The sequence below is a fragment of the Thalassophryne amazonica genome, chromosome 8 (assembly GCF_902500255.1).
Source record: "Thalassophryne amazonica chromosome 8, fThaAma1.1, whole genome shotgun sequence".
In the NCBI taxonomy this organism is placed as follows: domain Eukaryota; kingdom Metazoa; phylum Chordata; class Actinopteri; order Batrachoidiformes; family Batrachoididae; genus Thalassophryne; species Thalassophryne amazonica.
Genome location: NC_047110.1, coordinates 11,597,738 through 11,669,826, shown reverse-complemented (window position 1 = coordinate 11,669,826; position 72,089 = coordinate 11,597,738). Strand labels below are relative to the sequence as shown.

At 45.8% G+C, this 72,089-nt stretch overlaps 1 protein-coding gene across 1 annotated transcript; it reads left to right on the top strand.

Annotated features, from left to right (window-relative positions):
- Positions 1-23,027: 23,027 nt before the first annotated feature.
- On the top strand, positions 23,028-61,030 carry cav1 (caveolin 1). Its single transcript, XM_034175738.1, has 3 exons — positions 23,028-23,179; positions 23,903-24,070; positions 59,144-61,030. Exons 1-3 carry the CDS (start codon positions 23,147-23,149, stop codon positions 59,483-59,485), a joined length of 543 nt encoding a protein of 180 aa, XP_034031629.1. The 5' UTR covers positions 23,028-23,146; the 3' UTR covers positions 59,486-61,030.
- Positions 61,031-72,089: the final 11,059 nt, after the last annotated feature.

The window sequence follows — 72,089 nt, the reverse complement described above, 5'->3', positions numbered from 1 at the left end:
GGCCATCACATGATGAATTGCTGTACAAAGAAGCACTTCTCCGTGGCTGCTCAGAGCTGAAAATGTAACCTGGGTGTGAAATTATGGGATAGCACAGCGTTTAGCCTTCCCCGAAGCAACTTGTGCACAGGAGGGATAACAGAGGACTTTTGTTTATTTGGATTTTACATTCTGCAGCAGCAGGTTCTTTATCATAGCACAACAGAAGCTTGAGGACTACTTTGGTGGGGGAAATGCAAAACGGAAAATAAGTGAGGAGGACAGGGAGATGTGTGGGGATGTTCCAGCCCAGTCTCACTTTTTTTTTCGTGCTCCTGTCACAAAATGAGTCAAATTTTTGTGACGGAGCTTTTTTAACTCACTATTCCTAAGCCTACTCCTACCCCCAATCCTAACCATAACCACCCCCCACCCACCCACCCCCGCTTCACTTTTAATTTTGTGCAGCCATCACGGAATGAATTAGAATGAATTTGTGCTGCCGTGACAAAAATGAGGTGCTTTTCGTGACAATATCACGGAACCAATAGATTAATGTATAATTCGTGCTGCTGAATCACGACTTGCCGTGAGACTGGGTTGGATGTTCAGCCATGTTCATCGCAATCATCCAATGCGGCACCACGTTCCCGCGCTAATGCAGCAGCAGGAGCTTAGGCTAAAAAGAAGCAGAAGCATGCATCTCACTTTGATCCAAAATGGAAAACTGGACATCCTTGGTTAATATATGACAGTGCCTCGGATTCCATGTTCTGCAAATATTGCCAGGATTTCAACAAGTTGCCTTTCAGTTGTGACACATGGAATAAAACTGGATGTGTTCGAGTTCAGTTAGACAGCATCACCAATCATGAAAGTACAGCTTCACACATGGACTCTGTTCACCTTCAGTTAGAACGTGAGATGTCTCAACATGTGGGTGAAATGCGAACCAAACCAAAGGAAATCAGGAGAGACAACATGGTAAAAGCTTTCCAGTGCCTGTACTTCTTAGCCAAAAATAACACCCCCCATACAACGAACTTTGAGAAGTTGCTTGACCTTCTGATCCAGCATTACATTAAAGTGAAAATTAACAGGGGAGCAAACGTTACCTACACGTCCGAAACACCCATACAAGAATTTCTGATGTGCCTCAGTGAAGTAATTGAGGTTGAAATCCTGAAAAACTTGCGTGAAAATAGATATTACTCTCTCATTTGATGAGACCACTGATGTTAGTACAACCCCAGTTCCAATGAAAAACAATACAATGATTTGCAAATTCTCTTCAACCTGTACTTAATTGAATACACCACAAAGACAAGATATTTAATGTTCAAACTGATAAACTTTATTGTTTTTGTGCAAATATTTGCTCATTTTGAAATGGATGACTGCAACACGTTTTAAAAAAGCTGGGACAGTGGTATGTTTCCCACTGTGTTACATCACCTTTCCTTCTAACAACACTCAATAAGTGTTTGGGAACTGAAGACACTAATTATTGAAGCTTTGTAGGTGGAATTCTTTTCCATTCTTGCTTGATGTACGACTTCAGTTGTTCAACATTCCGGGGTCTCCGTTATCGTATTTTATGCTTCATAATGCGCCACACATTTTCAATGGGAGACAGGTCTGGACTGCAGGCAGGCCAGTGTAGTACCTGCACTCTTTTACTACAAACCCACGCTGTTGTAACACGTGCAGAATGTGGCTTGGCATTGTCTTGATGAAATAAGCAGGGACGTCCCTGAAAAAGATGTTGCTTGGATGGCAGCATGTGTTGCTCCAAAACCTGGATGTATCCTTCAGCATTGATGGTGCCATCACAGATGTGTAAGTTGCCCATGTCATGGGCACTAACACACCCCTATACCATCACAGATGCTGACTTTTGAACTTTGCACTGGTAACAATCTGGATGGTCTTTTTCCTCTTTTCTCTGGAGGACACGATGTCCATGATTTCCAAAAACAATTTGAAATGTGGACTCATCAGACCACAGCACACTTTTCCACTTTACATCTGTCCATTTCAAATGAGCTCGGGCCCAGAGAAGGTGGGGGCATTTCTGGATGTTGCTGATATATGGCTTTCGCTTTGCATGGTAGAGTTTTAACTTGCACTTGTAGATGTAGCGACAAACTGTGTTAACTGACAGTGGTTTTCTGAAGTGTTCCTGAGCCCACGCGGTAAGATCCTTTACACAATGATGTCAGTTTTTAATGCAGTGCTGCCTGAGGGATCGAAGCTCACCGGCATTCAATGTTGGTTTTCGGTGTTGTTACTTAAGGCCCAGTCCCACTGGGGAGAGGATTAATCGCGCATGAATTGAGTATACAAATTATGGGCATTCAATGTCGTTTGCAACAAAATTGGCCAAAAATGACAAACGTCCCAGTATGAATTACAGATATATTAATCATGTATAGCGAATATATAACGAACAATCACGGTTGTATAATGCATGTATTGAGGAAACAGATCAGACACATTGCAAGTATCACAGTAGTATTACGGATGTATTGTTAATGCATTGCGCATTGCAGTCATAAAAGAAGCGCCTTTCAGCATGACTATTCACACCAACACCACAGCCTCTGGAGCAATAGCTGGACTCAGACAAGTTGATCAGAGTTGATGTTCATGCTGTCATGCAAGGGTTAACTGTTCATGAGTTTAGGGAGTGGGGGGGGGGGGGGGGGGCTGCTCATGGTTGTGAGACTGAGTTTTTTTTTTCAAAAAGAGAGATTTCAGCTTGAATGGCGGCTAAACAGCAACGCTTCCTTTTGTTGGTGTTAAATAAAACTCCTGACAGAGAACCGAGATCCACGGCTGACTTCTCTGCAGCTGGTGATTTAGAGTATGTTGTTGGATTGCAGCAGCTATTACATCTTTGGGGATCTCCACAGTTAGACTGGCACTGACTGGCAGGTATGTCGATTTCTGCTACATTTAGTACTTTGGATTTACGTGACGTGTTTGTTATGCATTCACAGATTGTCCGCAAATCAACTGCAAAGCAGACGTAATTCAAACGCTTTATCCGTGGCCAATCTGTATACATTCGCAACAACTTATTTTAGTTTGTGATGTGGACATGATAGGCATGCAATATATCTGTTTTACACACTGTCCCAGTCCGCTGCCAAGCCGCAAATCCCCATCAGTTGCGGATATCAGCGGCTAACGGTGGATATACAGTGCATAGCGTCAGTATGTATCAAGTATGTATTGAGTATGTAAAGCGATGTCATCCGCAACCATCTTTTTTTGTGCACCTCAAAAATTCTGGCAATGGAAAAACGTGCCTCTGCAGATAATTGCAGACGTGTGCGGGTGTACAAGCATGTTTCATGAATATTGCGGATGTTTGGTGAATATGAGCCAATTTTGTGCGCAGTCCATATGCAAATCTTCCTAAACGCCAGTGGGACCGGGCCTTTATGTGTAGAAAGTTCTCCAGATTCTCTGAATCTTCTGATTATATTATGGACTGTAGATGATGGAATCCCTAAATTCCTTGCAATCGAACATTGAGAAACATTGTTCTTAAACTGTTGGACTATTTTTTTCACGAAGTTGACAAAGTAGTGATCCTCGCCCCATCTTTGCTTGTGAATGGCTGAGCCTTTTGGGGATGCTCCTTTTATACCCAATCATGACACTCACCTGTTTCCAATTAACCTGTTCATCTGTGGAATGTTCCAAACCGGTGTTCTTTGAGCATTCATCAACTTTCCCAGTCTTTTGTTGCCTTGTCCCAACTATTTTTGAAACGTGTTGCAGGCATCCATTTCAAAATGAGCAAATATTTGCACAAAAACAATAAAGTTTATCGACTGAACATTAAATATCTTGTCTTTGTGGTGTATTCAATTGAATATAGGTTGAAGAGGGTTTGCAAATCATTGTATTCTGTTTTTATTTACATTTTACACAACGTCCCAACATCATTGGAATTGGGGTTGTATAAACCCTTTCATGTCAATTCAGTAATTCCTTTTTTATGTCAATGTGCATGGTTCATGAACAATAAGGGCCCTGTCCCACTGGCGTTTAGGAGGATTTGCGGATGGAATGCGCACAAAAGTGGCCCACATCCGCCAAACAACCGCAATAACCGTGTAACATTGTTGTGTGTTGGGGGGGGCGTGGCTGGATGTTTTGGTGTTCTTTTCTTTTCTTTGCTCTCCAAAGGACCCAGCGGCAGAGGCGGTTCCTTTTGCCGAAAAGATTCAAGAACACTTGGAGAAAATATGGGAGCAATTACAGCACCTCGCAAATCAAATTAAACAAACAGACGCCCGTGTTACGGAGCTTGCAGCTCAAGCCGTTCCGCTTCCTGCAGCGCCAGCTGCGGCATCATCGATACCAAGGCAGATAACTCCGTCACCCAAAGATTCGGTGTTTGAACCGATCATTTGTCATCCGGAGCCCTATGCGGGAAACGTCGAAGCTTGTGCTTCGTTTCTGATGCAATGTTCTCTGGTTTTTGCTCAGCGACCGGCTTCCTTCTCTTCTGATGGAAGTCGTGTTTCGTATGTGACAAATTTGCTCCGAGGTGACGCCTTAGCTTGGGTCACAGCGTTGTGGAGTAACAACTCGCCATTGTTAGGGTCCTTTAAGGATTTCTCCCGGGAGTTCCGACTGGTTTTTGACCATTCGGTGAAAACGAATACCGTTGCTCAACGGTTGCTGAATCTCAGGCAGGGGAGGCGGAGTGCGGCGGAGTATTCCGTGGACTTCCGGATTTTTTCTGCTCAATCAGGTTGGAATGCCGCAGCATTATGGGGCGTGTTTGTAGACGGGTTAAATGAGTCATTAAACGACGAGCTGGCGGTCCGTGATGAGCCAAACGATTTAGACGAGCTAATATTGTTGGTGATTCGTCTAGATGATCGGATGAAGGAGCGTGGACGCGAGAGAGGACGCCCATCAGAGCGTTTTTTTTTTGTCTCGGGGCTTTCCCCGACACAAAGCTGGGCCGCCTCTTCTTCGCCCCACTGAGGCTCCTCCGACGGGACCTCCGGCTCCTCCTATTGACGAGCCCATGCAGCTCGGACGAGTCGAGATTCCTGTATTGCCCCGACACATAAGCGTCAAGAGAAATAACGGTGACGTAACTCCAAGTGTTCTTGGACAGGCAAAAGAACCCACATAAAAAAAAATAAATAAATAAAAAAAAATAAAATAAAATAAAAATTTTTAGCACACGTAAATGTTTTGTTTTCTTTAATCAGGGGTTATACTTGTTTGGGGAGGTAGGGGCGTATCTGGTGGAGTGATAGGCGGTTGGAAGCCCGCCTGGGCTCACTTACCTGTCAATTTTGTATGTGTTTTTAGGTATTTTCTGTTTGGGTTGTTGGGTCGTTTTTGTTTTGTTGTTTTTATTTCTCTACATTCCTAACCCCACCCTCACTTGCCCTTAGACCGCTTGTCTTGTGGGTTGTGGGGTGGTGCAGGTTGGTCACGCTGAGCATTCTCAGAAGACCTCTGCACCTAGGGGGGGGGGGTGTTAGAGGCGTTCTTTTTGGTTTGGTTAAGGCCCGGTTCCACTCCAGCCTCGTTGAGCCGTTGGACCGATTGTCATGGGTGTTGCCGGGGTCTGGTGCAGCGGAGACATGCCTCAGTCAGAGGGGTGGGCCGATCTGTTGCCGTTTGCCATTTCGGTGGTTCCACCCCTCCCGAGTGGCTGGGGTATGGTCGAGTTGGGGCGCTGGACGTATTTCCGGTTCTCCGCTGCGCTTTGGGGTTGGAGCTGGGTTAGTTTTTACCTGTTCCCTTCTCCGGCTTAATATTTTGAGCTGTTCGCCAAAATAGAGCCGCCAAAGAGCTCTGGGAGGGACCTGGGGTCTTTCGGGGTGCCGGGGAGGGCAACGGGGTTTATGGTCATTTTATATCCCCCCGGGGTTGTTTTTGGTTGTCCTCCGGGGGTTGGTTTTTGGTTTTATTTTGTTTCCTTCCGGGTTCCGCCTCCAGGGTTGATGGGACGGTCCTCTGGGGGGGGAATTGGCTTGGGACCGACCGGCCAAGTGTGACCGGATCTGGGGTTCCGGGGTTGTGGGGAGGGTGCCTCCTGGGGTTGATGATACGGTCCCCTGGGGGGCACCGTTTCACTCCATGTATACCTGGGGACCTTTGTGGGATCACGGTTTTGGCTGTTCCTCCTGGAACTGGCAATGAAGGCCTTCTGAGGGGGGGTTGGGCTCTGCAGGTCATTCTGGGGGGTTGTTTGTTATTTTTCTTTTATGCATCTGTGTTTGTACTGTGTTGTGGGACTGTGTTGGGTTTTTGTGTTTGGGAGTTTTTCTTTTCCTCCCGGGGTTTGATGGGACAGTCCCCTGGGGAGGTTTTGGGTGGGTTTTATGTTTTTTTTTTTTTGTGTGTGAGTGGACTTGTTCTGGGGAATGTTTTGGGGCTTTTGTTGATTCCAGCCGGCCTTCCAGCTGCGGTGCCTGTCATGCCGTCTGCTTCCTGACGTGGACCCCGGAGGGAGGGGCTGTTCTCGGGCCTGGTCTGTTCGGTCGCCGGGGGGCTTCCCGTTGATGGGGGGGTACTGTTGTGTGTTGGGGGGGGGCGTGGCTGGATGTTTTGGTGTTCTTTTCTTTTCTTTGCTCTCCAGGTGGCATGAGAGCTGATTTGTCTGTGAAGAAGGTGCTGGCTGAAGAGTCTTCACCCTCATCAACATCATGGAAAGCACCTGTGATCGGTGCTCACGTGCAACCTGGACGACTTGCAGCTGAAGCAGATAATTGGATGGCGTTCTGCATTTAAGTCATGTGTGATTCAAGCAGAACTGCCGGGAAATCGACCTTGTGACGTTCGTTTGTGAGACGCTGAGGACCGCGCCTGGGTTTGACACATCGAGCCCATGAAGCAGGGAGGGGTGAGGACACATGCTGTCAGCACACACGAAAGAGAATCAGTTTGTCGTGTCCACCTGGGGGGTGTTTGGCGGTGGTAGGAAGTCCAGGAGCGCCGGCTTTAATCCTTGCGGGCGCTGGAGAGCGAGCCGCGGATCACTCCACCAGAGGGACGTTGTTTTTTATGTTTTTACACTTTTAAACACAGGTGTATAATAAATAGTTTTTGTTTGGAACCGCTTTCTGGTTATTTTTAGCGCTGGGTCCTGTCTGACGCAGGTTCGCTCCTCAATCCGCGTTGACACATAACAAACATTCCTGTATGAGTCGGCCGCCATCCAAACACGTCCTTGATCATCCGCAGAGGCACGCATGTCCGCAGCCAGGATTTTGAGCGGCTCAAAAATCCTGCTGCGGATGAGATCCACATCACTGCCTGAACACATACTGAAGACATACGCAGGACATACACAACCAACGCGCCGCATATCCCCTGTCATCCGTGGATATCCACAACCGACGGGTTGGCACGGCTTGGCGGCGGACTGGGACAGCGTGCAAAACAGATATGACGCGTGCCCAGCACGGCCACATCACGGTCGCAAATGGTATGTCGAGCATGCAGACAGAGTGGGCACGGATGAAGCGAGTGCATTACGGCCGCTGTGCCCCTCATGGGGGCACCTCCGCGGTCGCCTTCAGCTTTTGTCTCCTCATTTCATGCGCAAATCCTCCTAAATGCCAGTGGGACAGGGCCCTAAGGAACACAAGGACGATAATTCTTGTATTCTCTACTCTTTATAACAGTAATTAAATATTTTAACAAACAAAACAAATCCATTTGTTTCCTCAATTCCAACATTGACTGTAAAGTCATCAAGCATCAATTACACATTATTACCAGTAAAATTATTGTCTTACATGTAAACAGTACATTCATTGTTTGTCGTGGGTTGCCTTGGTCTCTGCTGCTGGTCTCTGTCTCTATTCTCCTCTGCACAGGCGGAGTGCCTCAAACTGATTGACACACCTGCCACTCATCTCAGCACCTGTATTTAAGCCCTGGTTCATCACATCATCTTTGCCAGAAACTCAGCGTTTCCTACTGGGTATCCTGGCCTCTCTGTTTACTCAGAATTTATGCGTTCCTATGCAGTTATTTTCCGAGCTCCCGCGCTTAGTAGTTTGTGTGCTGCAAATTTTTCTGCAGCTTTTTTCTGGTGGGCTTCCAAGCACAGCATCTTTTGTCTGTCATTTCAGCTGTCAAGCATGTTCAGTGTGTTTTTTGGATTCAGCTAAGAGACTATCTGCGCTTCATGAAATTCATATGCTCCACATTGAACTTGACTCTGCACCTGGAACTGTTTGAACTGTTACTGGATTTGCATGCTCTGCACACCACTCACCTGTTTGTCTTCTTCTTCAGAACTCTTGTTGACAGCCTGCAGGTAGCCACCTGGCTTCCAGAACCACATTTCCGCTACTGCACCTCCTGGCGCTTATCTTCCACTCACCACTTTGCTTCCTACTCCAGTCGACTGCGGTTTCCTAGTTCCACCAACTGTGCGGGCAGTGTCTTCACTTTCCAGGCTTCGTCCACATTATCCCGCCATGAAATCTCTTCTCTGCTCCCTGCATTTGGTTTTACCGTTCCACCCCGGTCCTAACCATAACATTGTTCTTATAATGTTCTATAGTATCTCATCATTTGGTCCTTACACATTTTGTTCGATTTATGTTCATTTGTAGAACATTTAATTCCTTCTGCTGCTGTTTGAGCGTGATGTGGTATCACACCTCTCACGTGGTCACACTGTGTTCATGCACATGCACACAAGCGTACACAAAACCATTGCCACGGGATGGTATGGCATCCATACACAGCTGTCTGACCATCTGTCCCTCCCGACAGTGGCTGGAATTTTGCAAGTTTCGCCCATTCAGCCAGATGTGGCTGAATCAGATCAGATGTGCATGAAAATCTCAGAAGAGTGTAAAGCAATCCAGTAACCTTTCTGGTACCAACTACCTCCCCAGTCAATGTCTTCACATTTCTTAAACCAGTGAAATGGCCAGGTCACTCTTGGAAAAGAGAGGTCAATCTCAATGAGTTTTTTACCTGGGTAAATAAAGGAAATGAAATGTTCTGAACACATCTTCATTCTTTTGTGCACGACTGCACAATAGTGCTGCTGCATAATTGCCCATTAGATATTTACATCACCCAACGGGTGTGTGCAGATTTTATTGAAGAACCAGGTAGAATTTTAACCACAGCGTTGATGACTCAGAGCTCATTTGGTTTGATTTTATTCAAACTATTTCTCTATACTGTGCAGTTGAAGAAAATTATGAAATACTATTAACAAAATTCCTTGCCAGTAGCTATAATTTTTCAAAGAATGATTTCAGCATTTACACTATTGTATAAATACACCTTTGAATGAAACCTGAACTACCAGGTGAAATGCGAAGATCATTTTGGAGCAGCTCAATGTGTTAGCATTAACACTAAGCATTAACAGTAACCCTAACCCTATTTCCACATGACGACAGCACGGTACGTGTTCTACAGCTGTGACATTCAGGACCAGAGATCTCAACAGCTGGTGCTCTCGGCAGCCACGCCCCCTGTCCATTCAGTTCATGTCACTCTCTGTTTCTGTGGTTTCTTCTGACTGTGGTCTCTATGTTTTTAATGTGACACATTGTCTGCACTGAGCCGTCATTTGCAGCTGTCAGTGAGCCTCTGCCCAGCGATCATCTGACAGGCACCTCGCCGTGCTGTGTGCACTCTGGCCAGCCGCTCGCCATCTGTACATACATATCAGAATTTCATGCAAGTGCACCCCCCCCCCCCCCCGCACACCACGTGTTGTGGGGGGAGCACAACACACGCACTATACACACGCAGCCACATGTGTTGAAGTTGGAGCTGACACTCTAGCACACCACATGTGTGTTGCTTGGCAATGCCACAGTCGTGGGAGCACTTAGACAAATTTAACAGCCAGCTCAAAAGTGATCGCCTGCTCACCATTTTCGTCGTGACTGCGCGAATGCACATTTCCTAAGTGCTCAGTGAGTGGTACTGGATGTTTGTTTGTGGTACCTGGAATTTGGCCAACAGCTGCCAAGGCAGGGTTCGAACGGGCTCTCACAGGGCACTCTGGTTTTCGCCCGCTTGTGTGTGTGAATGGTTGTAGCGACAGGTGTACGAGGCGTTAGAGGTGGCTCCAATTTTTCAGGAATGGCATGCAATTCCTCCTTTGTGCGCTAGTCGGATTCAATCGTGCTATGTATGAAGGGGCCTTAACTTCCTACCACCTGCTGTCATGGGTGCAGTTATTCTTAGTAAATCATTTTCGAAACATTCACCAGTACAGTGTGCAAAAGTTTGGAAAGCCCACGCAATTAAGCACTCGTTATCTGGCATCTTAGTAAATCCAGCCCTTATGACGCAGTCACATGGCACACGGCGATCACTGAACAAAGAAAAAAAGGCATAAATTGTCGAGAAAAAGTGGACACATGAGCCAGCACTTCTCCCATCACCAAAAAGCCTGCGAGTGCAGAGCACATAAAAGACAGAAATGAAACCAAAACTAACAAAAGAAAAACTAAGCAAACGTCGACCTTGAAGCTGTGATCATTTCTGCAGCAAGTCTGTGCTCTCCACAGCCACCTGCAGCTGCATTGTCTTACAACAGGTCTGTCTTCCCAACAACAACGTGTGCACACATGCACGTTGCAGCCAGAGACGGCTGCAACTTGTGTAAATAGCTAAAGTCGTTGATAAACGTCAGGATTCGTTCACGTTTCAACAGTTTGAAAATTCTGACGAAGCGTCAGCTACAGAAACGAAGCTGGACGATCATTAAACGATGTCTCCAAAAGTCAGCGCAAGTTCAGATTTCTTGTTTCATTTTGGCTTCTGTGTCCTTCGTTTGTGCCATGTGACCTGGCCTTTAGTTTGCTTCCTCCATGCTTTGGACACAGATCACTTCTGTTGCCTTCAGGTCAGTAATGTAAACATGTTGGCCATAAGATTAAATTTGCATGTTTCTTTATCCACAGGGATTACGCAAATATTAGTCATTCATTCATTTTTTTAATACCCATTTATTGCAATTAAGGGTCACAGTGGGCCTGGAGCCTATCCCAGCAGTCACTGGGGGACAGGTGGGGTTCATCCTGGACAGGATGCCAGTCTGTTGCAAGGCCATGAAGAAGTTATCTTGAATGAATTAATGTTGACTTCTAAAATAGCACATTTGAAACACACTGAACTTTAATAGTATCATAATTTATTGGGGGGGGAATAATCTTAAACATGACTGATTTAAAAACATATAATGTCAGCTCTCATCTTTGACCTTTGTCTCACAAAACTGCAACTCAGAAACTGCAACATGACTTTGAGCTTCAACAGCATCATAAACCATTTTTAAAAATGCTTAAATATGAGTGATTTGGAAAAAAGTAGCTTTATTTTATCAAAAGCTGTAGGAGTAATGTCTTTGTGACTGTTGAAATAAAACTTAAGTAGGTGAACCTGAGAAGGCCTTCAAACATGCCATCGTAGGCATGGCACCACAAGAGGTGAATGGCTAGAACAGCAGTATTTGGCAGACAGGTATAGATGATGAAACACTGCCATAGCCATGTGGGGTGCCAAGGGGTAAGAACAAAACACACAGTGTATTTACAGACACATAATCTTTGGCCTCAGGTCTTGTAAGTCGACAGCGGCGTGATGTTCTCACGAAATGTGTTCATTTGGTTATTCTGGTCTGGGATCAGTGTCACACCCACCTGTGTCAACAGGACGGGCTGGTACAAGAATGTAAACAGACCAGCATGACCACGCCCAGAAAACAGTGTCAACTTACCAGAGGCGTGAGCAGAAAGGTCTAAATGGGGGCCACTGATTTCTGATCGGGCAAATCTGTGTTAACAGCCGAAACCTCTGCATACTTCTGGAGAGTCCTATAGAATGGGTACCGTACTCATGATAGGTGACTTTCTGGCTTCAAGTCAAACTCTGTGTGTTCCCACTGGATGAAAGCTAACAGGAAGTCCATGAGGCTACTGGGCACAGTGGGGACATCATCCAGGTTACTGAAAGACCAGCACTTTGCTATGTGTTAATTCATTTATTTTCCTGTTCCCTAGCTGGCTGTAGGTTGCCCAGGATGATGCTCCCATTCAGCATGAGCTCAGATCCCATACCACAAGTCATGAAATGACTGGATGAACAATAGATCCACCAACATTTGTTGGTCGCCATTCCAACACCTCAGTGTCCAAGAATAAATCTGGTCAGACTTCATCATTTTCCACAGGATGCAAATGTTGATCCAAATGTCATGTTGCAGTTCTTCCACAACCAAACCTTAGAAGTTGCTTGGGACAGGACTGGAGCCACTAATGTCCATAGGAGGAGGTGTTTCATGTCTTAGGGTGCTGTGAAAATCATCTACATGAGTCATATTGCATGGATTCAAATAAATTCCAGACTGAGAAAGATGGATGTGATGGCCCTGAGCGTACACAAGGAGGTGTTTGTTTAAGGAATGTGTGATCAGGTGACTCACCATCTGGGGTCTAGTGACCCTCAATTTGCTTATAAAGGATTCAGTGCATTTTGTTCCTCCAAACCAATACTTCATCTCACCACAGTAATGTTGGATGATGGCTCAGTGCTGACAGATGTCGCTGTCATGTGGACTGGCTACTTTAAGACTAACTGATCCTTCTGCTAGAAAATTAGACATCTCTAGTGTCTCAGTTCTTGTGGCTGATTATCCAGTCAACTGCAAATCACCAAATGTTAGTATGACTGCAGAGGCAGTAAAATGGCTGAAGGTGAGGAAAGGGCCAAAGATTTGCAATACTGGCGCTGAGCTCCTCTCCATGTTGATTTTCATATACCTTTTGATTTGCCATCCCAGGTTGCTCTGAGCCCACTGGAGTTGTCAAAGGCCTATCATCAAAACACCAAGGAAGAAGGGTGCCCTAAGGATTCCAGAGAAGCATTTACCCCTTCCCCCACTCACACGATGATTGTTAGTTACAATATGGGAACATATCAAGTCCAAGACCTATGAGCTCAATGTGCACAGATACTGTGAGAGTAGTGCAGAGTAGGAGCAGAATCTCTGAGGTTTTCCTAGTGAATACTGGCAGTCATCAGGGATATGTTCTTGTGCCTGTATTATTCACTCATTTCTTGGGTAGCATTGTGGATACCACTGATGTAGGTGGCTTTGTTGGTGAGAAACTTTCATGGACCTTTACTTTGTGGATGATACTCTCATCTACAGTGGATGGTCTGATTGAAGCACTTGAGAAGCTGAATGAGGAATTTGAGTGTGTGGGTTTGTGACTGACCTGACTCAAGACTAAGATCCAGGCTTTCAGTGAGTTCCTATACTCAACCATCATATATATATATATATATATATATATATATATATATATATATATATATATATATATATATATATATATATATATATATATATATATATATATATATTCTATTTCTACCTCATTCTCTTATCTTATTGTATTATTACAAGTATCATTATTATTGCCTATCCTTGCACACGCTGTTTGATGCACATTTTCCTCCACTCGCACCCATCTTGTGTGTCTTTTTTTTAAGAGCTGAAGTAACATGAATTTCTCCACTGTGAGATCAATAAAGTCTTATCTTATCTTATCTTATCAGAAGTGTGTCTGTATGGGGTGAACGTGTCCAACTTGGAGAGACATTTACTTATCTTAGCAGTGACATTCATGTCTCTGGGTTCTTGGCCTGTGAGACACAGATGCCTGGAAAGAAGAGCTTATGGAGTCATGAGGTTGCTGGACAGAGGTGTTTGGTGATGGCAGCACATTTGCAGAAGAATGAACATCCTAGACTTGGATGCAAACCAGTGGCTTAAGGTGACAAATGGATGTCTTTGCGGTCTTTGATCCTTGGGCACTACTGTAATGAATTTGTGTCAAATGACCGGTTACTTAGGGAGACACAGATGAGGAGTATAACTTGCATTGTGAGGGAACATCATCTTGGACAACATGACCATGTGACACAAGTCTCTGCATGTGATCCAGTACACAGGTGCCTCAGTGTTGAAGACCCTAGATCAGGGGTGGCCAAGTTCGGTCCTCGAGAGCCACATTCCTGACACTCTTAGTTGTCTCCCTGCTCCAACACACCTGAATCCAATGAAAGGCTCTTTAAAAGTCTGCTAACGGGCCTTTCATTGGATTCAGGCCTTTCATTGGATTCAGGTGTGTTGGAGCAGGGAGACAACTAAGAGTGTCAGGAATGTGGCTCTCGAGGACCGAACTTGGCCACCCCTGCCCTAGATGCTGGAGAAGACCAGGAACCAGGGACCATGAATACCAGCTCATGTTTTCCCAGCTGTGGCAGAGAGATGGCTGCTTTTTGACAGCTGAGTTGTCTACCTGGAATTTTTCCATGCAAAACTCCACACAGTTCCACAGTATGGTGAATGCAGTGCACATGTTCCAAGTCCTGACTTACTATATGAAGACAAGCCTTGATATTGTTGCCAATCTTTAACAATTTTTAAACTTAAAAATAAACTTGGATGGGCACGAGGCAACTTGCTCTGCTCTCCTCATCTTCTCCTCCCCTCTGTTTCAATATTGTTGTCTTTTCAGCAGATATCTTTATCCATCTCAACTCCTTTTCTCAGCTGCCCCCTCCTTTCTATGTCTTTCCTCTCTTCTCCTTTTAAGGTCTCTCCTTCACTCTCCTCTCCACCCCTCTCTTCCTTGGTCCTATGTTCTCCTCTCCAACCCTCTCCTCCTCTCATCATGGTAACACAGCCTGTGTAAAACTAATGTTAGAGTCTACTTTTCCACCTTTTAATACATTGAAAGTTTAAAGGAGAGCGAGAGGAGCCATCAAAAAAGGTGAAAACGTTGTATCCAAAGCCAGTTCACACCTCCATAGAACCCAAACCAAATTCTGTGAAGAGGCCATCCGACCTGACATCAAACTAGGAGAGAACTCAAGATTATCTGATCGCGCTTCCTGCAGTTCATTCTTGTGGAGCTTTATTTTTTTCTCTATGTCTCTTTTTCATGAAGCAGAGTTCTGCTTTGTCCTCTCATCAAAATACTGACATCTGCTTTGACATGATGATGGCGAGGTGAAGGTGGGGCATTGTTTAATTTGTAGAGGTGCACCAGACTAATGCCGCGTTCACACCGGATGATACGCGATGCCACAAATTCGCATCCCTCACCTGGTAATGGAAGCACCAACATCGCCCGGTGTGTTGCTCTGCTTTCGCTGCGAAAATTCGCCCCAATGCGTCATCAAATAGGAGGAGCTTCCATTCCGCTCGTCGTCAGTTAACATGGGCAGTATTTGGTTATCTGTTGTAGCCTCAATTATTTTAATTTATATTTTTAATTTCATTAGATTCAGGTAGAGCAAGTAGCTTAGTGGATAAGGAGATGGCCTGCCAATCCTGCTCATGTTACCTCTTATTCTACTTTGGCTTGGTTCACCCAGCTGTAAATGGTACCAGCCCCAGCTGGAGAAGTAACTTACCTCAGACTGGTGTCCCATGCAGGGGGAGTCACAGACTCTTATCTGCTTGATGCTGTTATGCACACGCTTCAAACAAAACTTGAACCCACACAACAAACTCCAAACAGACCAGATGGAGGTGGGTTTGGAGTTCCTACTGGACATTTGCCTCAAGTGTCCTCGGTCCCACTGTGAAGAGGGTTTGCGGGGAGAGATCTCTGTATGAGGACGTTTCAATGAAAACGAACCCTAGCTAAAAACTCCACAAAGCAAATATGGAAAAGTCGAAAAATGGCTAATTGTACTGGCCGGATGTCTCCCAGGATAAAAAGGTCCCCAAATCACGCCTAGGCAGCAGGGTGTGTGAGGAAAGTAATGGTGCAACTTCTCCCAGTGCTGCAGGGAATGAGCTCTCCTGCTGGAGCACTCAGCTGGATAACCCAGCAGATCAGCACAGTTCTGATCCTGGACTCCAGCAGCAACAGCCTCAAAGGGCCAAAAGAAATCTACAAAACTACGCCACTGTAAATTGGACCACTGAAGAGAAGAAAACGATCTTCTACTGCTTCGCTTACTCAAGGCATGAGAAGTGGGGCAGGAGGAAAAAGGCAGTATTTGAGGAGCGGCTAAAAGAAGCAGATTTACCAACGGAAAAGAAAGAAGCCACCACAACTGCAAAATTACAATCGACCGCTTAAAAAACATCTGCAAAATAGAGTTGACACCGAAGAAAAAGATCACAGCCATAAACCAGTTTGCTATACCAGTGGTGACCTATGGGTTTGGCATAGTAGACTGGCTACAGCGTGAGCTTAATAAGTTGGACGTGAAAACCAGGAAGATGCTCACCCTCCACAAAGTCAGGTACAGTGTATGGACAGTGCACGTACAGTGTATGGACAGTGCACGTATCAGTGCATGGACAGAATATATCTCCCTCACAGAGAAGGCGCCTGGGTCTCACTGAAATCAACCAGGCCTACAGAGCATCGATAATAAGTATTGGACAGTACTTGAAGTGCTCTGAAGAAGAAATCATGAAAAAGGTCACACAACACCACGAGAAGACCTTATCCAAACAGACCTCAGGCACCAAACTGGCGAAAAAGTTTGGCAGAGAACTTCTACAAGAGAGAGAAAGCAACAGTCTGATGCCTGCAACAAAACTCGCAAGACAGACCACGGAGAACAATACAGCAAAAGAGAAGGAAAACATCGAATGGAAAGATGGAAACAGCACAAAAGGGCTGGACGATTCCAAGAAGAACTCGAAAAGGAATACATTGACAAAGTTGGATCAATGCAGTGGCTAAAAAATGGAGAACTTGGTTTTGATGGAGAAAGAATTCTGACTGAAGCACAAGATCAGGGACTTCTAACAAATGGCTTCAAAAAATAGCAGGGATCTCACAAAATGATAAATGCCGATTCTGTCATACAGCTGTTGAGGGTGTAAACCATCTAACATCAGCATGCCAGATCCTTATGGCAGGTGGACATTATACATCCAGACACAACAAGATCTGTCAATATCTCCACTGGAAAGTATGCAAGGTACTGGAGATAGAAGTCAAAGACAATGTCTTGGAGCATGAGCCAGCACCAGTCTCGTTCAACGGAAAAGTAATTGTCTTCTACGACAAAGACATCCCAGCAGGAAGACATATGGAAGGAGGTGTAATCAAACCTGATATTGTCATCTGAAGAAAATAAGAACAACCCCAGGTTTCTTTTCAGCACTGTAGCCAGGCTGACAAAGAGTCAGAGCTCTATTGAGCTGAGTATTCCATTATCTTTAACTAGTAATGAGTTCATGACTTTCTTTGCTAACAAAATTTTAACTATTAGAGAAAAAATTACTCATAACCATCCCAAAGACGTATCGTTATCTTTGGCTGCTTTCAGTGATGCCGGTATTTGGTTAGACTCTTTCTCTCCGATTGTTCTGTCTGAGTTATTTTCATTAGTTACTTCATCCAAACCATCAACATGTCTATTAGACCCCATTCCTACCAGGCTGCTCAAGGAAGCCCTACCATTATTTAATGCTTCGATCTTAAATATGATCAATCTATCTTTGTTAGTTGGCTATGTACCACAGGCTTTTAAGGTGGCAGTAATTAAACCATTACTTAAAAAGCCATCACTTGACCCAGCTATCTTAGCTAATTATAGGCCAATCTCCAACCTTCCTTTTCTCTCAAAAATTCTTGAAAGGGTAGTTGTAAAACAGCTAACTGATCATCTGCAGAGGAATGGTCTATTTGAAGAGTTTCAGTCAGGTTTTAGAATTCATCATAGTACAGAAACAGCATTAGTGAAGGTTACAAATGATCTTCTTATGGCCTCGGACAGTGGACTCATCTCTGTGCTTGTTCTGTTAGACCTCAGTGCTGCTTTTGATACTGTTGACCATAAAATTTTATTACAGAGATTAGAGCATGCCATAGGTATTAAAGGCACTGCGCTGCGGTGGTTTGAATCATATTTGTCTAATAGATTACAATTTGTTCATGTAAATGGGGAATCTTCTTCACAGACTAAAGTTAATTATGGAGTTCCACAAGGTTCTGTGCTAGGACCAATTTTATTCACTTTATATATGCTTCCCTTAGGCAGTATTATTAGACGGTATTGCTTAAATTTTCATTGTTACGCAGATGATACCCAGCTTTATCTATCCATGAAGCCAGAGGACACACACCAATTAGCTAAACTGCAGGATTGTCTTACAGACATAAAGACATGGATGACCTCTAATTTCCTGCTTTTAAACTCAGATAAAACTGAAGTTATTGTACTTGGCCCCACAAATCTTAGAAACATGGTGTCTAACCAGATCCTTACTCTGGATGGCATTACCCTGACCTCTAGTAATACTGTGAGAAATCTTGGAGTCATTTTTGATCAGGATATGTCATTCAAAGCGCATATTAAACAAATATGTAGGACTGCTTTTTTGCATTTACGCAATATCTCTAAAATCAGAAAGGTCTTGTCTCAGAGTGATGCTGAAAAACTAATTCATGCATTTATTTCCTCTAGGCTGGACTATTGTAATTCATTATTATCAGGTTGTCCTAAAAGTTCCCTAAAAAGCCTTCAGTTAATTCAAAATGCTGCAGCTAGAGTGCTGACGGGGACTAGAAGGAGAGAGCATATCTCACCCATATTGGCCTCTCTTCATTGGCTTCCTGTTAATTCTAGAATAGAATTTAAAATTCTTCTTCTTACTTATAAGGTTTTGAATAATCAGGTCCCATCTTATCTTAGGGACCTCGTAGTACCATATCACCCCAATAGAGCGCTTCACTCTCAGACTGCAGGCTTACTTGTAGTTCCTAGGGTTTGTAAGAGTAGAATGGGAGGCAGAGCCTTCAGCTTTCAGGCTCCTCTCCTGTGGAACCAGCTCCCAATTCAGATCAGGGAGACAGACACCCTCTCTACTTTTAAGATTAGGCTTAAAACTTTCCTTTTTGCTAAAGCTTATAGTTAGGGCTGGATCAGGTGACCCTGAACCATCCCTTAGTTATGCTGCTATAGACGTAGACTGCTGGGGGGTTCCCATGATGCACTGTTTCTTTCTCTTTTTGCTCTGTATGCACCACTCTGCATTTAATCATTAGTGATCGATCTCTGCTCCCCTCCACAGCATGTCTTTTTCCTGGTTCTCTCCCTCAGCCCCAACCAGTCCCAGCAGAAGACTGCCCCTCCCTGAGCCTGGTTCTGCTGGAGGTTTCTTCCTGTTAAAAGGGAGTTTTTCCTTCCCACTGTAGCCAAGTGCTTGCTCACAGGGGGTCGTTTTGACCGTTGGGGTTTTACATCATTATTGTATGGCCTTGCCTTACAATATAAAGCGCCTTGGGGCAACTGTTTGTTGTGATTTGGCGCTATATTAAAAAAAAATTGATTGATTGATTGATCTGGAACAAGCAAGAGAAAACAGCCAAAATCATCAGTGTGACAGTCCCCAATGACTATGGCCTGAATCGAGCAGAAAGGGGAAAGATCACGAAATACCAAGACCTGAAAAATGACCTACGAATAACATGGTCATTGAAAGACATCGATATCATCCCAGTTGTGGTGGGGGCAACAGGCCTGATGAAGAAAAACCTGAAGAAATAGACTGAGGCAATCCCTGGTCACCCAAGCGCACATGAATTGCAGTTGTCTGCAATTAAGGGAACGATCACCATCTTGAAGAGAGCCCTCAGATACAATGCCAGATCTGGTTAGGATAACTATAGAGCCTAGGGTGCAACTTTAGACCCTGGGTCTGGGGCCCACTGCATTCTATTAAAAAGACATCAAAGATAAATGAAAAAACAGAAATCCAAGATAAATGAAAAACAGACAAAAAACACTGCTTCTTTAATGTTTCACTGCTTTACTTACTCAAAGCATGAGATGTGAGGCAGGAGAAAAAGGCAGCATTTGAGGAGAGAATAAAAGAAGTGGATTTACCAACGGGGAAGAAAGAAGCCACCACAACTGCACAACACAGGGTTCATTTTCATTAAAACGTCCTCATACTGGGATCTCTCCCGGCAAACCCCTTCACAGTGGGACCGAGGACACTCCAGGCTAGTGTCCAGTAGGACTTCCAACCCATCATTCCAAGAAGAACTGGAAATGGAATACATAGATAATGAAGGATTTATACAGTGGCTGAAAAATGGAGAACTTGGTTTTGATGGAGAAAGAATTCTGATTGGAGCACAAGATCAGGGACTTTTAACAAATGGCTTCAAAAAATGTCAGGAACGTCACAAAATGATAAATGCTGATTCTGTCATACAGCTTTTGAGAGTGTAAACAATCTAATATCAGCATGCCAGATCCTCATGGCAGACAAACATTATACAAGCCAACACAACAAGATCTGTAAATATCTACACTGGAAAGTATGCAAGGAAGTAAAGAGGAACATCTGGGAGCATGAGCCAGCACCAGTCTCATCCAACAGAAATGTAATTATCTTATACGACAGAAATCCCAGCAGGGCGACATATAGAAGAAGCTGCAATAAAACCTGATACTGTCATCTGGAACAAGCAAAAGGAAACAGCCAAAATTACTGTAACAGTCCCAAATGACTATGGCCTGAATAGAGCTAAAAAGGAGAAAATCACAAAATACCAAGACCTTAAAGATGACCTACAAACAACATGGTCATTGAAAGAAATAGACATAATACCAGCTGTGGTGGGAGCAACAGGGCTTATGAAGAACAACCAGAAGAAATACCTCCAGGCAATCCCTGGCCACTCAAGTGCCCATGAGGTGCAAATATTAGCAATTAAGGGAACGGTCACCATCTTGAAGAGAGCCCTCACATACAATGCCAGTAATGTTTAGGGTGCAACTATAGACCACAGGTCTGGGGCCCATTGCACTCTGTAAAAAAGAAATGTAAGAGAAATTTAAAAAAAAAGATAAAACTTCAACAAGGTGTTTATTGCAAAAAGTAAAGGGGTTCCACGCAGTGTGCAGGGAAAGACAAACACTGGGCTGAGCAGGGCTGGTGAGCGTGGCTGGGCTAGAGGAAAAAAACATAAAAAACACAGAGGTTAATAAGGAGCAACAAAATCACAGAATATAACCAAGCTACGAAAGTTCTGACTGGCCAAGTAGTTACCACGGTGGTTACAGCAACGAACTGGTGATGAGTGGCGAGTGAGACCAAGTTTAAATGCTGCAGCTTGAGCAGCTTGAGGTGGAGGCAATCAATGTAGATGAGGAGCAGGTGAGCTTGATTAGGTGGAGTCAGACTGGAAGCAAGGGCAGCCATGCCCACCACATCACACGGACACTGAACACAGAGACAGGGGAAACAGAGGAGGAGACAGGGCAAAACCTAGCAGATGTTGCAAAATCTGGAAATTAGCACTGGCCTCAGGACCTATATAGAACTTGTTTTTTTTATACTGGGGGACAGTTTTAGCATATTTGAATATTGGGGGCATGTAAGTACCCTTCAGCGTTTCCCTTTTTTTCTGGGTTGCCTTAGTGAATCTCAGTGGATCTACATGTTGATTTGGCACAAGCTTTACATGCCCTTCCTGACACAACTCCACATTACATATGGGCAGGATCCCACTGCATATATTCTGACTACCATAATGTACATACAGTGCCGGACAGTCAGAGACAGGCTTGTATCTGGGCAGAGGCTCAGTTTTCATTCATGAAATTAGACCGCTGTGGGTGTGCACTGTGGCCATCATCACGAAAAAGCTAATGCTAACACACTAATCAGATTTCAAGCATCACTAATGCCAAGTCAAATATCCTGCTGATGCTATTTAAAGCATAGACTGTATATATACTGGACAAGCTCTGCATGACGTCAACTATAGGTTTTCTACAGCAATCAGGTAGAGCCGCTTTGAAGCCCAAAAATTGCTGCACTTGGTGTCACCGTGTTGGCAGGGCATACTCTGCCAACATCATGGCTAATTCATATTTGAATAAAGAGGTGGAGCATGAGCAAGACCCTGCACCACCTGGGAGGGATGAATGAAGCCCTAACACTCTCCTGTTTTGGAGTTACCAAACAAGCTAAGCTAACAGGCTAACCTTGGCTTGGATGTTTATTAAATCATATTTTGGGGGACTGAGTGCTGGTTCTCATCATGCCTGGCTTTGTTGTAAGCAATAAAAAATATGATCTGATAATTTCCTCAGCAGTCATGGATTAACTGGACCTAACATCATTTAGCTACCAGTAGCTGCTAAAAGTGATAACAGTGCTAACATACATAAATAAATAATACAAAAATTTCACTCAATGGAAATACTGGGGCACAGACATCTTAATTCAATTCAATTTATCCTATTTGTATAGCGCCAAATCACAACAACACTGCATCAAGGTGCTTCACATGAGTAAGGTCTAACCCTAGAGCAAGCACACAGGCGACAGTGGTAAGGAAAAACTCCCTCTGATGATACTGAGGAAACAGTGCTAACCACTAAGCCACAATATGGCCCCTTATCATTATAGATATATGCAATGAAAGGCCTAGAAAGGACTGAGAACAACTAGCAGCCACAGCTAATGGCCTCTGTGCAACTCCAGCTCTCAGTCAGTGTTCAGCAGCACTACATGAGCTGTCACTCAGAGCGACCACCCCAAAAGAAAACATTTTTTTACCAGGCTGTAAAGAAGTTTATTTCTGCTCTAAGGTTGAACATTTTAACATGGGCTTCAATGGCAATCTGCTCCTTTCGAGCCAGCCTCAAGTGGCCTGTCAAGGAACTGCAACTATTTCATTTTCTGGGTGCGCCTCATTTTGGATTGTCAAAGCTTACTCCTTGTCTAAAGTCAGTGTTTTCACTGTTGAACTGCCATCGCTGTACACTTATATCTGACACCATCATTTAATGGTCTCCTATTCATCACTGATATAAATTAATAAACGCCCAGGTGACGCCCACATTCATCAGAACTAAAAAAATCTTCCAGCCTGCTCCTTGTTGCCCCTCAAAGTATTTTTACACTAATTACACCTCTCAGTATGTTTTCCAACCGCGGAATCACAGGTGATTCCGGAGCTGCAGGGGCGCGCGCGCCGTGGGTCCGAGGAGTTTCCTCGCATCTCCAAACACGTTCATTAAGTTGCCCCGTTCCTGTCCGCTTCTCCACCACGCCTCCCACTCTCCCACAGTGCGTGTATCTCAGCGCGCTGATCACTTTTAACCTGAAGACAACATGACAGGACCGAAGGACGGAGACACGGAGGAGGTACAGTGTCCGCAGCGAGCGCCTTATTTACGCTTCATTTCTTTAATTGTGCTCCATCATCGCCTAATTTCTAGTCCAGAACTACACTTCAAAATCAGCAGCGTCCAGGCTTCTAGTCATGAATATTTTTTTTTCAAACCAAGCGAACCTCAACTGAGCAAACCATTATTTTATTACGCATTAAGAATAAAAAAGCTTAAACGTTCGTGAGCAGATTCATACTCCGGGTAATGTAACGTTTATGTGAAAATAAAGGGTTTTTTTTTCTTTTAAAATATTAACTAGGTTGCAAGCATGAAACGAATCTAGTTTGACGGTGTGCGTAAAAGCAACTTTACGCACACTTTATGCACTGTGTTAAAGCGCAAATAATTTTTTCCAACTTTACTTTTATTGATGCAGTCACAGATATAAAGATGAACTAAATGTATCTTTGGGTTGACATATAGAATCTTGTTTTTGCGCATTATTAAAACTCCTCACAGATACTCTTTTGTTGCGCCTCGGGATATTGGATTTGTGTGTGGGTGGTGAGGACCCCTTGCGGCTGGATCGAGGGGTGTGGTACTTCTCTTGCATTGGTTTTAGACCCATCCCTGTTTGTGGGGCAGGCTGGTCTCTCGCAGCTCCACCAGTCGCTCTTTTCTCTCAGCGCGCCGCGCACTGTCCCTCCTCCTCTTCACTCCTTTCTCTCTCTCTCTCTCTCTCCTGCGGATCTTGCAGGAATTCGTGCACTCACCGTTCATCAGGAAACAGGGAAACATTTACAAACCCAACAACAAAGACATGGACAACGAAAGTCTGAACGAGAAGACGATGGAGGATGTCCACACAAAAGAAATCGACCTGGTCAACCGGGACCCCAAACACATAAACGACGACGTCGTCAAGGTGAGATCAAAATTTGTTTTGAAACTTTTGTGCGCACCTGCCTCTGTCTGAGCTATGACTCTCCTGCTGAGTTTAAACCTCCGCTCTGTTGGAGCTGTCAGAGTGGTGCAGGCGGCTGTGTGCGTCACAGGCGCATGGCACGCTTTTTATGCACAGGGCACTCACTGGACTGCACGCAGCGACTTTCCCCTTTTTAGGAAAATTATTTGTAACTCGTGATGAAATCTTACAATTTTCTCAAGACTTTAACGTCCTCGCTCAGAGGAAACATCATGAATTTCCTGGCACGGCTCACAGACTGTGCACGCGTCTCTCGTGGCGCGTATTCTGATGGAACGGCATAGATAAATATCTGAAGTGCACCTTTTTGAAACAGGGAAACACCCTGTTGGTCAGTTAGTGGTGGACTGAAGGGAGATCCCTCACCACTCCCCATCTCTCCTCCCCTCCATCACTCCCTTTTCCGATTAGTAACATCCTCCTCTTCTTTTGTTGGCTGCTCATGTTCCAAACTGTAACTGATAGTCTGACAAATTGGTTTAGGCTGATTACGAAGTGAGTCATCAGTAAACTGTCTCACTTACTAAATGTGCTCACTGTAAAGTTTCAACTGTTCAATAGTCGGCTGTTGATTTCTCTAATTCGTTGTCCGAAAATATTAAAAACTTGAGTGCACAAAGAGCGCACAAACCTCTGCCACGGCCTTCTGTCCGTCTGTGTTTTAAAGTTGAAGGCCAGGTGGGGGCGCTGTTTAGGTAATGTACCAAAAACATGGAAGATGGTGGCATACTTATAAAGATATGAACAATATGAAAAACAAAACAACAAAAAAAATCCTGGAATCTCTTCCACGAGCTCAGTCCCACGCTTGTACCAAACTCCACTGAAATCTTCTGCTGTATTTTTTTTTATTTTCTTTTGAACTATCCTGCTGACAACCCAAGAAACAGCAGCACTTTCCAAGGTGTTATTTAAAATACCATTTTGTCTGATCAACAGTAAAAACCCATTGTAACTTCTGCCAATTTCCTTTTGCCACTGCACAAACTGTGTCTATCTGTCAGGTCAAACCTTTTCACTGCAAATGGTGAAAACCACTTTTGAAAGCATGCCTCATGTCATAGTTTAGATCAGATGTCTGTTTATCTGACATTTCTCTTATGGATCCAGATGCAGCAGGTTCATCCAGGAAACCGGAGCCTATGTTTGTCATTGTAAATGACAAATGATTCATCAATAGTTAAAAATATATATTTCACAAAAAGCATCTAGTTGGAACAATGCATGTTGTACACGGTAAAATCACCAGTGTTAGTTTTACACTGGTATTTTTACTGTGTCAGGACCTCATTTGGCAGCTAGTTTCACACTTGCTCAGAAATGTAAGTGTCATGATGTATGGATGTGATCTCGACTGCTGTTTGCACTAACCCACAGTTTCCATCTGCCATGTGACTTACTGACATTCCAGCTGACTGTGTTCTGTGAAGTCGGCATCAACACAACAAATTCCAATAGGAATGCATATTAGATAACGTCTGCAAGTGGACTGACTTATTGGCATAAATTTATGCATCCGCCCGACCAACAGAGGTGGAGGTTGTAGCTCCTTGTCTGTCTGAAGGCAGGTTTTATCAAAGTGTTGTGGATGACTTCCACTAAAATGATGTTTTTTGCAGTGAATATTATAATAACATTTTGGCGGTGATCTTGTTCTGTCTGCACACCCCCCCCCCCCCCCCAAAAAAAAACATTATTCAACACTGTGTGGAAAGTTATGCACTGATCAAACATTCTTGCCTTATGACCTAACAAAGCCAGTCTTCTGACTTCCCTCTGTGTTGGTTGGTGGAGCCAATCAGGGGTGTGTGTCCTCTGGTGACTTATCCAGTTTTAATTTGTGATCATAGATGATCCCACTTCATGTAGTCAGGTGAGACTGACGCCCCAAACAGGAAGTGACAGTGTGGGAACAGCATAGACAAAGAGGGCTGAAGAATCCAAAAGGCACTTACTGCCCCCTTCTGGATGTTAGAGGACACTCAGAGGGGCTGTGAGGTGATTTCAGGTCGGGGAAATAGTTCTGCCAAGTGGAAGTGTGAGCTCTGAGTTCCACTGAAATGCACAGACAGGGAATCCCTCTCAACAGCCACCACTCCGCCATGTACTCAGGCCACACACAACACAGTACACAATGTACCGTGCACGCTCACGCACACACGCTGGATTGTTGCATTCATGGATTCAAGCTGTGCTCCTGCAGCTGGCCTCAATCACCTGGCCACATCAAAGACACTCCTCTGCTGACATGCATGTGCAGTATTTTCCTGTGCTGAAGCAGTGGGCTTTTTAAAGCTGAGGGGAGGGGCTTCAGCAGAGTGGAATCCCCCACTGGAAGACACTTTTCACCGGGACACATGTGGACACTTTGTCCTGCTGCTGAATGAAATTCAACTAATGATATTTCATCTGGAACAAATATGATTGTTGACTGATTATTGTTTTACCAAACTACCTCAGTCATGTTTTCATCTTTACCCAGTCATCAATTAATATGTTTAAAAATCAGAATTTACAGTTTTAACAAATTACTTACTTCACAAGAGTTGAAATTAATCAATAGCTCGACCATCAAAACAACTGTCAGGAAATATATTTTGAAAATCAAACAATGGTTTTACCCATATATGAAGGTTGGAGTCGAGGTTTGTGTTTCAAGCTACGTGTCTGTGATCACACTTCATGTACATTGTGTCAGTCCACCGAGCTGTAAATGGGTCGCATCCTTGTCTTGAGAAGTAACATGCACCAGACTGGAAACCCGTCCACGCTCTCACCCGCCTCACCCTGTAGTATAAGCACCACTCTGATGGGCCTCTAGGCACAGTGGGTTAGTGGGTAGCACTGTTGCCTCACGTCAAGAAGGTCATTGGATCGATTCCCACCTCTGGCCTTTCAGTGTGGAGTTTGCATGTTCTCCCTGTGTTTGCCTGGGTTCCCTCCAGGTGTTCCGGCTTCCTCCCATATCCAAAGACATGCAGGTTAGGTGAATTGGAAACTTTAAATTGTCTGTAGGTGTGCATACGCGTGTGAATGTGTGTGTCTGTCTGCATATGGCCCTGCGACAGACTGGCATCCTGTGCAGGGTGTACCCCGCCTCATGCCCTGTGACTGCTGGGATAGGCTCCAGCACCCCTGTGACCCTTAACTGGAGTAAGTGGGTATAGAAAATGGGTGTGTGTATTATACAACCCCAATTCCAATGAAGTTGGGACGTTGTGTAAAATGTAAATAAAAACAGAATACAATGATTTGCAAATCCTCTTCATCCTATATTCAATTGAATACACCACAAAGACAAAATATTTAATGTTCAAACTGATAAACCTTATTGTTTTTGTGCAAATATTTGCTCATTTTGAAATGGATGCCTGCAACACGTTTCAAAAAAGCTGGGACAGTGGTGTGTTTACCACTGTGTTACATCACCTTTCCTTCTAACAACATTCAATAAGCGAAAGTGCCAAAAACCAGCATGCTGAAAGATCACATCAGAAATTAGTCCAGCTTTTCATTCCAACTTCCTGCTAACAGTCTCCAGACAGCACAGTGGAGTTGTTTTGTGTGTGCGTGCGTGCACGTTTTGTGTGGGTGTGTGCGCGCATGTGTGGGCACGTGCATGTGTGTGCACGTGTGGCATGTCTGTGCATGAGGACATGCGTGCGTGTGTGTGTGCACCTGTGCAGAGTGCAGTGGTACCAAATGTATGGAACCAAATTTTCACTCTAAATGGAACCAAATTTTCACTCTAAATGCAATGCAACAGAAATGGGATGAATTAATCCATGTCATGTGACATACAAAGCACCAATCAAATGTCAAGGATCCACTCAGCCATTTTATAGATAGATAGATAGATAGATAGATAGATAGATAGATAGATAGATAGATAGATAGATAGATAGATAGATAGATAGATAGATAGATAGATAGATAGATAGATAGATAGATAGATAGATAGATAGATAGATAGATAGATAGATAGATAGATAGATAGATAGATAGATAGACAGACAGACAGACAGACAGACAGACAGATAGATAGATAGATAGATAGATAGATATTGAATACTGAATGTCATGGGGGTTTTGAACTGTATAAGGAAATGAAACATTCAGTTTTAAGATGCATTAAAAACTGTTTTCTGACATTTTAAGGACTAAATGATTAGTTAAATAAAAGTAAACATGTCCACAAATGAATCAGTATTGACAAGAATAATGACTTGCAGCCGAAGCAGAAACATTTATTGTTCATGAAACACTTCCAGATCATAAGGAGAAGGATTTAATGCCATCCCAACCATTATTCAAATTCAGCAAAAATTATGGAAGTTTTGCAAAATATCCAGATCAAAGCATCCAAGGATATATTACACAAATCCAGTCACCAAATTTAATGAAAAATGGAAATCTGTGGTCACTTGTATTGTGGAGAATAACTGCTGGAAAAATACTATTTCAATAAGTCAAATTCTATTCACTGTTGGAACATGCATCATCTGCAAATCAATCTCTTTGCAGATTCTAACCTAATATTTTCCCTGACAACGAAAGCGGTCCAACCAACAAAAGAGGCCATTAATGGCCCACACTGAGTCTTCTGTCTTTGTCTATTCAGACAGTGACAGGCGGGAGATAGAGGGCTGGAAATAGCACATCGCCTTATTTACTCAATAATACGGCAGCCTGGCTGACTGCACACACGCTGACCTTAAGAAGCTCCATTGTTTCATATCAAACTTCAGAAGACATTCAGACTTAATCTCCACAAACTGAAGTTACTGTAATAAAGTCTTAGTGTGTTTAATCTAATCTCTTGCTTGCCTCTACTGGTGGTTGGCTCTCACTGCGGTATTGTATCACTTCCTGTTCCGGAGAACAGCGGTGTTTTGCTGTATCTGTTAGCTGTTTAATCTGCGCAGTTAGATTGATCTAGTTAACTAGATAACGATTTGTTTCACAGTGTAATCTTTACGTGCCTTAACTAAAGCACTCCCTCTGCTGAATCACCTCTAAATTATTTACACATTATTCACTTTGTGTGTTTTTAGGAATCCGCTAGCTTAGCGCAGCTACTAGCTCTTAGCCGATTTAGCATGGCGGCTTCTCCTGTCTCTCCCGCACTTCTCTGCTCTGGGTGTGAAATGTTTAGTTATTCCTCAGCCTCCTTTAGCAGTAATGGTACTTGTAATAAGTGTAGCTTATTCGTAGCTTTGGAGGCCAGGCTGGGCGAAATGGAGACTCGGCTCCGCACCGTGGAAAATTCTATAGCTAGCCAGGCCCCTGTAGTCGGTGCGGACCAAGGTAGCTTAGCCGCCGTTAGTTCCCTTCCAGCAGATCCCGAGCAGCCGGGAAAGCAGGCCGACTGGGTGACTGTGAGGAGGAAGCGTAGCCCTAAACAAAAGCCCCGTGTACACTGCCAACCCGTTCACATTTCTAACCGTTTTTCCCCACTTGGCGACACACCCGCCGAGGATCAAACTCTGGTTATTGGCGACTCTGTTTTGAGAAATGTGAAGTTAGCGACACCAGCAACCATAGTCAATTGTCTTCCGGGGGCCAGAGCAGGCGACATTGAAGGAAATTTGAAACTGCTGGCTAAGGCTAAGCGTAAATTTGGTAAGATTGTAATTCACGTCAGCAGTAATGACACCCGGTTACGCCAATCGGAGGTCACTAAAATTAACATTGAATCGGTGTGTAACTTTGCAAAAACAATGTCGGACTTTGTAGTTTTCTCTGGGCCCCTCCCCAATCGGACCGGGAGTGACATGTTTAGCCACATGTTCTCCTTGAATTGCTGGCTGTCTGAGTGGTATCCAAAAAATGAGGTGGGCTTCATAGATAATTGGCAAAGCTTCTGGGGAAAACCTGGTCTTGTTAGGAGAGACGGCATCCATCCCACTTTAGATGGAGCAGCTCTCATTTCTAGAAATCTGGCCAATTTTCTTAAATCCTCCAAACCGTGACTATCCAGAGTTGGGACCAGGAAGCAGAGTTGTAATCTGACACACCTCTCTGCAGCTTCTCTCCCCCTGCCATCCCCTCATTACCCCATCCCTGTAGAGATGGTGCCTGCTCCCAGACCACCAATAACCAGCAAAAATCTATTTAAGCATAAAAATTCAAAAAGAAAAAAATAATACAGCACCTTCAACTGCACCACAGACTAAAACAGTTAAATGTGGTCTATTAAACGTTAGGTCTCTCTCTTCTAAGTCCCTGTTAGTAAATTATACAATAATTGATCAACATATTGATTTATTCTGCCGTACAGAAACCTGGTTACAGCAGGATGAATATATTAGTTTAAATGAGTCAACACCCTCGAGTCACACTAACTGTCAGAATGCTCGTAGCACGGGCCGAGGAGGAGGATTAGCAGCAATCTTCCATTCCAGCTTAAAAACCCAGACAGAGCTTTAATTCATTTGAAAGCTTGACTCTTAGTCTTGTCCATCCAAATTGGAAGTCCCAAAAAACAGTTTTATTTGTTATTATCTATCGTCCACCTGGTCGTTACTGTGAGTTTCTCTGTGAATTTTCAGACCTTTTGTCTGACTTAGTGCTTAGCTCAGATAAGATAATTATAGTGGGCGATTTTAACATCCACACAGATGCTGAGAATGACAGCCTCAACACTGCATTTAATCTATTATTAGACTCAATTGGCTTTGCTCAAATGAGTCCACCCACCACTTTAATCATATCTTAGATCTTGTTCTGACTTATGGTATGGAAATTGGGTGAATAAAAAGAAAAAAATGGCACAGGATTCAAAGTTACACATTCTGATTACCAGACGGAAAATTTACCACTACACTACAATCACTTTCTTGCAATAGGAGCATGAAATGGGTAAAATCAACAAGCAGATAAACATATTTTCTTTAAAAAAATGTTTGGTACAGTGTATTTCTGCTGATACGTGACTGAAAGTGTCACATTTGTCATACTGTTGGCTTGTCCTGGTCATGCGGCGCACTGCTCACGGGTGTCACGTCTGACGTGTGTCCTGTCAGACGTGACATTCAGATCGCTTCCTACGTGTCTGTTTCTCCTCCCATCGCAAAAGCGATATATGTTTTTACTGTATGTATTTCCACACAAGCACACACACACACACACACATGTGTGTCCATCAAATCATGGGACGTGTGCTGCAGCTGTGATGTCCAGGATGGGAGATGTCCCAACAGCTGTGGGCAGCTAGCCATGCCCCCTGTCCTGTAAGCAAACAGACCAAGATGTTGTATGGCTGGGGGGCCTGGCTGCCTTTTTGTTTCTGTCTTTTGTTTTTCCTTCCAGGTGGCTTGCATTTGGGACTGAGTGGCTGTGTTGCTGAGGTTATCAGGACCTCACCCTGATCACCTGCGGCTCGTCAGAACTCACAGCTGTGGTGCATCTATATGGATTGGAACATGGTGGCATTTAAGACTGGAGTATACAGTGTGTATTTGCCAGAGACTCGACCTTGTGACCAGACGGGTGAGATCGTCGTCTCGGGAGCCATCTCATCATCAGTGGATGCAGAGAACGTCCAGGGTTTGATGCACGGTCTGTGAAAGAGGAGGGGGTGAGGTCTCACGCTCGTCAGCACACTTCCTGAGGTACGTTAGATTTTGTGACTAACGTTTATACAGTCAGTAAATGTGGTGTCCCTCACACCTTATTATATTGAGCTGTACGTTAGTCATGTATCGGCTTCCACTGCAGTGGAGTTTTGTGAACTGGATGTTCCATGCCTGCAGGTTGGGAAGCTGATTAGTAATTAAGCCAGGAAGTGTTTGCTGTTTATGTACACCTTTGAGTGGTCTCTCTGTGTGTAGAGTGTGGACTCACATAATGGTTCCTTCTTTCACAGACTCGGTTTGTTGCGGCCACCTGGGGGGTGTCGGCGGGGTCCTTGGGTCCGAACGGCTTCTGGCTCCGGACCGTTAGCGCTGCTGGGAGCGCACCGTATCACCACCACGCCAGACCGCACACTCTTTTGTTGTTTTGTATCACATCACTGTTATGTATTAAATTCAGTTAGCCTTTGTACCGTGCTCTGCTTATTTCATACTGGGTCCTTCAAACGCTGGTCGGTTCTCCGAGCTGCGTCCGACACATAACAGTAGTCTCTGGCCAAACATCACGGACCCAGCGGTAGCAGAGACGGTAACGCGCCGGGAAGGCGGCAGCAGACGTTCAGTAGTTATCCGGATCAGTTGCGGGTGCTCTCCGCCCGGATGGTGCGTGTTTGAGACCCATTGTTGAATACTGATTTGTGCTCTCTTGCAGCCGTGTTCCTGTGTTGTGCCTTATCCGTGGGTCGTGGTGGAGTGTGACTGGCGACGGCTTCGCGTCACGCTCCGACCGGATAAGAGGTTTAAACGGGAGCTGCAAGAGTGTGTCTGTAATGGGTGCACGCGCACGGCGGAGCTCTGTGGCACGGGTCGCTGAGCTTCCTGTGTTACAGTTGTAGCCCCGTTTCCCCGGATAAAGTTAACTACTGCGTCTGTTGTATCAGCTCCGGCGTTATTTAGTTGAGCACATTTTGGTTGTGTGTTGCACACAGCTGTGCACGGAGATGCAGCTCGTTTGTTTTCTGTCACCAAAGGGGGTTTTTTCATTTTTAGCACTTTGGCTCCCTCTTTTGGTGACTTAGTCACATTACCGTTAAGCTCTTAAGTTAGAACAGGTGTGTTCGACTTGTTTGAGCTTAACGGTATACGTCACTGATTTGTTTTGTGTTAGTTCATTTCGTGTGGGTGTTTTTTGAGTTGGTTTTTGTGTGGGATTTTTTTTTTTTTTTTCCACTGTTTGTGTCTGGGGTTGTGACCCTGCAGCCTGTCAAAAAAAAAAAAAAAAAGGACCCAAACAACTGTATGTTGGTCTGTTAGTCTTTCTTTTTTATTTCTTTTTGTTGCACCTCCCCAGGGTTTGATGGGACGGTCCCCTGGGGGGTGATGGGGTGGTACTTGGGTTTTTTTTTCTTTTTTTTGTTTGTTTTTGTTATGCCCTCTCTTCTCCTCTGACTCCAGCCGGGTGAGCCGTAGTGTCGGCGTTGCTGGAGTGGTGCAGTTTGGTTATACTGGGCGTTTCCCGGGTAACCTCTGCACCTGGGGGGGGGGGGGGTGTTTTTTGATTCCCTGTTCCACCTCCGGCTTCAGCATGCCTTTGGCCGTCTGCCATCGGCGTGGCTGAGGTTTGGGGCAGTGGGATATACCCGCAGCTAGTGGCTGGTGTAGAAGTCGGAGGAGTGGTGCCGTTTGCCATAACCGCTGTTCCACTCCTCCCGGTTGGCTTCTGGGGTATAGTCACGGTTGGTGACACTGGACGTGCTTCCAGTTTCCACTGCGCCAAGGGGGTGGGGTTGGGGTTGTTTTGTTTGTATGTTTTTTTTTTCTCTCTTCTTGTTTTCCCCCCAGTTTCCACCCTCAGGGTTTGACTGTGGTGTCCTCTGGGGGGGAAAGGGCTGTGGGTCCATCTAGCCATAGACGGCTGGGGCTGGGTCCGTTGGTCATGAGGGGAGGCGTATCCTGGGGTTGACGAGTGGTCCTCTGGGAGGCGCTGGGAGTCCCCGTGGGTGAAGTTGGATCCCAGAGGGACCTCGGCTGTGGTTATTACTCCTGGAGCTGGCGGGAAGTCCTCTGGGGGGTGTTGGTCCCTACATGTCGTTTGGGGGGGGGGGGGGTGTTTTAGCACTTTTATTTGTAAGCTTAAGTTTGGGGTTTTTCTTTTCTCCTCTTCCCGGGGTTTGATAGGACGGTCCCCTGGGGAGGGGGGTGGTTTGGTTGTTTGTGTTTGTCTTTTTGTTTTATGACTAATGACCGCACAGGTTTAAGAACTCCTGGCCACACCTGTGCTAAGTGACTGACTGAAACAAAGGCAAGGATGCAGCCAGAGGAGAGGACATCAACCATTCTGTTGGAAGACGAATGCAGATGCGGTTTCCAGCCATGGTCCCTGGAGGGGGGTGTTTCTCCTGTTTCTCTTTTGTTTTTCCTTCCAGGTGGCTTGCATTTGGGACTGAGTGGCTGTGTTGCTGAGGTTATCAGGACCTCACCCTGATCACCTACAGTGGGAAGGAAAAACTCACTTTTAACAGGAAGAAACCTCCAGCAGAACCAGGCTCAGGGAGGGGCAGTCTTCTGCTGGGACTGGTTGGGGCTGAGGGAGAGAACCAGGAAAAAGACATGCTGTGGAGGGGAGCAGAGATCGATCACTAATGATTAAATGCAGAGTGGTGCATACAGAGCAAAAAGAGAAAGAAACAGTGCATCATGGGAAACCCCCAGCAGTCTACGTCTATAGCAGCATAACTAAGGGATGGTTCAGGGTCACCTGATCCAGCCCTAACTATAAGCTTTAGCAAAAAGGAAAGTTTTAAGCCTAATCTTAAAAGTAGAGAGGGTGTCTGTCTCCCTGATCTGAATTGGGAGCTGCTTCCACAGGAGAGGAGCCTGAAAGCTGAAGGCTCTGCCTCCCATTCTACTCTTACAAACCCTAGGAACTACAAGTAAGCCTGCAGTCTGAGAGCGAAGCGCTCTATTGGGGTGATATGGTACTACGAGGTCCCTAAGATAAGATGGGACCTGATTATTCAAAACCTTATAAGTAAGAAGAAGAATTTTAAATTCTATTCTAGAATTAACAGGAAGCCAATGAAGAGAGGCCAATATGGGTGAGATATGCTCTCTCCTTCTAGTCCCCGTCAGTACTCTAGCTGCAGCATTTTGAATTAACTGAAGGCTTTTTAGGGAACTTTTAGGACAACCTGATAATAATGAATTACAATAGTCCAGCCTAGAGGAAATAAATGCATGAATTAGTTTTTCAGCATCACTCTGAGACAAGACCTTTCTGATTTTAGAGATATTGCGTAAATGCAAAAAAGCAGTCCTACATATTTGTTTAATATGCGCTTTGAATGACATATCCTGATCAAAAATGACTCCAAGATTTCTCACAGTATTACTAGAGGTCAGGGTAATGCCATCCAGAGTAAGGATCTGGTTAGACACCATGTTTCTAAGATTTGTGGGGCCAAGTACAATAACTTCAGTTTTATCTGAGTTTAAAAGCAGGAAATTAGAGGTCATCCATGTCTTTATGTCTGTAAGACAATCCTGCAGTTTAGCTAATTGGTGTGTGTCCTCTGGCTTCATGGATAGATAAAGCTGGGTATCATCTGCGTAACAATGAAAATTTAAGCAATACCGTCTAATAATACTGCCTAAGGGAAGCATGTATAAAGTGAATAAAATTGGTCCTAGCACAGAACCTTGTGGAACTCCATAATTAACTTTAGTCTGTGAAGAAGATTCCCCATTTACATGAACAAATTGTAATCTATTAGACAAATATGATTCAAACCACCGCAGCGCAGTGCCTTTAATACCTATGGCATGCTCTAATCTCTGTAATAAAATTTTATGGTCAACAGTATCAAAAGCAGCACTGAGGTCTAACAGAACAAGCACAGAGATGAGTCCACTGTCCGAGGCCATAAGAAGATCATTTGTAACCTTCACTAATGCTGTTTCTGTACTATGATGAATTCTAAAACCTGACTGAAACTCTTCAAATAGACCATTCCTCTGCAGATGATCAGTTAGCTGTTTTACAACTACCCTTTCAAGAATTTTTGAGAGAAAAGGAAGGTTGGAGATTGGCCTATAATTAGCTAAGATAGCTGGGTCAAGTGATGGCTTTTTAAGTAATGGTTTAATCCTGCACCTTAAAAGCCTATGGTACATAGCCAACTAACAAAGATAGATTGATCATATTTAAGATCGAAGCATTAAATAATGGTAGGGCTTCCTTGAGCAGCCTGGTAGGAATGGGGTCTAATAAACATGTTGATGGTTTGGATGAAGTAACTAATGAAAATAACTCAGACAGAACAATCGGAGAGAAAGAGTCTAACCAAATACCGGCATCACTGAAAGCAGCCAAAGATAACGATACGTCTTTGGGATGGTTATGAGTAATTTTTTCTCTAATAGTTAAAATTTTGTTAGCAAAGAAAGTCATGAAGTCATTACTAGTTAAAGTTAATGGAATACTCAGCTCAATAGAGCTCTGACTCTTTGTCAGCCTGGCTACAGTGCTGAAAAGAAACCTGGGGTTGTTCTTATTTTCTTCAATTAGTGATGAGTAGAAAGATGTCCTAGCTTTACGGAGGGCTTTTTTATAGAGCAACAGACTCTTTTTCCAGGCTAAGTGAAGATCTTCTAAATTAGTGAGACGCCATTTCCTCTCCAACTTACGGGTTATCTGCTTTAAGCTACGAGTTTACGAGTTATACCACGGAGTCAGACACTTCTGATTTAAAGCTCTCTTTTTCAGAGGAGCTACAGCATCCAAAGTTGTCTTCAATGAGGATGTAAAACTATTGACGAGATACTCTATCTCCCTTACAGAGTTTAGGTAGCTACTCTGCACTGTGTTGGTATATGGCATTAGAGAACATAAAGAAGGAATCATATCCTTAAACCTAGTTACAGCGCTTTCTGAAAGACTTCTAGTGTAATGAAACTTATTCCCTACTGCTGGGTAGTCCATCAGAGTAAATGTAAATGTTATTAAGAAATGATCAGACAGAAGAGAGTTTTCAGGGAATACTGTTAAGTCTTCTATTTCCATACCATAAGTCAGAACAAGATCTAAGATATGATTAAAGTGGTGGGTGGACTCATTTACTTTTTGAGCAAAGCCAATAGAGTCTAATAATAGATTAAATGCAGTGTTGAGGCTGTCATTCTCAGCATCTGTGTGGATGTTAAAATTGCCCACTATAATTATCTTATCTGAGCTAAGCACTAAGTCAGACAAAAGGTCTGAAAATTCACAGAGAAACTCACAGTAACGACCAGGTGGACGATAGATAATAACAAATAAAACTGGTTTTTGGGACTTCCAATTTGGATGGACAAGACTAAGAGACAAGCTTTCAAATGAATTAAAGCTCTGTCTGGGTTTTTGATTAATTAATAAGCTGGAATGGAAGATTGCTGCTAATCCTCCGCCCCGGCCCGTGCTTCGAGCATTCTGACAGTTAGTGTGACTCGGGGGTGTTGACTCATTTAAACTAACATATTCATCCTGCTGTAACCAGGTTTCTGTTAGGCAGAAAAAATCAATATGTTGATCAATTATTATATCATTTACCAACAGGGACTTAGAAGAGAGAGACCTAATGTTTAATAGACCACATTTAACTGTTTTAGTCTGTGGTGCAGTTGAAGGTGCTATATTATTTTTCTTTTTGAATTTTTATGCTTAAATAGATTTTTGCTGGTTATTGGTAGTCTGGGAGCAGGCACCGTCTCTACGGGGATGGGGTAATGAGGGGATGGCAGGGGGAGAGAAGCTGCAGAGAGGTGTGTAAGACTACAACTCTGCTTCCTGGTCCCAACCTTGGATAGTCACGGTTTGGAGGATTTAAGAAAATTGGCCAGATTTCTAGAAATGAGAGCTGCTCCATCCAAAGTGGGATGGATGCCGTCTCTCCTAACAAGACCAGGTTTTCCCCAGAAGCTTTGCCAATTATCTATGAAGCCCACCTCATTTTTTGGACACCACTCAGACAGCCAGCAATTCAAGGAGAACATGCGGCTAAACATGTCACTCCCGGTCCGATTGGGGAGGGGCCCAGAGAAAACTACAGAGTCCGACATTGTTTTTGCAAAGTTACACACCGATTTAATGTTAATTTTAGTGACCTCCGATTGGCGTAACCGGGTGTCATTACTGCCGACGTGAATTACAATCTTACCAAATTTACGCTTAGCCTTAGCCAGCAGTTTCAAATTTCCTTCAATGTCGCCTGCTCTGGCCCCCGGAAGACAATTGACTATGGTTGCTGGTGTCGCTAACTTCACATTTCTCAAAACAGAGTCGCCAATAACCAGAGTTTGATCCTCGGCGGGTGTGTCGTCGAGTGGGGAAAAACGGTTAGAGATGTGAACGGGTTGGCGGTGTACACGGGGCTTCTGTTTAGGGCTACGCTTCCTCCTCACAGTCACCCAGTCAGCCTGCTTTCCCGGCTGCTCGGGATCTGCCAGGGGGGAACTAACGGCGGCTAAGCTACCTTGGTCCACACCGACTACAGGGGCCTGGCTAGCTGTAGAATTTTCCATGGTGCGGAGCCGAGTCTCCAATTCGCCCAGCCTGGCCTCCAAAGCTACGAATAAGCTACACTTATTACAAGTACCGTTACTGCTAAAGGAGGCCGAGGAATAACTAAACATTTCACACCCAGAGCAGAAAAGTGCGGGAGAGACAGGAGAAGCCGCCATGCTAAATCGGCTAAGAGCTAGTAGCTACGCTAAGCTAGCGGATTCCTAAAAACACGCAAAGTGAATAATGTGTAAATAATTTAGAGGTGATTCAGCAGAAGGAGTGCTTTAGTTAAGGCACGTAAAGATTACACTGGGAAACAAATCGTAATCTAGATAACTAGATCAATCTAACTGCGCAGATTAAACAGCTAACAGATACAGAAAAACACCGCTGTGCTCCGGAACAGGAAGTGATACAATACCGCTGTGAGTGCCAACCACCAGTAGAGGCAAGATGACAGCCTTGACTGCCCCTCCCTGAGCCTGGTTCTGCTGGAGGTTTCTTCCTGTTAAAAGGGAGTTTTTCCTTCCCACTGTTGCCAAGTGCTTGCTCACAGGGGGTCGCTTTGACCGTTGGGGTTTTTACGTAATTATTGTATGGCCTTGCCTTACAATATAAAGCGCCTTGGGGCAACTGTTTGTTGTGATTTGGCGCTATTTAAATAAAATTGATTGAATTGATTGATTGATCATGTGTGTCAGCTGGAATTTGGACGACACCTGGCCCAAACAGTCCCAAGAGTCACTGCACTGTTGTATCCTTAATTTTGGGCAGTAAAGAAGGCTGTTTTTGTTGACTGCATTCCAAGGAGTCTTCAAAATGAGACTCTGATCGTGCCACTATGTTGCATGCAACCTTCAAAGGATGCAGATTGATGCTGAGGGTAGGGATTGTGACACAGTCTGTATTTCAAAGCTTGAAGTTCCCATCTGTTCTGCTGGACCACGCTAATAGACTACCTCAGGTATCAGTTTGGGACTCCGACGAGGGCGGTTGCATCTCCTCCACTGTCCCTTATCTCTGTTCTCTGCCTTTGACCTTCAAGTCCCTACTTCACCAAACTGTGAATTCCTCAAATTATATTGGATTCTGGATCTATTGGACTACTATTGGATTAACCATGGAATTGATCAGCTGGTCTCTGAACACTATTGACACCATTTTTCTACAAGAAAGTCAGGACCGGGGGATCCTACCTGCCCAGATGGAACGTATCCTGCGGGCTATGTTCTCGACTCCTGGGGGTCTTGGCATGTTGCATGCTTGGCGCTTTTCTCCATTGAGGATGTCGAGGATTTATTCATTTTTGGTCTCATGGTAGCAGGGCTGGAACTTTCTGGCTTATGTGCTGCCCTGATCTACCGGAAATTTGGCAAGACGGCGGCATCAAGAACCATGGTCTCTTGCTTGTCTGAAGGTCAAATTGCCCTGCTGTCTCCTCCAGCGGGATTTGTTTCAGCCTGGGGAACATTGGCTGTTTCTTATCTCATCTCACAAAGACAATAAACTGTTTTTCACAGGACTGAAGCATGTTCCATTCACTTCCTCAACCCCCTCCCTCCCCATCAACACCTTCCCTTTCCGGCGCTCGCCAACGTCATTCCTTCCCCTGCAGGGGCTGTGCGGTTTTTAGCTGCAGCAGGTCCCCGTTCCCCCCAAGCTGGCAGCGGCGCGACTCCAGTTGCAGGGGCTACCACACACTCACATCGCCTCAATTTGGAAACAGACTGTTTCAAGTTTAGTGCACATAAACAATGTCAAATGTATATGTGTTGTCTTAATTCTGATGTGTGCCATTATTACGGTAAACAAGTAATAATTGTGGATTAATTGCTGTTTGTGGAATGTGAGTGTGGAAATCTCGTTGTTGTAATGACAATGATAATAAAGGTATCCATCCATCCATTACTTTGTGATTGATGTTAGCACAGCCAAGCCAAAATTTGACAGAATTTGCACCTAAAGCTGATACGTATGAGTGCTGTTGAAATTTGAGGATGGTGTACGTTTTACAGACAGGATATTGAATGCCAGACCTCTGACTGTACTCATGATTTTCATCGTAATGATGCATATTAAAACATTTGAAAACGTAAAAACACCTGGAAGCAAAGTTTTCAGCAAACAGCTTCATTTGGTGAGGTTCAAATCTCCTTCATCCTCCTGCGGTTGTGTTGGTGCCTCTCTGCAGAAGGCTCTCATTTAGTCTCAATCAAAGTTTTGGAAACTGGCACAGAGTGGTTCCACTTTAAAATTTGTAGCTGTGGAAAAATTAAATGGTAGACGCACTGGGTTTGTGGCTGCGGTGAGAGTTACATATACTACAAGACTGTAGCTCAGCCAGATGCACTGCGTGAGAGGCTTTTTTTTTTTTTGCTGCTGCCTGGAAAACACTGGGACTTACAGGCTGCTGTTTGCAGGATTTAAAAACTCTGCTGGGACACTGAAGGAGCTCTTTTCCAAGATAAAACATGCAGTGTTGGAATAAACATGAGAAATGCTTTAATCATGGAAACCATTAAAAAACAAACAGCAGTGGCCTTGGTGGCCACCAGATGTAGACGCTGGAAATGAAAGAAACTGACAAACTTATTTCAAGCTAAATGTAACTTTAAGACTGCAATGAGAGGGAGAAAGAGTAAAGAAAAAGAAAGTAAGAGAGAAAGAGAGAGAGTGGGGGGGTTAGGAAGAAGTGTCTGCTTTGGCTACATTGATACAAAATCCTTTCTGCAGAGTTGTGTAGACTTATGACAGTATTATTTCAGTTTTAGAGTGTGACTGCTGTTAAGTAATCGCTCCCCAACATAATCACTCCTGTGGTTTAGTACATTTCTGTGCATATACAATGCATCTCTCATTGATAACCACACCCGTACCCACAAGCCATGCAGCAGGTGGCAAATGTTCAGCATGTGACAGCCAGGCCTATGAGATATTACAGAGGGAAAACAAAGTTGCTTTTTTTATTGATTTGGTGCATCAGTGTTCACCAGCTGTTAATCAGTTTATCTCATTATATGTCTTTTTAATCTGGAGTTGTGCACAATCACAGCATGTATAGCAGGAGGTGGTAAAATCACAAGTCAGAATTTCAATACATCCACTTGGGAAATGATTCACAATATTAATACCAGCATTTTGGCATCAAAATTAATCCTATATCTTGAAAATATCCCCCCACCCCTTGAATGTAACAAAGTATGGTCTATTTTCAATTATCTGGCTATTCCGCTATGTGTAAAGTTTGTCCATGCTCTTCAAAAACTTTAAAAACATAAACCATTGTCAAAGGTTTTATAAAATTCTTTAGCCTGAGATCTTGTTTTTGGCTTGGCCATGACACTTGATTTACTACAACGTGCCATGCTGTGACTTCAAATTACATGTGTAATTGCATGATCACTGTAATAATATCAGTACTTATGTAGCATTTGTGACTTCTCTAAAACAAGTACTACCAAGTCAGGAGCATTTATATCAAACTTGAATGTTGTGTTCAATGCAAGGTTCATCAAAACGAATCATGAAGTCAAAACAATTACATTCTAATATTTCGAAAGATGTTAAAATTACAGTATATATTGCAGTTTTCGTTTTTGCATGGGGTGTTTTTTTTTTGTCATGGTAGACACCCACTTCCTATATGACATATTACACAATGCACATATTACACAATGCACAATCTCTGAAGTGGATGTAAGCATATTTGAAAAAATATATATTTTCTACCATTACCACCTCCTGCTAGCATGTATGGCATTTCAGGTAACAGCAACCTGAAGGGAATGGACTCAGTTTATCTGTCTCTTCATTCACTGTATTATACAGGGTCTGTGCCTCTGTTATTTCAAAGACTAGGATAATGTAAAACCAGAACAACAAATTCATCTAATTAAAAAAACTCTTTAGCACTGTGAGATGTTCTCAAATTGTGTTGCCTCATGGCATGACAAAGATGTGACAGGCTGTGTGATTCCAACCTTTCTGAAGTTTTTTGCTGAGTTGTTTACATTTGGAGTAAATCTGTTATGTGCAGACGCAAGTTGAGGAGCGGACCAATGTCTGACCGAACCCAGCACTAAATAACCAGAAAGCGGTTCCACAAACAAAACGATTTTATTTCCCCTCCAGTGCAATAATTAGTGTACAACATAAATATTTGGTTTGTCTGGCGGAGTGAAGGATGGCGCGCTCTCCAGCGCCCCAAAGGATCGAAGCCTCGGCGCTTCTGGACTCAGACTCACCGCCAAACACCCCCCAGGTGGACACGACAAACTGACTCTGTGAAGGATGGAAAAGGTGAGGTAAGTCAACAGAGCTACAGCAAATATCTTTCAGAGGCACACACTATCAGCAACACATTCAGGTCTGAATTTAAGCTTTATGTAAATGAGCAACTTCTCACAACAGGTGGAGGATCATCAGTCCGTACGCCACGGCAGTGAGAAGCAAACTGCACAATTCTCATCAATGTTCAAATATACTGCGTAACAAAATGCCAAATTACTATTAACGATCATTCAGACAATAATCACCTCTGATGTGTGCTGACAGCATGTGTCCCTCACCCGTCGTCCTTCACAGGCACAATGTGTCAAACCCTGGCGCGGTCCTCAGCGTCTCACAAACGAACGTCACAAGGTCGAGTTCCCGGCAATTCTGCTCGAACCACTCATGGCTTAAATGCAGAACGCCATCTCATTATCTGCTTCAGCTGAAAGTCTTTAAGTTTACACGTGAGCATCATCCACAGGTGCTGCAAGTCAGTAGGCCTGCACGTGAACATCCTCCACAGGTGCAGCTAATAATGCTGATGAGGGTGAAGGACTCTTCTGCCAGCACCGTCTCCACAGACAAAAACCAGTTTGCATACCACCTGGAGAGCAAAGAAAAGAAAACAACACAAAAACATCCAGTCAAACCCCCCAACACACAACAAATGTTGTGAAAGTGTAGGAACACGGACCCACAACAGGGGGCGCAAATGAACGGACAATGGAGAAGGTGACTAACAAGGTTTTACTGTTGTGAAATGTGCACAACTAATACAACAATTGACAATGTGGGGGTAAGCCGAATTCCACTGGTGTCGTGTGGGCAGGCTCGAAGGTAGGAGACGTCCGTCCAAGTCGAACCGGAACCACCCGGGTTTCCTCTGCCACCGAACCCTGGAAGTACTGGAACCGCCAAGTCCCGAATTCCCAGGTGGCCACTGCCTCCGCTCGTCGGATCCGGTACTGCTGGCAAGAAAACAGTAGACACACAGGTGTGGGTGCGGCTGCACCCAGTAACACAGAGGAGGGGAGAAGTCGCCTCCACCTCACGTCACAATGCTGCAGGAAGGTGAGTACTTATCTGAAGCTACGGCTTCTTGTAAACAGCTGTCCTGCAATGCTCAACAAGAAAGATAATATAATAATGTACGAAGTACAGCAGAGAATGTTACCTTTATCTTAAGGCGATATCTCGGCACTGAGGTGGAGACGCCGTCCTACTGATATACCTCCGTGCTGAGTGGAACAGCTGTGTCCAGTGATGGGTGACAGCTGTCACCCAGGCTGCTCCCATAAGGTGGCAGCGCCCTCTGGTGCCTGGAGCCCGCACTCCAGGCAGGGCGCCCTCTGGTGGTGGTGGGCCAGCAGTACCTCCTCTTCAGCGGCCCACACAACAGGACCCCCCCCCTCAACGGGCGCCTCCTGGCGCACGACCGGGCTTGTCCGGATGGCGACGATAGAAGTCGGCCAGGAGGGCCGGGTCCAGGATGAAGCCCTTCTTCACCCAGGAGCGCTCCTCGGGACCGTACCCCTCCCAGTCCACCAGGTACTGAAAACCCCGGCCCATCCGACGGACGTCAAGGAGCCGGCGCACAGTCCAAGCCGGTTCCCCATCGATGATCCGGGCAGGAGGTGGTGCCGGACCCGGGGTGCAGAGGGGTGAGGTGTGATGAGGTTTTATCCGATAAACATGAAATACTGGATGGATCCGCAGCGAGGCCGGAAGTTGGAGCCTCACTGCGGCGGGGTTGATGACTTTGAGGATTTTGAAAGGTCCGATGTATCGTTCCTGGAGTTTTGGGGAGTCCACCTGCAGAGGAATGTCCTTGGTGGACAACCATACCTCCTGCCCAGGACGATACTTGGGGGCCGGGGCCCGCCGCCGGTCTGCATGTTTCTTCGCCCTCGTCCGGGCCTTCAATAAAGCAGAGCGGGCGGCACGCCACACCCGACGGCACTTCCGTAGGTGGGCCTGGACCGAGGGCACACCGACCTCTCCCTCAACCACCGGAAACAGGGGGGGCTGATACCCCAAGCACACCTCAAAAGGGGAGAGGCCGGTGGCTGACGACACTTGACTGTTGTGGGCGTACTCGATCCAGGCCAGGTGGGTACTCCAGGCCGTCGGGTGCGCGGCTGTCACACAGCGTAGTGTCTGCTCCAGTTCCTGATTGGCCCGCTCTGCCTGCCCGTTGGTCTGGGGGTGGTACCCGGACGAGAGGCTGACCGTGGCCCCCAGTTCCCGGCAGAAGCTCCTCCAGACGTGCGAGGTGAACTGGGGACCGCGATCGGAGACGATGTCTGATGGTATCCCATGCAGACGGACGACGTGGTGGACCAAGAGGTCCGCGGTCTCCTGGGCCGTTGGTAGCTTCGGGAGGGCCACGAAGTGGGCCGCCTTGGAGAAACGGTCCACTACCGTGAAGACGACGGTGTTTCCCTGGGACGGCGGGAGGCCCGTGACAAAGTCCAGGCCGATGTGGGACCAGGGGCGATGTGGGACGGGCAGCGGCTGTAGCAACCCTGAGGTCTTTTGGTGGTTGGCCTTGCCCCTGGCGCAGGTGGTACAGGCCTGGACGTAGTCCCGGACGTCGGCCTCCAAGGACGCCTACCAGAAGCGCTGCCGGACGACTGCCACGGTCCTTTGCACCCCAGGGTGACAGGAGAGCTTAGAACCGTGACAGAAGTCCAGTACTGCAGCTCTGGCTTCCGGTGGGACGTAGAGTCTGTTCTTTGGTCCGGTTCCGGGGTCCGGGTCACGGGTCAGGGCCTCCCGGATGGTCTTCTCCACGTCCCAGGTAAGGGCGGCCACGATAGCGGACTCCGGGATGATGGGATCCGGGGGATCCGACGGTTCCGTTTTGACTTCGTCTTCGTGTACCCGGGACAATGCATCCGATCTTTGATTCTTGGTCCCGGGACGGTAGGTAATCCGGAAGTCAAAACGGCCAAAGAACAGTGACCAGCGGGCTTGCCTGGGGTTCAGCCGCTTGGCGGTCCTGATGTACTCCAGGTTCCAATGGTCAGTGAAAACCGTGAATGGCACGGCAGTTCCCTCCAACAGATGTCTCCACTCTTCGAGGGCCTCTTTCACCGCAAGGAGTTCCCGATTGCCGACGTCATAGTTCCGTTCAGCGGGGGTCAACCTGCGGGAAAAATAGGCACACGGGTGAAGGACCTTATCGGTCTTCCCGCTCTGGGAGAGCACCGCTCCTATCCCTGAGTCCGAGGCATCCACTTCAACCACTAACTGGCGGCTAGGATCGGGCTGCACCAGAACTGGTGCAGACGAAAAGCGCCGTTTCAACTCCTTGAACGCGGCTTCGCACCGATCCGACCAGGTGAAGGGGATTTTTGGTGAGGTCAGGGCTGTCAGGGGGCTAACTACCTGACTGTAGCCCTTAATGAACCTCCTGTAGAAATTAGCAAAGCCGAGGAACTGTTGCAGCTTCCTACGGCTTGTGGGTTGGGGCCAATCTCTCACCGCCGCAACCTTGGCCGGATCAGGGGCGACGGAGTTAGAGGAGATGATAAACCCCAAGAAGGACAAAGAAGTGCGGTGGAACTCACACTTCTCGCCCTTCACAAACAGGCGGTTCTCCAACAACCGCTGTAGGACCTGACGGACATGCCGGACATGAGTCTCAGGATCCGGGGAAAAGATGAGTATATCGTCTAGATACACGAAGACGAACCGGTGCAGGAAGTCCCGCAAGACATCGTTTACCAATGCTTGGAAAGTCGCGGGAGCATTAGTGAGACCGAACGGCATGACCAGGTACTCGAAATGACCTAACGGGGTGTTAAATGCCGTCTTCCATTCGTCTCCCTTCCGGATCCGAACCAAATGATACGCATTCCTAAGATCAAGCTTGGTGAAGATTTTGGCTCCATGCAAGGGGGTGAACACTGAATCCAACAAGGGCAACGGGTATCGGTTGCGAACCGTGATTTCGTTCAACCCCCTGTAATCAATGCATGGACGAAGCCCGCCATCTTTTTTACCCACAAAAAAGAAACCCGCACCCATCGGAGAGGTGGAATTCCGGATCAACCCGGCAGCTAATGAGTCCCGGATGTAGGTCTCCATTGATTCGCGTTCCGGCCGTGAGAGGTTGTACAGCCTACTGGACGGGAACTCACTGCCTGGAACCAAATCAATGGCACAATCATACGGGCGGTGGGGAGGAAGCGTGAGAGCCAGATCCTTGCTGAACACGTCAGCGAGGTCATGGTACTCCGCCGGCACCGCCTTCAGATTGGGCGGGACTCGGACCTCCTCCTTAGCGTGGGAGCCGGGAGGAACCGAGGAACCTAGACACTCCCGATGGCAGGTCTCGCTCCACTGTACCACTACCCCGGACGGCCAATCGATCCGGGGATTGTGCTTTAGCATCCAGGGAAAACCCAGAACCACACGGGAGGTGGCCTGAGTCACAAAGAACTCGATCACCTCCCGGTGGTTACCTGACACCACCAGAGTTACTGGAGGTGTCTTATGTGTGATCGGTGGGAGTAGGGAGCCATCTAGTGCCCGAACCTGTACAGGCGAGGTAAGAGCCACCAGAGGGAGCCCTATCTCCCTGGCCCATCTGCTGTCTAGCAGATTCCCTTCAGAGCCCATGTCCACCAGTGCTGGGGCCTTCAGGGTTGAATCCTCATACAGGATTGTGACTGGGAGTCGTGTGGCAATGTGGGTGTGTCCCACGTGAATGTTTTGGCCCACCCCTGGCCCAGTCTCTAGGGGCGGGCGTTGGAGTTTAACCGCTCGGGGCAGTCGTTTGCAAGATGCTCACTCGAGCCACAAACAAAACAAGCTCCATAGGCCCGCCTCCTTTGTGCTCCAGGTGCCCTAAATGTTGCCCTGCTCGTGTCCATAGCTTCGTCAGCAGGGGGAGCCGTAGGCGCACGGAGCGCAGGAACAGAGGAGCGTGGGGAGGGCGGAGCTCGGTCGGAACCGGAAGGGAGAGGGACGACGCGTGCCTGGCCACGCCCTTCGCCTCGTTCCCGACGGCGTTCTTCTAACCGGTTGTCGAGTCGTATGACCAGATCGATGAGCCCATCTAAATCCCGCGGTTCGTCCTTCGCCACCAGATGCTCTTTTAGGACCAGTGACAGTCCGTTTACAAAGGCGGCGCGGAGGGCAGTGCTATTCCAGCCGGATCTCGCCGCCGCGATGCGGAAGGCGACTGCATAGGCAGCTGCACTCCGACGCCCCTGTCTCATTGACAGTAGCGCGGTTGAAGCGGTCTCTCCTCTGTTGGGGTGGTCGAACACTGTTCTGAGCTCCCGCACAAACCCATCGTACGTATGAAGGAGCCGTGAGGTCTGCTCCCAGAGCGCTGTAGCCCAAGCGCGTGCCTCCCCGCGAAGCAGGTTTATTACATAAGCTACTTTGCTAGCGTCAGTCGCGTACATCACGGGACGCTGTGCGAAGACGAGCGAACACTGCATCAGAAAATCCGCGCACGTCTCCACACAGCCTCCGTACGGTTCTGGAGGGCTTATGTAAGCTTCTGGGGACGGAGGAAGGGACCGTTGAACGACCAGTGGGACGTCGCTATCACGCGCAGGGTCCTCGGGAGGGAGAGCCGCAGCGGCGCCCGGAGGGCGCGCTTCCACTTGTGCGGCGAGAGCCTCCACCCTGCGGTTTAGGAGAACGTGCTGCTCGGTCATTAAATCGATCCGAGTGGTGAAAGCGGTGAGGATCCTCTGCAACTCACCGATTACCCCTCCCGAAGACGCCGACGCGCCCTGTTCTTCCATTGGCCGTTCAACAGCCGGTTGACGCCCCTCGGGATCCATGACGCTGGCCGAGATATCCTGTTGTGAAAGTGTAGGAACACGGACCCACAACAGGGGGCGCAAATGAACGGACAATGGAGAAGGTGACTAACAAGGTTTTACTGTTGTGAAACGTGCACAACTAATACAACAATTGACAATGTGGGGGTAAGCCGAATTCCACTGGTGTCGTGTGGGCAGGCTCGAAGGTAGGAGACGTCCGTCCAAGTCGAACCGGAACCACCCGGGTTTCCTCTGCCACCGAACCCTGGAAGTACTGGAACCGCCAAGTCCCGAATTCCCAGGTGGCCACTGCCTCCGCTCGTCGGATCCGGTACTGCTGGCAAGAAAACAGTAGACACACAGGTGTGGGTGCGGCTGCACCCAGTAACACAGAGGAGGGGAGAAGTCGCCTCCACCTCACGTCACAATGCTGCAGGAAGGTGAGTACTTATCTGAAGCTACGGCTTCTTGTAAACAGCTGTCCTGCAATGCTCAACAAGAAAGATAATATAATAATGTACGAAGTACAGCAGAGAATGTTACCTTTATCTTAAGGCGATATCTCGGCACTGAGGTGGAGACGCCGTCCTACTGATATACCTCCGTGCTGAGTGGAACAGCTGTGTCCAGTGATGGGTGACAGCTGTCACCCAGGCTGCTCCCATAAGGTGGCAGCGCCCTCTGGTGCCTGGAGCCCGCACTCCAGGCAGGGCGCCCTCTGGTGGTGGTGGGCCAGCAGTACCTCCTCTTCAGCGGCCCACACAACAACAAAATCAGCATTAAAGGCCACACAGAGAAAATATCAGAAATGTGACAACCCAACTGTATTGATTATCAAAGGTATTAAGGGTCATTGTCAGATGTACACACTTCCTGAGGGACATTCTCGTTGTGTTACAGTATGTAACTAGTATAGATAAATGTTATAATTACTGCATCAGGATAGGGTTTTTATTACTTTGAATTAGAATTTCAGCAGAATGTTGTGCTTCACATTTTTGAAAATAGGTTTCTTATGGCATTTGATTACAGTGATTATCTTCACACAAACATAGTGTGTGACATCATAACAAAATGTAATTTGTTTTCCTTCTTTGATTTTTTTTTTTTTATTATTATTAAGTTGTCCTCACTCCTTCCAAACAGCAGATGTTTCACTTTGAAGTGAAGCCCTTCACTTTTCCATTTCAAGCCTGACACTGGATGTTATCTCTGTGACTTATTGATATTACAGCCATCAGCCGTCACGAGTCCAGCTGACGTGGCAGACAAGACGCTGTCGCCATGGAACTGTCAGCTAAATATTGACTCTGTGTGCTGAGAAGCTCATGTTAAGCAGGAGAGACACAGAGAGGGTGTGTTTTGGATTTACATTAGGGCACTGTCGTTTAAACCTGACTGGTCACACTGTGTCCCTTATAACGACTGACATGATAGTGCAGCAGATAACTTAGACGTTACGCTTTTGAATAAACACAGCGTTCACTTAAATTTTCAATAGGCAGCCAAGTAGAGGGTCAATTGAAGAATTACACAGGGGTCAAAATTTAAAAATGGTCTAATCATATTTGTCTGATCATAAAGTTTCCAAAAATGTATATTTTGGACTATCTATGACTAAATTCTATGACATTATTGAATACAAATAGCAAAAATGGTGACAAAGGTCAATATTATCAGTTATCAAGTTGTTTTACCAATGAATACACCGGCATTCGGCCTCAGGGTGTATGGTTTTCTTCAGGGTGTAAAAAGCCAAAGCCATATTCATTGGTAAAATAACTTGATAACGATTTTATCATATACAGTGGTCCATCGTTTATCGCGGGCGTTACATTCTAAAAATAACCCGCGATAGGCAAAATCTGCGAAGTAGTCAGCGTTATTTTTTTACAATTATTATAGGTGTTTTAAGGCTGTTAAACCCCTCACTACACACTTTATACAGTTTTCTCAAACAGGCATTAACATTTTGTCACTTTTCTCTCCTGTGTAAACACTCAAAGTTCAAACCTTAGTAGAAAAAAAATAGAATGTTTTCCTATAAATAATTATGATGGCTTTTAGAACTAACAAATTTAATTTTAAGGATCAACCTACGAGGTTGGTCATGTAAAAAATGATTAATAGTGACTCACCAGTATTTCACAGTTCCTCTGACCATGCCTCTTCGTCGTGGTGCCGCTCCGCTGTCCATCTGTGAAAAGGGTGTATTGCTATTTATCCTTTAGTGTTTTATCCAATCATATTGGCATATCATTTATAGGTATATGATAACAGTTTGTACAGAGGTCAAAAGATAAAGTTACTCCAATTTTGGTATAAAAAAGGTGATGCAAATTATTGGTTAAGCAAATTGGATTAATAAATGGAACAGATGTGACCATGCTGAACACTTGGTGTCCACAGTAAAGGTCAAGCAATGTCCATATCAATTGGATTCTATGACATATAACAATTTGCCCAGTAATATGATAACTAAGCATGGCACATGGTGCAAACTATTCCTTTTTTAAAATAATAATTTGGTTATAATTTTTATAATAATAATTTTGACCCCTGTGTTATTCTCCTATTGACTCCTACCTGGCCGCCGATTGAAAATTTAAGTGGGCACTCTGCTTTTTCAAGAGTAAAGTGGGCACTCTGCTTTTTCAAGAGTAATGTCTAAAGAGTATTTGTGCCTAATTTAATACTTGCATCACCATTTGAAAGATTCTTCTGGAAATACTCTCTTATCTGCTGCCTTAGGATGTGTAATATATTCTCAAACATGAAGCAAATTTGCCCCCTACTGGCTAGTTTCAGTAAGTAAGTAAGTGGTTTCTTTTGGTTTCTCCCTTTTTCTTTGGGGTTGCCAGCATAGATCTGATATGACGTGACATGTAGAGTGAAGCACAAGAGGCCATAAATCCTGTCAACTCAGTACAAGCAGACCTGGGGCCAAATACAATAGTATTTGTATTTGAAAATGCTTAAATACATTTTCGTAGTATTTGTATTTCTATTTTCTGGCATATGTGTTGTGAAAGTGTCGTGACACGGACCCACAACAGGGGGCGGTAATGAACGGACAATGGATAAGCCAAAAAGTAGCAATTTAATGTTGTGAATCGCACAACAAAGTACAGACAATAACAATATGGTGGAATGTCAATTATACACAAGGTGACTTGTGGGCAGGCTCCACGATAGAAGACGTCTGGCGAGAGAAGAGCCGGATCCCACACAGCTTCCACCACCAACGGATCTGAAGAACACCGGAGCCGCCAAGCCCTGCGCCCCAGGTGGCCACGGTCTTCAGCAGTCAGACCCGGTACTGCTGGCAGAGAACAGAAACAGTATTGATGAGTGCGAGTTCGCACACTCAGTAATCCCACTGTCAGTGTTTAGTTAGGAGGGAGCACCTCCACCTCCAATCACACACTCGTGCAGCTCCTGTTTAACCACTTATCTGGTTTGGGGTGTGAGGCGAAGCCGTCGCAGTCCACACCAAACGCCAATCCCACAGATAAGAACACACCACAGGAAAACGGCTGCAAAGAAGTTCAGATTGTTACTCAATGTAAGTCAGCAGAGAAGTTACCTGAATGGTAGTTGATTTCTCGGCGAGGAGGTGGAGTCGCAGTCCGGCCTTTATGGAGATGGTGATGAGTTGACTGAGTGACAGCTGGTGCTGATGAAGAGTGACAGCTGTCACTCCCAGTGGCTCCGGCGCCCTCTCGTGCTTGAAGTCCGCACTCCAAGCAGGGCGCCATCTGGTGGTGGTGGGCCAGCAGTACCTCCTCTTCAGCGGCCCACACAACAATATGGGGTCCTGGGTGGGGTACACACTGGACAAAATGCCAGTCTATCACAGGGCCACATATATAGACAGACAGACCACAAATACTGCAGACAGAAACACAATCACACCTACGGTCAATTTAAAGTTTCCAATCCACCGAACCTGCTTGTCTCTGGATGTGGGAAGAAGCCGGAGCACCTAGATGCGATCCCACAACCTTCTTGCTGTGAGGCAACACTGCTAACCACTAAGCCACCGTGCTGCCTCATTTACACCAATCAATCACAAATATTTTGCTGCTTCAGATCATGTTCCTTGACCATGATCTTTGACCAAACTTCTCCAAAATCTAATCACCTCCAGATGTCTATCCAAGTAATATGGCCCAAGCAGAGGGTCACCCCTTTGAGTCTGGTCTGCTTGAGGTTTCTTCCTCACAGGGAGTTTTTCCTTACCACTGTTGCTCTGGGTTAGGTTAGACCTTACCTGTGTGAAGCGCTTTGAGGCAACTCTGTTGTGATTTGGCGCTATATAAAGGAAAATAAATTGAATTGAAATTGAAATATTCCCACCAGGTGTGAAGGAAATCCATCCAGCTGTTTTTAAGTTACGTGTACCCCCCCCCCCACCCCCCCACACACACCAGTGAAAACAATGCCCCGCTGTTGCTGCCTCACAGACAAGCAGGATAATTACAATAATAAATCCAGTAATTATTGTCCACAGCATTCAGCTAAATGTGTTTCTTTGGACGTTGTGCAAATTTAAAGGCACCTCTGTGCATCCAAAATCAAAACTGACCTCTTATTAAAGAATTTCTTATATTTTCAGTATTTGTAACCATGAGCACACGTGTCTGATACCTGTGTTTTAAGTAGTAATCAAAGGTGGTGGAATCAGCCGCACTGCGGTGCAGCAGTGACGGCTGGGGCGTGGCTGTGACTGACAGCTGCTCTCAGCTAAATGAGAGTTGTCCCAGTGGCGGCAGTCTGTTAGTGTCTGTGCTGAATTAGGAGGCTTGATTAGCGTTTGACTTCCTGTGGTGGCTGTTTCAAACTTAGTAAGGTGGGCTGCAGTCATTTATTAAAGTCGGTCTCACCTCCCACAATGCACCATGTGCCATAGCAACCAGCACGAAGGGTAAAACAAACATCTGTTCAGTACTTCTGTGAAGACATGTCCTTGGCATTTCTGTGGTTCAGTCATGTCCAAAAACTGTTGTATCTTTGGTTGCACCAGGAGATCTGAGTTAGTAGGAGATCTGATATTTTACCTGATTCCCAGTGAGGCAACTGAGTCACAAAGAAGTGAGACATGTTTCCAGGCAGTTGAGGGACTTTGGTTCTTCAGCCAACACTATATGTATGACTCAGCCTCACTGTCTGTGTCATGGTGGCAGGTTTTAGAACACATTTTAGAACACGACTGGGTAAAGAGCCAGATGTCCCTCCAGAGTACGTGACTTGTGGGAGCTCCCCGGATAGCTAAATAAATTAGCACTAATGTTACATAGCAAACAGCCAGTGTTGGACCAAATTCTGTGAACCATCATCTTTGTGTGGCACCTGGTCAAAGCAGCTGCCAGTAGATACACCTTGACCTTGATAAGCAGTACTGCAACATAAAGTAATCGATCTGTCCATGTTAATATACAAATACAATTAATAAGAACAACCCCAGGTTTCTTTTCAGCACTGTAGCCAGGCTGACAAAGAGTCAGAGCTCTATTGAGCTGAGTATTCCATTAACTTTAACTAGTAATGACTTCATGACTTTCTTTGCTAACAAAATTTTAACTATTAGAGAAAAAATTACTCATAACCATGCCAAAGACGTATCGTTATCTTTGGCTGCTTTCAGTGATGCCGGTATTTGGTTAGACTCTTTCTCTCCGATTGTTCTGTCTGAGTTATTTTCATTAGTTACTTCATCCAAACCATCAACATGTCTATTAAACCCCATTCCTACCAGGCTGCTCAAGGAAGCCCTACCATTAATTAATGCTTCGATCTTAAATATGATCAATCTATCTTTGTTAGTTGGTTATGTACCACAGGCTTTTAAGGTGGCAGTAATTAAACCATTACTTAAAAAGCCATCACTTGACCCAGCTATCTTAGCTAATTATAGGCCAATCTCCAACCTTCCTTTTCTCTCAAAAATTCTTGAAAGGGTAGTTGTAAAACAGCTAACTGATCATCTGCAGAGGAATGGTCTATTTGAAGAATTTCAGTCAGGTTTTAGAATTCATCATAGTACAGAAACAGCATTAGTGAAGGTTACAAATGATCTTCTTATGGCCTCAGACAGTGGACTCATCTCTGTGCTTGTTCTGTTAGTTCTCAGTGCTGCTTTTGATACTGTTGACCATAAAATTTTATTACAGAGATTAGAGCATGCCATAGGTATTAAAGGCACTGCGCTGCGGTGGTTTGAATCATATTTGTCTAATAGATTACAATTTGTTCATGTAAATGGGGAATCTTCTTCACAGACTAAAGTTAATTATGGAGTTCCACAAGGTTCTGTGCTAGGACCAATTTTATTCACTTTATACATGCTTCCCTTAGGCAGTATTATTAGACGGTATTGCTTAAATTTTCATTGTTACGCAGATGATACCCAGCTTTATCTATCCATGAAGCCAGAGGACACACACCAATTAGCTAAACTGCAGGATTGTCTTACAGACACAAAAGACATGGATGACCTCTAATTTCCTGCTTTTAAACTCAGATAAAACTGAAGTTATTGTACTTGGCCCCACAAATCTTAGAAACATGGTGTCTAACCAGATCCTTACTCTGGATGGCATTACCCTGACCTCCAGCAATACTGTGAGAAATCTTGGAGTCATTTTTGATCAGGATATGTCATTCAAAGCGCATATTAAACAAATATGTAGGACTGCTTTTTGCATTTACGCAATATCTCTAAAATTAGAAAGGTCTTGTCTCAGAGTGATGCTGAAAAACTAATTCATGCATTTATTTCCTCTAGGCTGGACTATTGTAATTCATTATTATCAAGTTGTCCTAAAAGTTCCCTAAAAAAGCCTTCAGTTAATTCAAAATGCTGCAGCTAGAGTACTGACGGGGACTAGAAGGAGAGAGCATATCTCACCCATATTGGCCTCTCTTCATTGGCTTCCTGTTAATTCTAGAATAGAATTTAAAATTCTTCTTCTTATAAGGTTTTGAATAATCAGGTCCCATCTTATCTTAGGGACCTCGTAGTACCATATCACCCCAATAGAGCGCTTCGCTCTCAGACTGCAGGCTTACTTGTAGTTCCTAGGGTTTGTAAGAGTAGAATGGGAGGCAGAGCCTTCAGCTTTCAGGCTCCTCTCCTGTGGAACCAGCTCCCAATTCAGATCAGGGAGACAGACACCCTCTCTACTTTTAAGATTAGGCTTAAAACTTTCCTTTTTGCTAAAGCTTATAGTTAGGGCTGGATCAGGTGACCCTGAACCATCCCTTAGTTATGCTGCTATAGACGTAGACTGCTGGGGGGTTCCCATGATGCACTGTTTCTTTCTCTTTTTGCTCTGTATGCACCACTCTGCATTTAATCATTAGTGATCGATCTCTGCTCCCCTCCACAGCATGTCTTTTTCCTGGTTCTCTCCCTCAGCCCCAACCAGTCCCAGCAGAAGACTGCCCCTCCCTGAGCCTGGTTCTGCTGGAGGTTTCTTCCTGTTAAAAGGGAGTTTTTCCTTCCCACTGTAGCCAAGTGCTTGCTCACAGGGGGTCGTTTTGACCGTTGGGGTTTTACATAATTATTGTATGGCCTTGCCTTACAATATAAAGCGCCTTGGGGCAACTGTTTGTTGTGATTTGGCGCTATATAAAAAAAAATTGATTGATTGATTGATACGATTAAAACGATAAGAATATTTGCATTAAAAACACAAAATACCATTCAACAAGGATTCAGCTGAGATGATTGGTATGGCCAAACTTTCTTTCCATTGCACAAATGGACAACATTCGTTATTGGTTTTATATGACACCTACATGGATCTGTGTGACTTAATTTATTTTATTGATATTTTACTTAAAATTAGAGGCATCTTCTCAGAGCAAGAATCAGAGGCCAGCAGGACCCAGCAGTTAGTCTGCCCAGGAGACTTGCTGACAAACCTTGGAGTTCAGCAAGAGCCATTGAGGAGGTCTGGTTCTTCATCTGATAGGGTTCAACAGCTGCTAAAGATCTGCCTGTGAACACCACAACTGCTGGATTTTACCTCCTCATATCATCATATCATCATATTTACAAAAAGCTAATGGACACATGAGAGATGGAGAGGTGATGGTCTAGTGGTTAAGCAGTGGTCTAGAGACCAGTCTGGCCGGGAAATGACTGAGGGCCCTTGGGCAAAGTCCTTAATCCCCAAGCTGCTCCCGGTGTGCAGTGAACGCCTCGCATGGGAGCACCCTGACATCTGTGTGTGTGTGTGTGTGTGTGTGTGTGTGTGTGTGTGTGTGTGTGTGTGTGTGTGTGTGTGTGTGGTGTGTGTGTGTGTGTGTGTGTGTGTGTGTGAATATGTGAGGCATTACTCTAAAGCACTTTGAGATATTGATATAGATGTAAAAGCACTATATAAATGCAGTCCATTTACCATTTATATTCAGTACATTTATATGCAATACTCTAAAAATGCACAGCATACATGGGGCAAATAATGGCTGTAATGACATACAATCAAATGACAAGGATCTATTTAAATGCATTAATCCATGTCTAATGTCTTGCAAAACACCTTTACTCTGCTTCAATAAACTATATGTACTACCCTGTATGACAAGTTGAAGGTAGACGTCATCTTGAAGACTAGCTTTAGGGTTTTCTTTTCTGTTTTGTTTTGTTTTTTTGTTTTTTTTTATCCCCTTGAGCCCTAGAGCCTATTTCACCAAAATCACATACCCATACATTATGATTTATTTTTCAGCTTGTACAAGGTCAAAAATACAAACGTTTGGATCAGCTAAATTAGATTTTTTTTTTCCCAAAAAATGATTTCCGACTTATGTCTTTATTTGCATGGTGTTTCACTGCTGCACTGAGTGTTTCTTTCTCTTTTTGCTCTGTATGCACCACTCTGCATTTAATCATTAGTGATCGATCTCTGCTCCCCTCCACAGCATGTCTTTTTCCTGGTTCTCTCCCTCAGCCCCAACCAGTCCCAGCAGAAGACTGCCCCTCCCTGAGCCTGGTTCTGCTGGAGGTTTCTTCCTGTTAAAAGGGAGTTTTTCCTTCCCACTGTTGCCAAGTGCTTGCTCACAGGGGGTCGTTTTGACCGTTGGGGTTTTTTCCATAATTATTGTATGGCTTTGCCTTACAATATAAGGCGCCTTGGGGCAACTGTTGTGATGTGATTGAAGTGGATACTTTTGTAGAGGAGACTTCGCTTGACATTTTGATGTATAGTAAGTAAGTGTGTGTTGGTGTCAGCATTGGTTAGTTATGACTGTTCAAATGTTCCAAAACAGGGCAAGTCCCCAAATTTGGGGAGTCTAGGGTTTAAGAGGTTATTTATTTATTTATTTATTTATTTATTGCTGTTTCCTCCATAAAGTAAATCTTTGGGCAGGCAGTTTGGTAATTTCTTGCTATAGCTTGCATGACTTTTGCTGTAATACATTAAGTACCCTTGTACTTACTGTGTTACTGCTGGTTTGGCAGCAGCCCTATTCAAGGATTATTTATTGTCATACCATATGTGCTTCCACATGACATGATATGAAATTAAGTTTCAAAAGGTCCTGAGGGTTAAATAAACTAATACTATAATAGGGAATATAAGTAAATACGAGCAAGAAGAAAATAAAATAAACTTGCATAGTGCCCATGGGGATCCACGGGCTCTAGATTGGGCAGTGCTTATAGAAGAGGTAGCTGACATTTTTCAAGGGTGGTAATAAATTAAGCAAAGCTTGTACAATGAGTTAGAATGGTGTGTGAGTCCACAATGTTTTGAGAACATTTAGACCTCAAAAAAGTTTTAGAAGAGGAACTCAACCCTTTTATTTCCTGTTAATTATGGAAAATGTTAATATTAATTTGCTGTCTTAATGTATTTATAAATTGTTTAGGTTCTTATTAACATATACACACTGTTATTATTATTATTATCATCATTATCAGTATTTTATTATTATTATTATTATTATTAGTAGTAGTAGTAGTAGTAGTAGTAGTAGTATTTGTATTATTTCATTATCAGTATTTTATTATTATTATTATTATTATTATTAGATTTTGTCATTTTTCCTTATGGCATCATGAAATGACCTGACATATGGTTGGACATATGGCATATATTACCCCGTAATGTGCTAACTAAGCATGATAGATGGTGCAAGGATTATGAAAGTTGTAACAAATACCAATTTAGATCCCTACTGGATCCACAGCAGTGACCCCAAGCAACAAGAGGCAGCTAAAATGAAAAATGTACGTTATAAAATGTCAGTGAGTGTCAGTCAGATACAACATTCATGTACTACTCTACTGACAATACGTAGGGTTTTCAGGTAACAACTTTTTGTATTTTTGTAACTTGATGTTTTCTATGGTATCAATGAGATACTATCGTGATTTTTAGAGAATTATGAACTAATTATTAAAACTTATATGATGAAAGCCCAGTAATATATGTATTTCAAAGATGGAAAAAAAATAAATAAATGTTCCCATTTTTAACAATATAAATGTTCCTTTCACTGTCTATTGCAGTTTCTGGGGAGCACCTGAATGCATCATGATGGTGTAAATGTTCAAATGATTGTTGGTCAACTGTTCATCTCTGACTGCAGAAAATAAAAGCTGAGTGTCTGCTGTGGCTATCTGGCCCATCGTGCACCCCAAGCCGAATGGCAGTGATTCCCAGTTTGCTTTTCTCCCTGATCTGTTCTGATCTGATCTGATAAACAGTTGTGAGAGAAGAACCAGACTAAAAGTCCGGTTCATAGACTAAGACGTTGCAGGAATGTTAGGATATAATAAACTCGATGACTTATTGGTTTGTCCACATTCTTCTTCACTCAGGTGGACTTTGAGGATGTGATTGCTGAGCCGGCAGGGACCTACAGCTTCGACGGTGTGTGGAAGGCCAGCTTCACCACCTTCACCGTTACCAAGTACTGGTCCTACCGGCTGCTGACAGTGCTGGTGGGCATCCCTCTGGCACTGATCTGGGGTATCTTCTTTGCCATCCTGTCCTTCGTGCACATCTGGGCCGTGGTGCCTTGCCTCAAGAGCTACATGATTGAGATCCACTGCCTCAGTCGCGTCTACTCCATCGGCGTGCACACCTTCTGTGACCCGCTGTTCGAGGCCATGGGCAAGTGCTGCGGTAACATCCGGCTCCACACAATCAAGGAGGTGTAGCGTCTGAGCCGGGGAGGTTTAACAGAGAATGAAAGGGAGGACGGGAGGGCTGGAGCAACCGGCACTCATATGGAGGAAAAAGGCCAAAGAAGAGGTGAAAAGAACTCTGGGAAACGAGAGGGGAGGCGTTTTCGGAGCTTCACGGGGATGTTTGGAGTTGACACCTGTACCCGCCAACTGTTTTTTTTTTTTTCTCTCCAGTGGTGCATCCAGTGGGTGGGCAGAGGAAGTCAAAGGGTCATTCTCTGAGGGTTTTTGTTGTCCTTTTGTTTGTATTCCTTAATTTTTTCTATTCCTCACTGTCACCGTTGTCCTGCAAGTTTGCTGTTTTCTGTTCTGCGGAATTCGTTAGGCGGAACACACGGTGTAAATTCCTCTGATTCTTTCCAGTTTTTGGATTTGTTTGTGACATTGCTTTGAATGATTGTGTGATGGGGTGGAGCCGTGGGTTGGCGGTTTTCGGGTTAGTAAGCAGAGAGAAAGAAAGCGCTGCTGAGTTCCACCTGACTCCGCCAAAACAAAACAGTGCCGCGAACCTCCCCCCCCAACCATCCTCCCCTCCCTCACCCTCCACCCCATCCACTCAGCTTTCCAGCAGTCTAACACACTGTATCTGCCCTTGTTTCTGCACGCTCCTGTATTGCCCCGCCCACAAAGCACCATCCTCCACCGCCACGCCTGCCTGACCTGCCACTGAGGCAGAGGTGCCCTGCATCACCTCAGCGTGCCTCAGATTGCTTGCTGTCTGCATTAGCTTCTCCTGCGCCTCCACCTCAAGCTAAAGGGCTAAGAACTCGGTGCAAGCTTCATCATCCTCACAACCGTGTGTGACCGAGAATGTTAGCGTGTGAATTTAAGTGAAATTTACATCATTTTAGACCTTTATCATTTTAGACACTGCAATAAGTGAACGTGTTGTTTTTCTCCACTATGAATATGAATATGAAGAACTGATATCCGTGCCAACAAATGTACTGTGCTTTAAAGACTTTACTCTGGCCTCGACCCTGTGCACTAAACTGTGGAAAAGTTTTGTTAGTAAAAAAGCACTATGGAGAGAGATCATAAAATGTTCCTGCAGCAGTAGTAACATAAAGATGACCTTTGCACATTTTGCACGTAGAATGTGCGACATGTTACCACATTGTGTGGGGATTTTCTTATCCACTGTGGTACTTGCAGCACTTTTCCAGAGGATAATTAATACACAGGTTGACGAGCTGAAATAAAAACCCACAAGGTCGGAAATGGGACGTGTTTTGCATGATTGTTCTGGTTATAAATTTCTTTTGGCTTCCCCATTTTCTGTTGGTTTCTATATGACTGTGGATGCTGAAAAGGACTCGTTGAAAACTAAGCTTACTTCGACTCCGTCACCTTCAGTCTACCTGCTGTCTTCTCACAGGGATGAAAGCGTCATAGCACCTGTTTCTTGAATTGAGTTTGTAAGCTCTAAAGGTGATATTTTTATATGAATTTATTCTCCTTCCTTGCTTTTATTGTACAACAACACGCTGTGCACATTAAAGTTTAACATAATCCACGTTGTATTTGTTTATATCCTGAGTCACTGTCCACATGTTGACACCTCAGTATTTCTGTTTTACACACATGGATTTCAGGTCACACAGAAAGAGATAAAAGAGATACAAGAAAAGACCAAAATCATGTCAACGGTGTTTCTACGTCAGCACAGGTTCAAATGTTTAAACATCCTGTGTCTCACAGAACACAGTCCTTCTCACTGGGCGTGTCTTAGAGACTGGGCGTGTCTCACAGGCTGGGTGTGTCTCACAGAACACAGACCTCCTCACTGGCCGTGTCTCACAGACTGGGTGGGTCTCACAGACAGGGTGTGTCTCACAGACCGGGAATGTCTCACAGAACACAGACCTCCTCACTGGGTGTGTCTCAGAGACTGGGTGTGTCTCACAGACTGAGTGTGTCTCACAGAGCACAGACCTCCTCACTAGGCGTGTCTCACAGACTGGGTGTGTCTCACAGACTGGGCGTGTCTCACAGAGCACAGACCTTCTCACTGGGCGTATCTCACGGACTGTGAGTGTCTCACATAGCACAGACCTCCTCACTGGGGTGTCTCATAGACTGGCCATGTCTCACAGACTGGGTGTGTCTCACAGAAAACAGACCTCCTCACTAGGCGTGTCTCATAGACTGGGCGTGCCTCACAGACTGGGTGTGTCTCACAGAACACAGGCCTCCTCAGTGGGCGTGTCTTATAGACTGGGTGGGTCTCACAGACAGGGTGTGTCTCACAGACCGGGCATGTCTCACAGACTGGGTGTGTCTCACAGAACACAGACCTCCTCACTGGCCGTGTCTCACAGACTGGGTGTGTCTCACAGAACACAGACCTCCTCACTGGCCGTGTCTCACAGACTGGGTGGGTCTCACAGACAGGGTGTGTCTCACAGACCGGGCATGTCTCACAGAACACAGACCTCCTCACTGGGCGTGTCTCAGAGACTGGGTGTGTCTCACAGACTGAGTGTGTCTCACAGAGCACAGACCTCACTAGGCGTGTCTCACAGACTGGGTGTGTCTCACAGACTGGGCGTGTCTCACAGAGCACAGACCTTCTCACTGGGCGTATCTCACAGACTGTGAGTGTCTCACATAGCACAGACCTCCTCACTGGGGTGTCTCATAGACTGGCCATGTCTCACAGACTGGGTGTGTCTCACAGAAAACAGACCTCCTCACTAGGCGTGTCTCATAGACTGGGCGTGCCTCACAGACTGGGTGTGTCTCACAGAGCACAGACCTCCTCAGTGGGCGTGTCTTATAGACTGGGTGGGTCTCACAGACAGGGTGTGTCTCACAGACCGGGCATGTCTCACAGACTGGGTGTGTCTCACAGAACACAGACCTCCTCACTGGCCGTGTCTCACAGACTGGGTGTGTCTCACAGAACACAGACCTCCTCACTGGCCGTGTCTCACAGACTGGGTGGGTCTCACAGACAGGGTGTGTCTCACAGACCGGGCATGTCTCACAGAACACAGACCTCCTCACTGGGCGTGTCTCAGAGACTGGGTGTGTCTCACAGACTGAGTGTGTCTCACAGAGCACAGACCTCACTAGGCGTGTCTCACAGACTGGGTGTGTCTCACAGACTGGGCGTGTCTCACAGAGCACAGACCTTCTCACTGGGCGTATCTCACAGACTGTGAGTGTCTCACATAGCACAGACCTCCTCACTGGGGTGTCTCATAGACTGGCCATGTCTCACAGACTGGGTGTGTCTCACAGAAAACAGACCTCCTCACTAGGCGTGTCTCATAGACTGGGCGTGCCTCACTGACTGGGTGTGTCTCACAGAGCACAGACCTCCTCAGTGGGCGTGTCTCACAGAGCACAGACCTCCTCAGTGGGCGTGTCTTATAGACTGGGTGGGTCTCACAGACAGGGTGTGTCTCACAGACCGGGCATGTCTCACAGACTGGGTGTGTCTCACAGAACACAGACCTCCTCACTGGCCGTGTCTCACAGACTGGGTGTGTGTCACAGAACACAGACCTCCTCACTGGCCGTGTCTCACAGACTGGGTGGGTCTCACAGACAGGGTGTGTCTCACAGACTGGGCATGTCTCACAGAACACAGACCTCCTCACTGGGCATGTCTCAGAGACTGGGTGTGTCTCACAGACTGAGTGTGTCTCACAGAGCACAGACCTCACTAGGCGTGTCTCACAGACTGGGTGTGTCTCACAGACTGGGCGTGTCTCACAGAGCACAGACCTTCTCACTGGGCGTATCTCACAGACTGTGAGTGTCTCACATAGCACAGACCTCCTCACTGGGGTGTCTCATAGACTGGCCATGTCTCACAGACTGGGTGTGTCTCACAGAAAACAGACCTCCTCACTAGGCGTGTCTCATAGACTGGGCGTGCCTCACTGACTGGGTGTGTCTCACAGAGCACAGACCTCCTCAGTGGGCGTGTCTCACAGAGCACAGACCTCCTCAGTGGGCGTGTCTCACAGAACACAGTCCTCCTCACTGGGCATGTCTCACAGACTGGGCGTGTCTCACAGAGCACAGACCTCCTCACTAGGCATGTCTCACAGACTGGGTGTGTCTCACAGACTGAGTGTGTCTCACAGAGCACAGACCTCCTCACTAGGCGTGTCTCACAGACTGGGCGTGTCTCACAGAGCACAGACCTTCTCACTGGGCGTATCTCACAGACTGTGAGTGTCTCACAGAGCACAGACCTCCTCACTGGGCGTGTCTCATAGACTGGGCATGTGTCACAGACTGGGCATGTCTCACAGAGCACAGACCCCTCACTGGGTGTGTCTCACAGACTGGTCGTGTCTCACAGACTGGGTCTGTTTGACAGAACACAGACCTTCTCACTGGTCGTTTCTCACAGACTGGGCATATCTCACAGAACACAGACCTTCTCACTGGGTGTGTCTCACAGACTGGGCATGTCTCACAGAGCACAGACCTCTTCACTGGACATGTCTCACAGACTGGGCGTGTCTCCCAGAACACAGACTTCCTCACTGGGCGTGTCTCACAGAGCACAGAACTCCTCACTGGGCATGTCTCACAGACTGGGCGTGTCTCACAGAACACAGACCTCCTCACTGGGCATGTCTCACAAACTGGGCATGTCTCACAGACTGGGAGTGTCTCACAGAGCACAGACCTCCTCACTAGGCGTGTCTCACTGAATGGGCATGTCTCACAGAACACAGACCTCCTCACTGGGCATGTCTCACAAACTGGGCATGTCTCACAGACTGGGAGTGTCTGACAGAACACAGACCTTCTCACTGGGCATGTCTCACAGACTGGATGTATCTCACAGAACACAGACCTACTCACTAGGTGTGTCTCACAGACTGGATGTATCTCACAGAACACAGACCTTCTGACTGGGCATGTCTCACAGACTGGGTGTGTCTCACAGAGCACAGACCTCCTCACTAGGCGTGTCTCACAGACTGGGCGTGTCTCACAGACTGGGCTTTGTCTCACAGAACACAGACCTTCTCACTGGGCGTGTCTCACAGTCTGGGTGTGTCTCACAGAGCACAGACCTCCTCACTAGGTGTGTCTCACAGACTGGGTGTATCTCACAGAACACAGACTTCCTCACTGGGCGTGTCTCACAAACTGGGCATGTCTCACAGACTGGGAGTGTCTGACAGAACACAGACCTTCTCACTGGGCTTGTCTCACAGACTGGGTATGTCTCACAGAGCACAGACCTCCTCACTAGGCATGTCTCACAGACTGGGCGTGTCTCACAGAACACAGACCTTCTCTCTGGGCATGTCTCACAGACTGGATGTATCTTACAGAGCACAGACCTCCTCACTAGGTGTGTCTCACAGACTGGGTGTATCTCACAGAACACAGACCTTCTCACTGGGCCTGCCTCACAGACTGGGTGTGTCTCACAGAGCACAGACCTTCTCACTGGGCCTGTCTCACAGACTGGGCTTGTCTCACAGAACACAGACCCTCTCACTGGGCCTGTCTCACAGACTGGGTGTTTCTCACAGAGCACAGACCTCCTCACTGGGCGTGTCTCACAGACTGGGCGTGTCTCACAGAGCACAGACCTCCTCACTGGGCATGTCTCACAGACTGGGTGTGTCTCACAGAGCACAGACCTCCTCACTGGGCGTGTCTCACAGACTGGGCGTGTCTCACAGAACACAGACCTCGTCACTGGGCATGTCTCACAGACTGGGCGTGTCTCACAGAGCACAGACCTTCTTACTGGGCCTGTCTCACAGACTGGGCGTGTCTCACAGAACACAGACCTTCTCACTGGGCCTGTCTCACAGACTGGGCGTGTCTCACAGAGCACAGACCTTCTCACTGGGCCTGTCTCACAGACTGGGCGTGTCTCACAGAACACAGACCTTCTCACTGGGCCTGTCTCACAGACTGGGTGTTTCTCGCAGAGCACAGACCTCCTCACTGGGCGTGTCTCACAGACTGGGCGTGTCTCACAGAACACAGACCTTCTCACTGGGCGTGTCTCACAGACTGGGCGTGTCTCACAGAACACAGACCTTCACTGGGCGTGTCTCACAGACTGGGTGTTTATCACAGAGCACAGACCTCCTCACTGGGCGTGTCTCACAGACTGGGCATGTCTCACAGAGCACATACCTCCTCACTGGGCGTGTCTCACAGACTGGGCGTGTCTCACAGAACACAGACCTTCTCACTGGACGTGTCTCACAGACTGGGTGTTTCTCACAGAGCGCAGACCTCCTCACTGGGCGTGTCTCACAGACTGGGCATGTCTCACAGAACACAGACCTTCTCAGTGGGCCTGTCTCACAGACTGGTTGTTTCTGACAAGGCACAGATCTCCTCACAAAGAAGTCAGTGGTTCGGCTTCATGTTATGTATGTCACAAGTGTCTAAAATCAGCTATTTGCAGTGTAATTTTTTTTTTCCAGATGTGGGACTGCAGGACTTTGACATATTTCACTTTCGTAGGCAGATAAAAATGAACGTTGCAAAATACGACCACTGCAAAATCCAGATTTTGTTTGGAGTGTTGCTGTGGGGAGACAGAAACTAGACTGGTGTCGCGTACTGAGTTTACCCCCGTACCAGATTTGTACATTTGTTATATGTTTTGTGTGTGAAACAGAAAGTTTGATCTGTCCCGAGTTTACTCGTTCTGTGTTTAGACCCAAATCAGGTTTAATCTGAATAAATTCTAATCTTATCTCTGCAAAAATTGGGAAGTTTATTAAATGGATTTTATTTATTGGTACATAAATTCAGTCTGGGGTGTGTTGATAATTATTTTGATTTGAAATAATTAGCGCCTTGGGGCAACTGTTTGTTGTGATTTGGCGCTATATAAAAAAACTGATTGATTGATTGATTGAAATGAGTTTGACCTGTTGTGGATTTACTCTTTTTGAACAGACAGATATCCCTCCACCCATTTTCTATACCCACTTACTCCAATTAAAAGACCATTTAAAGTTTCCAGTTCACCAAACCTGCATGTTTTTGGACGTGAGAAGAAGCTGGAGCACCTGGAGGGGAGAACATGCAAACTCCACACAGAAAGGCCAGATGTGGGAATCAATCCCATGACCTTCTTGCTGTGAGGTAACAGTGCTAACCACTAATCCGTGATCATGATTATCAATTTTCTTTTTTGTAATTGACAGTGTAAACTAGATTTGTTGAGGGTGTAATTTCACGGGTGCATTCAGACTTTGTTTCCAATAAACTGAGATTGAAGTGGGTTTAGCTTTAGGATTAAGAATAATATGATTTGACAAAGGACTGAGAGCTGGTTTCAATTTATGGAGAATAATAACTTGCCCGTTCATTTTATGTAAACAGACAAAGTATTGCTGTCCAGGGAAGCAAATGTGGTACGGGGATAGTCTCAGTACGTGACACCGGAAGAGAGCAGTCAGAGAGGATGGATACAAGTCTGTACATGAGAATGTTTACAGGATAATAAAAGCCACTTAAAGTATTCATATTAATTACAGTTCCATGTGAAGACAGAAGCTGGCCCGTCACGAGCAGCGTGAAGCCTTCTGTAGCATGTGCCTTTGATCATCTTGCATACTGACAGTGGACTTTTTGTTCATTTTCCTCTTGTGATTCTTAGTCACAGCAAATCTAATTGGCTGTTATACTGTATAATGATTTGCAAAGAGAGACAGTGTTTGTTTGTTGTGCACTTTAGAAAATAGTTAAGTGAACTTATGAAAAAAGCAGTAAGAGTGACGGAGCAGAGCAGCTCAATAATTTCAGCATGTGAGTCTGAGGACTGTGCCCCACCACCCCCCACCCATTCAGCCTGGCACAACATTTCCATGGTTGCAGGAGAAACAAATAAAAATGTTGTGCAACACTCAGGAGACTGCATTCAGATGGTTTGGCTGCTCTGATGGCAATTTAGAAATGCAACAGTCAGACATTTTTGCCTAAATGTAAAATTATAACTTTGTCTCAACTGGTTTCACGGCAAGTCGTGATTCAGCAGCACGAAATATACTTTAATCTATTGGTTCGTGATATTGTGACGAAAAGCGCCTCATTGTTGTCACGGCAGCACAAATTCATTCTAATTCATTCCGTGATGGCTGCACGAAATTAAAAGTGAAGCGGGGGGGGGGGGGGGGGGGGGGGGTGGGGTATGGTTAGGGTGGGGGAAGGAGTAGGGTTAGTAATAGTGAGTGTAAAAAAAAACTCTGTCACGAAAATTTGGCTCATTTCGTGATGGGAGCACAAAAAAAAAAAAAAAACAAGTGAGACTGGGCTGCAACAGTAGGTCACTGTTTCAGTAATTCCAGAGTGATATCCGTGGACACAGCGGATGGGGGTGCAGCACCAGGACTGGATAGCATCTTTCAGTGGTTTTGGAAAGCTGAGATGTTGTTGTTGTCCACAGTGGATACAACCAGATCCGCATTGATATTTGGCACAGGTTTTACGCCGGATGCCCTTCCTGATGCAACTCCAGTGTTACTGTTATGTGTCGGACGCAGCTCGGAGAACCGACCAGCGTTTGAAGGACCCAGTATGAAATAAGCAGAGCACGGTACAAAGGCTAACTGAATTTAATACATAACAGTGAAAATGTAAGAACAGAAAGGTGCGGCCTGGCGTGGTGCGCTCCCAGCAGCGCTAACGGTCCGGAGCCAGAAGCTGTTTCGGACCCAAGGACCCCGCCGACACCCCCCAGGTGGCCGCAACAACCGAGTCTGTGAAAGAAGGAACCATTATGTGAGTCCACACTCTACACACAGAACACTTAAAGGTGTACAAACAGCAAACACTTCCTGGCTTGATTGCTGATCAGCTTCCAACCTGCAGGCATGGAACATCCCGTTCACAAAACTCCACCGCAGTGGAAGCTGATACATGACTAACAAACAGCTCAATACAATAAGGTGTGAGGGACACCACATTTACTGACTGTATAACTGTTAGTCACAAAATCCAACGTACCTCAGGAAGTGTGCTGACGAGCGTGAGACCTCACCCCCTCCTCTTTCACAGACCGTGCATCAAACCTGGACGTTTCTCAGCATCCGCTGCTGATGAGATGGCTCCCGAGACGACGATCTCACCCGTCTGGTCACAAGGTCGAGTCTCTGGCCAATACACACTGTGCACTCCAGTCTTAAATGCCAACATGCTCCAATCCATCCAGATGCACCTCAGCTGTGAGTCCTGACGAGTCGCAGGAGATCAGGGTGAGGTCCTGACAGCCTCAGCAACACAGCCACTCAGTCCCAAATGCACGCCACCTGGGAGGAAAACAAACAGACAAAGAAACCGGCAGCCAGGCCCCCCCAGCCATATAGCAGTACCCCACCCTCACGGGAAGCCTCCCGGCGACCACACACACCTGGCCCTGGAGAAACACCCCCCTCCAGGGACCATGGCTGGAAACCGCGTCTGCGTTCGTCCTCCAACAGACTGGTTGAACTGGCTGCATCTTTGCCCTTGTTTGACAGTCTCAGCACAGGTGTGGCCAGGAGTTCCTACACCTGTGCGGTCAGCCTTTAACCAAACACGTGTGATTAGTCATAACACAAAACAACCAAAACACCCCCCCCCCCCCCCCCCCGCCCCAGGGGACCGTCCCATCAAACCCCAGGGAAGGGGAGAAAAGAAAAACAACCCACATGTAAACTCACAAACAAAAATGCCAAAATACCCCCCCTCCTCCCCCCCAAACGACACGCAGGGACCAACACCCCCCAGAGGGCCACCCGCCAGCTCCAGGAGTAATAACCACGGCCGAGGTCCCTCTGGGATCCACCGTCACCCACGGGGACTACCAGCGCACCCCAGAGGACCACTCGTCAACCCCAGGAGACGCCTCCCCTCACGACCAATGGACCCAGCCCCGGCATGTCCACGGCTAGATGGACCCAACGCCTTTTCCCCCCCAGAGGACACCACAGTCAAACCCTGAGGGCGGAAACTGGGGGAGGGAAAACAAAAAAAACCCCCAAACCCCCCCCCCCCTCCCCTCCCGGGTGCAGAGGCCACCTGGGAAACGCCCAGCACAACCTAACTGCACCCCTCCAGCAATGCCGACACTACGGCACACCCGGCTGGAGTCAGAGGAGAAGAGAGGGCACAACAAAAAACAAAGAGAAAAAAACAACCCAAATACCACCCCATCACCCCCCAGGGGACCGCTCCATCTAACCCTGGGGATGTGAAACAAAAAGAAACAAAAGAAAAGAAAAAAAAACAGACCAACACACAGTTGTTTGGGTCCCCGTTTTTCTTTTTTTTTTTTGTGTGTGTGTTTGTTCTTGGTTAGCAAAGGCTACAGGGTCACACCCCCAGACAAATAGTGGACAACAAAAAAGAAAAGCCCACACAAAAACCAACTCAAAAAACACCCACACAAAATGAACTAACACAAAACAAATCAGTGAGTTATACCGTCAAGCTCAACCAAATGGAACACACCTGTTCCTACTCCAGAGCTTGACGGTACCGTGATTCAGTCACCACAAGGGGGAACCAGAGTGCTAAAAATGAAAAAACCCCTTGGGCGACAGAAAAAAACAAACGAGCTGCTTTTGTGTGCGCAGCTGAGTGCAACACACAACCAAAATGTGCTCAACTAAATAACGCCGGAGCTGATACAACAGACGCAGTAGTTACCTTTATCCGGGGAAACGGGGCTACGACTGTAACACAGGAAGCCCAGCGACCCGTGCTAACAGAGCTCCGCCGTGCGCGTGAACCCATTACAAATGCACTCTTGCAGCTCCCGTTTACACCTCCCATCCGGTCGGAGTGCGACGCGAAGCCGTCGCCAGTCACACTCCACCACGATCCACGGATGAGGCACAACACAGGAACACGGCTGCAAGAGAGCACTAATTAGTATCCAGTAATGGGTCTCCAACACGCACCTTCCGGGCGGAGAGCCCCGCAACTGATCCGGATAACCACTGAACGTCTGCTGCCGCCTTCCCGGCGCATTACCGTCTCTGCTACCGCTGGGTCCGTGATGTTTGGCCAGAGACTACTGTTATGTGTCGGACGCAGCTCGGAGAACCGACCAGCGTTTGAAGGACCCAGTATGAAATAAGCAGAGCACGGTACAAAGGCTAACTGAATTTAATACATAACAGTGAAAATGTAAGAACAGAAAGGTGCGGCCTGGCGTGGTGCGCTCCCAGCAGCGCTAACGGTCCGGAGCCAGAAGCTGTTTCGGACCCAAGGACCCCGCCGACACCCCCCAGGTGGCCGCAACAACCGAGTCTGTGAAAGAAGGAACCATTATGTGAGTCCACACTCTACACACAGAACACTTAAAGGTGTACAAACAGCAAACACTTCCTGGCTTGATTGCTGATCAGCTTCCAACCTGCAGGCATGGAACATCCCGTTCACAAAACTCCACCGCAGTGGAAGCTGATACATGACTAACATACAGCTCAATACAATAAGGTGTGAGGGACACCACATTTACTGACTGTATAACTGTTAGTCACAAAATCCAACGTACCTCAGGAAGTGTGCTGACGAGCGTGAGACCTCACCCCCTCCTCTTTCACAGACCGTGCATCAAACCTGGACGTTTCTCAGCATCCGCTGCTGATGAGATGGCTCCCGAGACGACGATCTCACCCGTCTGGTCACAAGGTCGAGTCTCTGGCCAATACACACTGTGCACTCCAGTCTTAAATGCCAACATGCTCCAATCCATCCAGATGCACCTCAGCTGTGAGTCCTGACGAGTCGCAGGTGATCAGGGTGAGGTCCTGACAGCCTCAGCAACACAGCCACTCAGTCCCAAATGCACGCCACCTGGGAGGAAAACAAACAGACAAACAAACCGGCAGCCAGGCCCCCCCCAGCCATATAACAGTTACCTGGAGAAACACACAGCCGCTGTTGTTCCAAAGAGGTCTCCCATCCAAGTACTAACCAGGTCTGCTTAGCTTCTGAGGTCTGACGGGATCAGGCTGACACAGAGCAGACCGGCTGCAGGAAAGCTGAGATGTATTTAACAAAAATATAAATGCAGTTCTTACTTTGATCCCATTTCCTTATTTCTCCAGATTTTTATTCACAAATTTGTTAAAATATGTCTGTAAGCACTTCACATTTGCCAAGATAATCCATCCTCCTGGAAGGTGTGGAATTAAACAGCATGTTACTTGCAAAGATGACACAAATTTTGAGGGAGTGTGCAGTCGGCATGCTGACCCCCAGAATGTCCACCAGAACTGTTGTCCATGAATGGAATGGTCACGTCAAGGCCATAAGATGCCTCTATCACTGTTTCCCATCACTCTCTCAGCCACAGACTGTGTGTAACCACACCAAACAAAGAACACCACATCCAGGCCCTCGTCTATCAGCCGTTCACACACACAGCATCGAGCGGCTGAACAGGGAAACTGCAACGAGAAAGCATTCCTGCATCACAGCATGCAGCCTCATCCACATACGTTTTTTATTTCCTTGCATTAGCAAGTAGACATTTAGCAATTTTGTCAAGTTAGAAACAGACGTGTAGTCTCATTTGTGTCAAAACCTACAAAAGACATCTGTGTGAACTAAACAGCAGCTTCTGACC

What these genes read in the sequence shown, in the direction of transcription:
- cav1 (XM_034175738.1), top strand. Translation starts at nt 23,147, where the DNA reads ATGACAGGACCGAAGGACGGAGACACGGAGGAG. An exon ending in AGGACGGAGACACGGAGGAG is followed by an intron (nt 23,180 to 23,902) that starts GTACAGTGTCCG and finishes CGGATCTTGCAG; the next exon opens with GAATTCGTGCACTCACCGTT. An exon ending in TAAACGACGACGTCGTCAAG is followed by an intron (nt 24,071 to 59,143) that starts GTGAGATCAAAA and finishes TTCTTCACTCAG; the next exon opens with GTGGACTTTGAGGATGTGAT.